At 48.8% G+C, this 72,089-nt stretch overlaps 4 pseudogenes; all 4 read left to right on the top strand.

The window, feature by feature from the left end:
- Window positions 1-22,048: 22,048 nt before the first annotated feature.
- On the top strand, window positions 22,049-22,480 carry LOC144159965 (speckle-type POZ protein pseudogene; annotated as a pseudogene).
- Window positions 22,481-32,452: 9,972 nt separating this feature from the next.
- On the top strand, window positions 32,453-33,493 carry LOC144159966 (speckle-type POZ protein pseudogene; annotated as a pseudogene).
- A 14,521-nt stretch (window positions 33,494-48,014) lies between these two features.
- LOC144159967 (speckle-type POZ protein pseudogene) lies at window positions 48,015-48,410 on the top strand (annotated as a pseudogene).
- Window positions 48,411-71,531: 23,121 nt separating this feature from the next.
- On the top strand, window positions 71,532-71,963 carry LOC144159968 (speckle-type POZ protein pseudogene; annotated as a pseudogene).
- The last annotated feature ends 126 nt before the right edge of the window (window positions 71,964-72,089 follow it).

Here is a 72,089-nt window from a genome sequence, read left to right on the forward strand (position 1 = left end):
GGGTTATATTCCTGCATGACTTGCTCTTGGATGTCCATGGCCCTGTCCTCGAGTGGAATGCTCCGAATAACGCCTTTAACGGTTCCTTGCGGAGCGGCCTCGTATGTACTGACCTCATACGCAGTTCCCCAGACGTCGATGCGCTCGACCGCCGCATAACGGTCAGCGTTCTCCCGCCGGAGGGTGCTTATTACGAGAATCTTCAGGTGCCCGTTGGGGCAGACGACGTCCTCTCCATAGGTCGGCGTACTCACTCGTGAGTGCACTCATTTGTACTCATTTGTACTCAAACTCACGAGTGAGTACGATGATGATTGAGTACACACCCAGAAAAAAAAAGGTGAGTATGATGACGAGTGAGTACAGGGGTAAGTCCACTACTCGTGAGTACAGTACTCATGAGTACACTACTCAAGATTATGAGTACTCATGAGTACAGTATTCATGAGTATGAGTACTCTGGAGTTTGAGTACTCATGAGTTTGAGTACTAATGAGTATGAGTACTCATGAGTACACAGTACTCATGAGTACACAGTACTCGTGAGTACACAGTTCTTGTGAGTACACAGTACTCATGAGTACACAGTATTCGTTAGTACACAGTACTCATGAGTACACAGTACTCAGTACTCATGAGTACAATACCCATGAATGCTGGTTTTGCGAGTGCTTGTACTCTTGAGTATATGCACTCGTGAGTACTGTAGCGCAAACAAGTTTTATGACGAGCTCGAGTCCGGACGCGCGTGTACGAGTCGCAAACATTTAGCGGTGCCGCTGTGCTGCTTAACAGTCAAGGATGGCAAAATTAGACAACGAAACTGCACTTCCCCCCTTTCCCGGTTCCTGTTTGGCGCTGTAAGCGTTTCTCGGCGGTCGCTCGCAAAGGGGTCATGGTGAAATGGCAAAAACGAGGGGGTGAGGGCCCGACGGGAAACGCGGCCGCAGTTGCTCTACTCCTATGGCACTTGTTGACTGCCGCAGTTATTTTTGTTGACGCGGCCTGTGAACGCGTGGCGGCTTCATTGCGCTTGCTCCCTTCCAGTTGTTTTAGGGGGGAGGCGGTGGAGGCTGCTAACAATGCACGTACTAGGCGTACTGAAGTCCCTCTTTTTCGGTCTTCAGATGTTTCCGTCCACGCATGTCACGCTGTGTAGTCGTTTCGTGAACCGAACCGCTCATTTCAACGGTCGCAGTTAATTTACGTAACTCGCGTCAAACCGACTACGTGGTTTGTAACGTTTGTCTCACCGAAATTGTCCGCACCATTCCGCTGTGCGTATTCAAGCGACAATTTGGCTGATGTACATGCGCCCATATTGTTTTATTAGGTTTCCGTTTTGAAACATTTTGCTCAGGTTCGCCAGCAATATGGTCTCGTGTAGTGCCATTTACAAGTAAGCATATAGCCCCACCTTACAGGCGTGGCGGTGGAATTCGCCCCATCAATGGAAATAAAATATCCGAGTACACCCAAGCACGTTTGTGAGTTATGAATCGGACATCATAATATCCAATTGAACGTGTGCGACGCCTTGTTTAGCCTCGCATAATTAGTTAAACATTTTATTTTTTTCTGTTTAGCCTTTCATTCGAGCCACGACCTAGCTAAGATGTTGCAGTCGACAGGTTCAGGATTTGAGGCCATAAGAGGACGAATGGACGAAGAGACGAACAACGTGGACGAACCGCACCACGAATACGAGAGTGCGGCACGCAGACGTGAGGCACCGACTCCATGTCAGTGGTGGTCGACACACTGCTGTCTTCAACGGAATGCTACGTCCTATGATCTGCGAAGAAACAGCAGTTGGTGAGCGCACTACGATTACGAAGGCTACCCTGCTCTGGCCGTAAGGACGACATCGTCTTGCGTCTTCTAGAGGACAACGGAGAACGTCGCCATCTCTCCAAACGAACGAATGTGCCAACGCTACTTCAGGCTGCCTCCGACACCAAACGGCAGAATACCCTGCAAGCGGCGCTGTTTGAGAGCAGGAGGCTGCGTGAGGAGGAGGAGGAGGAACAAAAACTTTCTTAATGTACAAGACAGAGTTAAAGAGTGGGACAGGCGGTTAGGCATTTCTTGCGTGGGTGGTATTCCTCAGTCCGGGATCCCAATGGTCGAGGCCGCCGCCCGTGCCCGCTGGACGAGAGCCCGCTGAGACTCTAGTTCCGAGCAGCCGGACAGGGCCGCCTCCTAGCCCTCCCCCGTTGGCTTCACTTTGACTTTTAACCCTGGATTATACTGGCAGGCCCATACCATATGATGCGTGTCTGCCCACTGAACGCAGAAGTTACACGAACCCGAGAAGGACGGGTTGATGTGTTTGAGCATTGCGGGGCTATAGAATGAGCCCGTCTGCAGCCGGCGAAGATGGCGCTCCTCAGTTCTATCCAGGCCCTTGGCGGGCACCGGGAACGCCCGCCTACAGTGGCGCAGGTATGTTGTGACCTCAGAGAATGTGGTTAGCGGGTAAGGTACAAGTCTACGGTCAGAGCCTGGGAACTCAGAGGAACTCCGGGGGAGAGACGCTCGGGCGGCTGTGTGCCCAGCCTCGTTCCCCTCTACTCCCTGGTGGCCAGGTACGCATACAAGTTGTTTTATGGTGTCGGATATTTCTGGATTGGCATTTGTGAGAACTTTTTTTCTAGCTAGGTGTGTTATCCGACCCCTGATGAAATTTAGGCAAGCTTGTTGCGAGTCAGACATTATGTGCGTTGCGTCAGAGTGAGTGGCGGCCAAAGCTATAGCCGTCTCTTCAGCAAACTCAATTTTACTCGTTTTCACCGATAGTCCATCCACCTGTATTTCCTCATGCAGGACCGCAACCGTACAGATGCCCTCCGGTGTGGGCCCCGCTGCGTCTACATAATACACGCCTTTACGGGTGCCATATTGTTTTGTTATGGCTGTTGCTCGGGCTTGCCTTCTTCCTGAGTTTCGGTCAGGATGCATATTATGGGGCAGAGGTTTAACGATTAGTTTGCGGCGCCAAGGGGGAGGGATGTCCGCTCTTTCTTCAGTTGTAGGGGGTAGAGCGATGCGGAGATCTTCAAGGACCTGCCTGCCAGTAGTTGTCATTGACAGTCGCATGATTTGACTCGTGTACTGAGCCTCTACAAGCTGAGTGATCTTATTGTGCATCCCGAGCTGTGTTAAACGTTCGGTGGACGTTTTAGAAGGGAGTAATAACAAATGCAATAACGCCATTGCCCTTAACAAACTTAAATCAACGTGTGAACAAATCAGCCGCATGATCGGTCGAGTATCAGGCAAACACGGGGGCCTCCAGGAATGCGAGACGCTCGCCTACTGCAGGCCTTCGTCATCAGCCACATAACATATGCAGTGCCCTATTCAAGGTACGGCAAAACGATCTTAAGAAACTTGACAATATGATCAGGTCAGTTGTTAAGTGTGCGTGATCAACGAGAAAGTTTTTAGAGACAACTGGCGAGAGCCGGCCGCACGTTTCCCACGGTACCTGGACTGCACAAGATCCGGACATAGGAAGAATGCACGACGGCACGCAGATAAACGATACGACGCATGCAAAATTGTGATTGCGTGCTCACCGGACCTCTCCCAGGTAATCGCCATGATTACGGAAACGCATCGAAGGTCAGTGCATTTCTGGCGAGATAACGAACACACGTTGCTCTGCTACATAGCTCACGAGCTACATCGCCCACGCGCAGGTCATTCCAGCAACGAGCAACGAGACGCGCAACGTACGCAGCGTGCACGAGCCAGAAGGCACCACGTACGTTCCTGGCACCCGCTATTCCGGTACAGACGTACACGAACGGAACGCTGAGAGCACGGAACGCAACGGAGCCAGTACGTACATTTCCCTCTCCTCTCCGATAGTGAACACTCTCTCGCGAGGGGCATTGGATTGGATTCGATTGGCTTGGATTGGATTGGCTTGGCTTGGCTTAGCTTGGATTGGATTAAAGTGGATTGTGTTGGATTGTGTTGCGTCATAGCCGCGGCACGTTGCGTCATAGCCGCGGCAGACGCGCTGGGGCCGGCGCATGTGCAGTACTCTCTCTTCCGCGGTTTCCTCTCCTTCGGGCGCGCTGCGCATATAACCGGTGTGCCGTTCTCCGGTGAAGCAACATCCACGCTTGGCTCAAACACCTAGAGTCCACGCCGCTTTACAAGTACACCAACGTCGTCATCGACTGAGACCGGCTTACGCAGTCCCCTCAACGTTACGCGCGCTATAAAACGCGGTCCCTTCGCCGCTCCGCCTATGCGTCGCATCTACACAGGGGTTCCCGCGAGGGGAGGTGGGAGTTTTCTTTTCGCTCGTGCTGTCCCGGCGCCGGTCCACGTAACCAACGACATCACATCCGGATTGGTGGATATGGCCACGACAAGCGAACAAGACGCACGGCGGCCGAAATGCACCATACGTGGCTAACAACCGCATACCAATTATAGAGGAGTTTCCTAGATAAAACGAGACACACAGCGCACGAGACGCACCAGAGGCGACGAACGACATCCAACTTGAACCAGTGGAGCTGACCACGGCGAACGAAATGCACAGCGCATGGAACGCCACCAAGCCAGCACACACGAAGGAAACCACTATTCGCGACAGCCTCCGCTCCCACTGCTGCTATCCGGACTTGGCCAGCGAATGTTACAACCGCAGAAATCACCTGGCCACAAGCAACAATAGACCCAGCGCACGCAGTTCAACCCTACCGAAACGTACGAGCTCTCCACACCCGCTGCTCCAGCCCGATGTGCAGCGGACGAACGACATAACACTCGTGCAGGTAGGTCTGTCAACGAGCAACGACACGGCCAGCGCATGCGGCATGTCCGAGCTAGAACGAACAAGATCCCCGGCACCCACGCTCCGACCGAGACTCACACGAAAAACACCATTTTGTACAAGAGGACGCAACCGCGAGCAAGCGGACTCGGGACGAACGGAGCCTGCTTGTATGGGAGAGATAGCGATTATAGCATTCTCGAAACAACGGGCGAAAGACGAGGGCTTGAGCAACGACACGGACACAGCAAGAACGGAAACAAATGAACCCGATCCAGACGAAGGCATCGAATGCCCTAACGATGAAGTCATGCTTGCGACGCCAAGGAATGTGGGACCGAACGGACGGCATGAACCACGCCTGCTTCCCCATCACAACGGTTTCACTTCCGAAACAACCACTGCGACTGCGAGCACGGAGCCGCAACGACCTTGACCGATCAGCCATGCCACCCTACGAAAACGCCACGCTACCGCACACTAAACGAAAAGCCAAACGGCTCCCGCACCATACGCAACACACACGACAATTCAAGCAACGTCCTCAACGCGCCGAACTATGCCATCCCTACACAACGCAACTCTCCACCGGAAAAACCGGACGTCTACGCCCCCCCCCCCCCCCCCCCCCCATGCATGAAGCACGCGACGAGCTACACGAACACAATCGCCGACGGAAGCGGCGCGGCTAACGCAACGCCGTAAACACTGTCAAGTTCAGGTCTGACGAAGGCAATCCCACGGCACACACACAATAAAATCAAGCAGATTTGAAATTCACCGAAACTCAACGAGACGAACACCCTCTTAACGAAGTTTCTAGTATCCGGAACAATAAAAAACAAACGCCAGCATCGAGCATCTGTGTATAAACGGACAGTGAGCTGGATACGAACGGACGTCAATCTACGCGAACGTTTCATGGTGCCTGCGGGCAGGCACAATTCAGATTTGTAGCACGATTGCGAGAGTATCAGTGCGCCCGGAAACGAAAACGGACGACAAAAGCTGCCACCCGAAGACACGCACAAAACCGCAGCTTACGGCCACGTCCGCACCGACAAGTCCCGAGCTCCCCTGAGCCCGACCCGGCCTACACTTCGTTGTTTTATTCCTGAACTAGAGGTAGGCAGATTGGCCCTAGGGGCCCACAGTAAAACTACAAATGAAGCGGTACAAGGGGATATGGGCTGGTCGTCTTTCGAGGCGAGGGAGGCGCAGAGCAAGATAAAGTTTGAGGAGCGACTTCGTGACATGGAGGACGAAAGATGGGCCGCGAGGGTGTTTAAGTACCTGTATTTGAGGAGCGTGGACACGCGGTGGAGACGGAGGACCAGACAGCTGACCAAGCGGTACGGAAAGTCGGTAGGGGAAAGCGGGGTTTACACAACAGTTAAAAAGCAGGTAAAGGCAGCAGAGACGACGAAGTGGGCAGAGAGAATGGAAGCGAAAAAAACCCTGGAGACTTATAGGACAGAGAAACGGGAAATTAGGAAGGAGGGATTCTATGGCAATACGAGAGGCAGTGCGTTGCTCTTCGAGGCACGGGCAGGGTGCCTGAGAACCCGGGCATACACGGGTAGCTACAGGCAGCAGGATGAAACGTGTGCATGCTGCGGCAGTGATCGAGAAACTATAGAACATATTGTCAGGAGCTGCACAGAGATACGGCCACCGTGGGGTGAGGGGGAAACGACGCTGGCGGAGGCTTTGGGATTTGGGACGAGGGGGAACCTCAACTTCAAGGCCATAGAGGTGGCGAAGAGGCGACTGGAGTGGTGGTGGAGGAAAAGCAGGGAAGGGATGGGTACGAAGGTTGAGTAATCATGCGGACGAGAATTTAGAACAGCGAGGGGAGAAAAAAGGGGGGTGGGAGCGAGGAGTTTAAAACAGAAAAGAGGGAGAAATGGGAGGGAGGAAGCAAATCTATCGGTTAACCTGGGAGTAGGGCATGTAAACGTAATAAAACAGGCAAGTCGATTGCTGACAACCGACGCCCCGATTCAAAGGGAAAGCCACTAATCATCATCATCATCATCATCGTGGCTTCGACGAGAGAACGGCATGCTATCATATCGCGGCGGCAAAACTGAAGTCCTCGGAAAGCGGGCGCTGAGCGATTGTGCTGTGCGTTGTGGGCGTGTTTCCTGGTTACCGATAGGCAAGGCGAGATAGTGGTGCTGCCAGGCTTTGGGCCTTTCGTCCGTGCCAGCACAACTTGAGTTGGTGAGTTGACACCTTCCACCTGTTGTTGCATTTGCTACAAGACATCCTGCGCACGTGGATTGAAATTGACACTTCCAATGGCGTCATCGTCAAAGTGTGCAGTGCACTGGCAAACGGATATTTCGTCTGTAACGCGTTTAAAAACGGTCAAGTTCTGCTACACCTGGACACTTCATAACTTCAGCATGCGCCGGGAAGAACCTGGACAGACAATAGAAAGCCCTACTTTTTCAACTACAGCACCCGGGGACATGAAATGGTGCCTGCAGCTGTACCCGAACGGCCTGAATGTGCAAATGAAAGGATATCTGTCCCTTTACTTACGGTGTGTATCCAGCTACTTTAACCCCGTCCCCGTTGAGTACGAATTCGCTGTGCTTGATGAAAGGGGGCACAAGTTCAGCGTAAAACGATGTTTTGAACGCATATCCCAGGGCTACTATTCGGGTTTCGAAAGGTTCGTGGACAGAGACTGTCTTCTGAAAAGTACCGACCGCCTTCTGCCAAACGACAAGCTCACCATTTATTGCGAGGGCCTTGCTTTCGTTGGCTCCGAGAACATTTCGTCTCCAAACAAAGCGGTGGCAGTGAATGTTCCAGATTGCGACCTGTCGCAACACCTTCGCCACTTGCTGGTATCCCGTCGGTTCTCTGACGTCATCTTCAGCGCGATGTCCGTGGTGCGTCGGCCGTGTCCATGGCCGCTTCCAGTGTTGCCAAGCAAAGAAATTGACAGCAAAATGTTTCAACAAATACCACCTATACGGTCGTACTGGTACACTAGACTGTTTTGCGTTGATAAGGATGATGAGAGCGAGAGGCTGTTAAGCCTGTTTATCTTGGATGTTGTTCCTTAGTCCGGGTTCTTATTGGCCGAGGCCTCCGCCTGCGCCCGCTGGACGATAGCCCGCTGAGACTTGCAAGTCCGCGGAGGACAAGGCCGCCTCCCAACCTTCCCACATTGGCTTCACGTTGGCTTTCATTCCCGAATTATACTGGCAGCCACATACCTTACGGTATGTACCTGCCCAGTGGCCGCAGAAGGTACAGGAATCCGAGAAGGACGGTGTGATGTTATTGGTGACAGCTAGTCCCCGAGACTCGCGTTACAAAACTGAGAGACGCGCTTGAGATTGGCGTATAAGACGGAGACGAACATTTATATAGACGGCACAAGGTAATGAGACGGATGTTGGAGTCACAAAGTGAATGCGTCACTAAAGTCAATCCTAAAGTCGCACTGTTCTGCAATGGCGGAAAAAAGAGTACCAACAGTTCCCAGTTAATTCTAGAAAACACACCCGTGATGGATTAAACGGCTCACGTGGTCTGGTGTAGTCGATGAAGTCGGTGCCCCGGTTGTCGGCGACTTCTTGGTGTTGATCACGGGGTACACAACGCTGCTCAGTCGAAGCCGGCGATGATGATGAAACAACATTTTTTGAGCCCAAAAGATTTAATGGTGCCCACATGCACCAGACGGGGGTGGTTCCCTACTCACGGGACCCATATGTCGCCAACAACGCCCGGCCCCTGGCCACCAGGGCTAGCTGGGTCGGCAGGGCAGGGCTGGACAGCAAGGTTTCCCATCGCTCAAGGAGTGGGGGTGGGGAAGTGGAGGTAGGATAGGGGGCTGTAGGGGAGGGAGTGGGGGGAACTGGACTCTTGAGGAAAGTGCATTCCGCCATGACGTGCGACAGGGTGCCTTCGCTATGCTTGCAGAAAGGCGATTCGATGAACGGCTGGCACTGCAGCCTGGCTGGGCCTTCGGGTGCCCTTAACGACGGTTGCGGCAGACCATGGCTACCGCATCCTGCCTATATCTCTCCGAATCACGGCTCCTCCGATTTCACCCTGCTTCGTCACCACCCCGATCTCTTATTCCTTCTTCTTCACAGACGGGTTGATGGCTTTGAGACTTGCGGGGCTGTAGAATGATCCCGTCTGCAGCCTGCGAAGATGGCTCTCCTCGGTTCTATCTAGGCCCTTGGCGGACACGGGCAATGCCTGCCTACCGAGGCGCAGGTATGTTGTGACCTCAGAGAATGTGGTTAGCGGGTAAGTCACGGGCGCACAGTCAGAGCCTGGGAAGTCAGAGGAACTCCGGAGGTTGAAGAAATAAAGAAATTGAGCATCAGCTAGTTACAGGGTCCATGGGTCACTCTGCAGGCGGATAGACTGGGTAGCCGCGTACCTGCATCCCCGTTCACTCAAGGCAGTGTGTTCGATGGCCAAACGCAGTATTGCTGCCTGCTTTGTTGTAGCTCTGCGCTTTTGGCATCGTGGCACATGTTAACATGAAAATGGGAGTTACTTCTTGTGGTAAATGTAAAAGCTTGAATGACTGGGAAATACTGGACTACACTGATGGCATAGTTTCAGGTATGAAGAGAGAGCACTGGCAAAGATACCGGGCCATCTCCACTAACGTGAATTTTGAGGAGGAGCAAAGCATGCAGTGTTTAAGTGTATTCAAAGAGTGTACGTCTCTCGCTTGCCACACGGCGCGCGCTGATTGGGCGCTGGAGAAGCACTGGTGGGATAAGCAATCGGGCGCTTGCTAAGGCGGTGGCGCCCTCTGTTGCGTTGAACCGGATTTACGTAATTAAATGAGAGCTGGACTGGCCGTAAGTTGTCGTGGCACACGCCGCAGCATGCTTAGCTGAAGAGCCTCGTGTTTTTGAAGCAGGAAGCATTCTATCGCGAAGCGTTGGAAAACAAGCATCCCGGTGTGTTCTTTTGGCACGTGTTTTTGCCCATGGAAAATAAAACGTTCTCTCACGAGGCCCTGGAAAACGAGTGTCCCGGTGTTTTAGTACCGAAAACGAGTGTCCCAGTCTTTTAGTACCGTGACTACATGAGACGACGGCGACATGAGACGCTCAAAGCCCGAGCCCCTAAGGTGCTTCACCCATAAAAAGTTCCGTCGAGGTATGTGGGCGTGGGGCGACTGTCGGCACGAAGATCAGGTCCCACCGAGAGGGTCTGCAATCTGAATTCATCCGAAACACGCACCGTTGTACACTTTAACACTGGCGGGGCCTCGAGGCCGTGGGACGGTTCGTCGTGTGTCGGGGAGGCAGTTGGCGGCGGTTTAGAGAGAGAGAGAGAGAGAGAGAGAGAGAGAGAGATACTTTCTTTGCGGTCGGAATAAGGCCAATTTATTTATTTATTTATTTATTTATTTATAATACTCTCAGGGCCAAATGGCATTACAGAAGGGAGCGGATTACATTTAATAACACATGGTACATGGTGGGGAGGAAAAAAATACATCGTTAGTACGATTACAAGCAAAAAGTCAACGTACAAACAAAAATACAGTAAATAGATCCTGCGTATACAATGTTAGCTACCGTTTCACGGAAAAGATGGTTGTCATGAATAACGAAAATTTCAGGGGAAGGTGGTTCCATTCGCGAGAAGAACGAGGCAAGAACGACTGCGCAGCTGTGTTAGTACGATAGGTGATAATTCCAACCTTGTGATGGTGATCGACGCGGTGGGAAAAATACTGGGGCTGCGAAATGAGTTCGTCGCGCAAGGTGATACAATTTATGAAAAGTTTATAGGCGGGATACTTTTCTTCGAAGTCACAGAGTAGGCAGGGACAGATTATTTTCATTGCAGATATACAGTCGAACACGGATATATCGAACACTGGTATATCGAATTATTGTCTATATCGAACTCAAGAATTATCCCCTTGAAAATTCTGTGTAAATGTATAGGAATTCGTACGTTTATATCGAACCGTATTTTTCCCGACATTGGGTATATCGAACGCCGCGCGAGTTGGAAGGGGCTCTTCGGCGGTCGCTGCACTCCCGATTGAGGTTGAGGAGGATGTGGCGGAATGCGCGGGCATGGCGAAGACTGGCACGCGTAACTAATCCCCCCTACCGCAACGAATTTGCGCTTGCCCAGTCGGGCCTCACTACCGGCCGCCGTAGCGTTAGCGGACGGAGCCCGGTATGCTAAATCTCTCTAGGCACACAAGCCCGAACGCTGGGAAAATATGACAGTGCGAGGTAGGCATCTGCCCCGACTGCGCACGTCCTTTTTTTTTCGGCTGCGTACGTTCCCCGGCTTGCCGAAAAAGAGTTTTTCTTTCTCTCTCTCTGGGTCTGTCTTCCCCCGATGTCGTCTCGGGAAAGGGAAGAGGGAACGAAGGCGCTGGCGGCCTCCTCCTTCTTTTGCATTTTGCTGCTGTTGCTGCTGTTTGGCGAGTTGTCCCGCACATTTCGGAGATTACTGTTTCTCTCGGAGATGACCATCGCGAGCGCTTTGTTGGAGTCCGTTCAGAGAGCCTTGGAATTGTTACCTTCAAAGTTCTTGTGGTACGTGCGCGCTGTTCTTCTTTTGCGTGCGTGTTGTGCATGGTGTGCGAAGGCGCAGCGTGCTGCTGGAATTTTCTAGTTGTGCAGCCTCGAGAAGATCGAGACCAGCGTCTTTAATTTCATTTCCAGGACGAATAAGCAGGCCAAGATGAGCGATTTTTTTGCACGGAAATAAAGTGTCCTGTTGCGTCGTGAGTGAGGAATTGTCATTCTTGAATGTGACGATCGGTAAGTGATCGTCCGCCATAGGTGAGGTCTCAGAGCCCATATTTTTTATATCGACTTTTTCATATATCGAACTAATTCGCGATCCCCTTGGAGTTCGATATATCCGTGTTCGACTGTATATATATATATCTACATATCTAACACGCCCCCGATTTCTCTCTCTCTCTCTCTCTCTATCTCTCTCTCTCTCTCTCTCTCTCTCTCTCTCTATATATATATATATATATATATATATATATATATATATATATATATATATATATATATATATATATATATATATATATATATATATATATATATATATATATATATATATATAGCGATGAATCAGGTCCGGCATTTGGTTTCAAAAATACATGAGAAGGTAGACACATGTATGAAAACGATGATTAAACTAACGTTTCGACCAGGGGTCCGGTCTTCGTCAGAGTAAACTTCGGTAAGTGAGCGCGCGGAATTTATAGGCACGAAATCATAAAGGCTGACGAATAGTCTTGCCACTTTGCAGATACAAATCAAAACACAAAAAAAAATAATAAAATAAGAAGAGCACACGTGGTGTTTGTACACGTGTGAATTAACATGTAGTTTTCAAATACAGAACGTGTACGGAATATCGGATCGGGTGAAGGGTTATCAACATCTGCAGCTTAGCACTTTATACGCAAACACATCAGGAGTGGTATAGAGATATAAAAAGCCAAAGATGTCATCGTTGCTGGAAACATTTCATATCGGTTCCGTAAGCGCAATCAAACAAATCGGTAAAGCCGCATTAAAATTGGTGGCTCTGCTTCTACGGTTCCAATAGGGAGAATGCAATGACGCCGGCATATATCAGGGCAAGAGGCCAATAACTTTCCTGCACATTCATTGATATCGCCTTTAACTGTATTAAATGTGTAAATTAAAAAGGACTTACGTACTTCCCTTTCGTGATGCGAACGGAAACCTGATTCCAGTATAGTAGCCCTAATTTTTTTGAAAGAGTGACCGGGAATATATACAGGCTTAGACAAAGGAAGCCGAGGAGAGGAACGTGCGTGCGCCCGGTAATTATTAAAGCGGAACCTGAAAGACTTCTGTGTTTGGCCGATATACTGGTGTGCGCAGACTGAGCATTCTAGGAGGTACACTACATTCGACGTGTCGCAATGAAAATAGCCTTTAATTTTTATGGAAAAGTCAGAAGCTGTGCTGCCTACTGTTAGTGACGCGGTAATATGAGCGCACACTTTGCAACGAGCTTTTTGGCAAGGAGAACATCCATGCGAAGATGGCGATGCGATTGTGGAAGAGGTTAGCATGTCCCGTAGGTTTTTTGAACGGCGATAGACTACGCACGGTTGCTCTTTAAAAATGCTTATCAGTCGCTGGCTTTGCATAAGGATATTATGATGCCTCTTTAAAACAGCTGTGATTTTCGGCGCCGACGCAGAGTGGTTGAATACGAGATTAGGTTGTGAATAAGCCGTTGCGTTTTCTGCGGTTCGAGAAGCGTTTTGCAGTCCAGGGAATCTGCGCGCTTCAGAGCATCGTCAATTAATTCTTTAGGATAGTTTTGCTTGGTTAGAGATTCCCGGAGTTTGCCGCAGTTATCAACAAAATATGATTGCTCAGAGCACATTCTTTTGAAACGAAGAGCTTGGCTGTATGATATACTAGTTTTATTGTGTTTAACATGGCAGCTTTCGAAGTGCAGATACTGATGCCTATCAGTGCGCTTTCTATAGAGCTTAGTCGACAATTCTCCATTAACTAGGGACACGGTTACGTCAAAAAAGTCGATTGTAAATTCTGATATATTGTGCGATAAGTTAAAGGGGCACTGACACAAAAATTTTGCATCTTGTTTTTTTTGTTGCGATAAGTAGCTAGTGACCTACTTATAACCTGTAGAAACCTCATTTGCTTCAGCGTGCGACGGTTGTTTAATTAGAGGCATTTTCAATGCGGCCAGTCGCAGTTTCGGTTTCAGCGAGTGCCGCGAAACGATGGATTTTGTGGATTTTGTGTGAACAAAGCTGACCACGTGACCGTCGGAGGGATATCACAGTTACAGAGCAGAGCCGCCGTAGCACTGTCGAATCCGCATCGACGGCAGTTTCTGCGAATGCCCCCCCGTACTGATCTCGTGAGGCGCCTAATTAAAAAGCGACCGTGGATGTGACGCAGGCGCTGCGAGTGCAAATGCTACCGCGGCTAACGACGCGCGACGCTCGAGACGGTGGGTGGCAAGACGCGCGCTGGGAGCAGCCGGCCGGTCTGCCTACAGGTCCGCCTACAGATGTGTTCGGCTTAGCACTGCGGCGGATATTCGAGTGCCGCTCTCGTAAGCGGTGCAGATGACAATTTTTAATGCAACCCGCCATGGCATCATTAACTCCTTTCTCATGTAAGCCACCATGGTCGGGACTTTGGGACAATTTTGTGCAGCGGTAACAAGCTATCACTCGAGCTACCTGCGCCGGCGTGGGCCACTTCGCGGCCGTGGCCGCCGCCTGCACAGCGACCGTGCGGCTTGCTCAGTGGGCTTTTCGTGCCTCCGGCGCGTTTCCGCATCCAATGGAAGTAATAGAAACAGAGTGCCTGGAATCGCTGTAGAACTTTGGTCGCGGCCAGCTGCCCGATGAGCTGACGAAATCACGGCGCCTCCGCCGCCAACGATCGGGTCGTTCGTTCTCGAGAGCAGAAGCTCCGCCCTCCGGCCCTCCGATTGGAGCGGCGAGCCGGCAGTGCGGAAGCGGCAAACACAAACTCGTGACGTGTTTGGATGTTATTTGTTTACACTTGCGCGTGGTCCTCTGCTGGCCGCTCGGTTGCGTTTCGCACACTTCAAAATTGATTTTAAATATGTTCTAGGCTGTATTCACCGCTGATATTTTGCAGATGATGTATATGTGTTCCCACCAATCTATCTCCGAAGTTATCTCGCCTTCAAAATTTTGTGTCAGTGCCCCTTTAATAGACGGGTGGGCGTTAGGAAAATCAGCGATAAAGGAATAAAGCTCAGATTTCACATGTTGCCAAATTAAGAAGCCATCATCGATAAAACGCTTGTAGAAAAATGGTTGAAGGGAGCGGTCAGCAAGAAATTTGTCTTCTAGGACACCCATAAAGATATTTGCATAATTAGGGCCTATTCTTGTGCCCATAGAAGTTCCAGTTGTTACTTGGAGGTAGTGCTCATCGGAAAATTGAAAATTGTTTAGTTCAAGGATTAATTTGAGCATGGTTGCTAGCGCGGAACTGTCAATCGGCTTGTCATCATCTGAGCGTTCATATAAGTGAAGAACAGCCTTTATACCGTCTGTGTGCGGGATGTTAGTGTAAAGCGATGTCACATCAAGAGTTACAAGAAGCGAACCATGGTGAAAGTTAAGATCGACTATATCAGATAGGAAGTTATTCGTGTCTTAAATGAAAGACGCCAGAGTTGGAGGTATTTTGTTAACGACGTTATGAACAAAGCGCGAAAGATTCGCTGTCACAGTGCCTATTCCAGAAATAATGGGACGCCCCGGGTTGTCTTTTTATGGATTTTGGGTAACGGATAAAAACGACCAGCAACAGGGCTGAGTGCAGGAGGGATTTAGCAAGATGCGAAGTTATATTCCCTCTCTCTAAGAGGCTCTTAAGAGTATTTTCGATTGTGGCTTTGAATTCTGCTGCTGGGTCGTAATCAAGGCGCCAGTAGAAAGAATTATCAGCAAGTTGCATGTGTGCTTCGTTGACACAATGGCGCCTCCTTTATCGGTAGGCTTGATAATATTATCACAACGCTCTCTCAGGTTATCAATAGCTGCAGTTTCATTACTAGAAAGATTTCTGTGAAAAGATCTGCAGCCTTGATAGCTTTCGATAATATGCTGCTGCACTGCTTTAATTTAAATATCAAGGAACTTATCTCGTTGGGTGGGTGGGGTCCAAACTTTGCAGGAAGGGAGTAACGAAGGTTCATGATTTGAAGCGGGACGGTCGTGAAAAAATTCTCGAAGGCGCATACTATGCGCAAAGTTATCTAAATCCTTGGGTAACTGGAACTCGTTATAACCGCCAGTGGCCGGGAAAAAACTTAACCCGCGCGACAAGACACTAGTTTCTGCGTCGGATAAATCTGCACTCGACAAGATGACAATTGTTTCCACTGGTTTGGCAATCAGGTTTTGCGCTGGAATCAGGTTGACGACCAATCGGGGCAGATGTCGGGGGGGGGGGGGGGGGTACTCAATATTTAAGGGGGATATACCATCGCGCGATAACTTTTTTGCCTTAGTTTCATTGATTTCGTGGAACTTTTTCTGCCTATATGTTTCCAACGCGTCGCATTCGAAATGGCGCTAGCTAAGATGCGCGTCGTAATTGGTTCTCTTTATTAAGCAAGTCTCTTTTCTGGTTCATTGGTAGTGATTAATAAGAACAGCTGCTAGTCCGAGAGAAGCATCCTTTAGTAGCTGCTGCTCCCACCTATAAGCGTGCTTTATATATATATATATATATATATATATATATATATATATATATATATATATATATATATATATATATATATATGTTACAGTGTTAGGTACAGGACAATCACTAGGTTGTCTGTTACGTTAGTCGGCAGTCAATCGCCTGTGTAGGGTATGTCCCAGTGGAACGGGATCCAGGGGGTATGCTGGCACGGAGAAGAGGAGGGCGAAGAAGAGTTTTCCCCGGCTCCCTGCTGACCGGCATCTGTGGTACCACGTCTTGCCTGTGGCTCCGCACGACTTGTAAATAAAGCCTTCATCCATTTGTTACGTCCGTAGCAATATATATATATATATATATATATATATAAATATATATATATATATATATATATATATATATATATATATATATATATATATAAATCGGGGCTGGGATAATTGGAAATTAATGGGACATGCCTTTGCCCTGCAGTGGGCGTAGATAGGCTGCTGCTGCTGCTGATGATGATGATGATGATAGAGAAGACAGAGAGGTACTGTGAGATGGAGTGACCGGGACTTCGCGGTCTCCTTGTTCGCATTGTGAATTTTGTTCCGCTCTCAGCCGGAGCCCGGGTTGTCGCGGCGACGAAGGCAGGGAAAATAAAAAATGCAATGTGTTCGTCACCGTGCGGGCCAAGCAAGCGTCCATTCTGAGGGGCAGCCGATGGGAGCACACGGCGCACTGCAGCCTCCGCAACGCGGATTTTCGTGTACACGCAAAAAAAAAAAAAAAAAAAAAAAAACCCGTCGCCAACAATGCGTGAGATTATCAATCTCCCGCTCGCAACTTCAGTTTCCCGCCGCTGCGAGGAAAAATAGCGCTAGTGCTGCAAAGAAAACTCCAGGTTCGGGTCCCTATTGCGCTGAAACGAGTCATGATTAGGCGGCTTTTTTTCTCGTGAAAAATGACGCTTATGTGGGTTGCGTTCAATAAGCACGCACGCGTGTGCAAGCTCGCTTGATTTGGGTCTTTTAGAGTGAAAGTTATATTAAGTGCGGATCACTTTAGGGGGGCCCCGCTTGTCGACGTATACGATTTGTTTCCATCTCTGTTTAATTGACGCTTGGCCTAATTACAGCAACGAAGATTGGAAATGTGGCTTTCCAAATAGACCAATATAGTGTGCCACAACTGCACCTCCACGAACAGCATTCTTCAATTTTGCATGTTCTGGTTCAAATTTTCGTGTTCACATTTCATTCGTCCATGACTGTACATACCGGGACTTTCAGTTTCCCACGCCTTGCACTTAAGTGTGTAAGCATCCTCGCGAATTTCTAAAGGGAAACTTTAGATGTCTCACTAATGGCCTACGTCGCGTCTCAAACACATTACAGGAAAAGCCACCTTTGTCTGACAATGATGATTATCGCAGGTAAGGTGAAAAAAAAATTAGCAGTGGCTTAGCTCGGCTATGCCAGGATATACGTAGCGTGAGCTAAGTTTCAGCACCCGTACTCCGATTGGATTGGATTTCAATCCAACACAATCCAATTTAAGCCAATCCAAATCAAATGCAATCCAAGCCAATCCAATCCAAACCAATTCATTGCTTCTCGCGCTTGCGCAGAACGGCCCTTGACGGCACACGCGAAACCGCTCAACCTCGGCCAGTGTAGCTTACGCTACAAAAACGCTTCCCGCGGTCGGAATCGCACGTGGGCCCCTCGCATTGGGAAGTCGGCGTTAATTAGATTGCGCCATTCCGACTTTTTAAAATTTAATTCATGAATTTAAGAAAAACTCGGACAAGACAATGAACACTCAATATAAACACTAACAGACAGCGAAGGGTAATCACGTCAGTCTAACAAAGATCGGCACCATTTCAAAACTCAAGACAGGCAAACACACCCATCCAAAAGAGGCAGCCACTTCGGCGAATAACAATGCGCCGCGTAATCGCTCCGCACCAACCTTAAAAATGCACTTGGTTGGCTTAGGGTGTTCCGCATGCCGATCAGTCATACGGCACTTCCACAAGCTAAACAGTCCTAGCTGAACAAAAACGTCATCTGGCACCCGGTTAGCATCTTCGAATGTCAAGAAGCGAATGTCTTTTTTTTAGTGTCCGTTGCAAAATGTCCCAGAAAAACGCCGCTTCACGGCACAGCACAAAACAATAGTCGATAGTCTCTGGTTGATTGCATCATCCCTTTTTCTTGCAGCCATGTTTAAACTCGAAGCGTTTGCGAATGAAGCTCAAAGAAAAACGGTTTGGCATTCGGCGGCACGCACATACGCTTGACCCGGTCTAGAACATTGTTCTTGTGGTCCCGCAAGTATGGCTGACGATGAGGAGGCACAGCGAAAATGTTAAGTATTAAAGTGTTCGTCATAGCCTTCCTTGAAAGGCTAAACAGGTACTCCAGAGAAAACCGCGCAGTAAGGAAATGAAAAGCACCCACAACTTCCTTTAAAAGTCTCCATGGTGGCTTCCTGCTGACCTCACCCGCAGAAACAAGAATAAAAGGTAAATCATAACTTATATGCTCTTGAAGTATAGTAAGTAAAAGTTGATTATCCGCCAACTTGTTGAACAAAAACCGATACACAAGTTGGTGCACAAACAAATGCATTAACCCAACACCACCACACCCTAAAGAAAGAAACAAATTTTCCCTACGCATTGGCTGCCATTCCGATCCCCACACGAAGGTAGCAAATACTCTGTGTAGAGCCTGGACTTTGGCCCTCGCACGGTGCACTACCTGAACCACATAAACAAACTTTGCTACCGAGAAGACATTGCAGACTTGCGCATGGGCAACTACAGCAAGTTCTCGCCCTATCCAAGCCAGCGAGGCGCGCTTGACATGCGTGAGTGCTAACGAGAAGTGCGGTCCTTAGTTACTTATTTGGTGCAAAGGGACGCCAAGGTATTTCAGCGGCGTATTGTCCCAACTAATACCCGCAAATTTGGAAGGTTTGGTTCCCCACTGGCCAAACCAAAACCCTTCGGTTTTCGCCATATTCATGGCCGCTCCAGACACGTCACAAAACTCCTTAGCCAATATAAGGGCTTCTTGAACACTACGCTTGTCAGCACGAAAGTAGGTGATGTCATCGGCATGTACAACACGCTAACGAAAAACCACGTACCCTTTGACTCTGTTTGCTAACGCAAAGATGATATGTGCAGTGCAAACAACAGAGGTTAGAGTGGGCAGCCCGTCTAACAGACGACCAGATATGAACCGGCTTCGAGAGAACGCGATCGACGGCAAGTTCTGTAGTACAATGTTTGTACCAAATATGAATATGTTGATACAGCACATCACCTACATTAGCCGTTTCCATTGGATTTGGAGAGGGGTACATGGACGTGCAAAAGTAGACACAAAAGTCATGCACACCTCCGTCTGACCGCGACGATGGTTGAACGCGGAGCTTTCTTCGTGAGAAATCTAGAGAAGAAGGGTGAAGGTCAAAGTAGCTGCGATCAAAAGTACATACTGCGTGCGAGTCAAAATGCAAGCTCCACGAGTTCAGTCCAAACCCTCTGCGAGACAAAGTTTAAGCTCGGATGACAACCAAAGGAATCCCTGACGAGAAAGGTTCGGGTTCAGCAATCTTCGTCGTTAGACGGAGGGCAACATGATTTTTTGTTTGCAGGCATGAAAACTATACCGAAGCATGGCCATATAAGCTTCGCCTGATATTCGGGAAATTCGGGAAACATCATTGCAGAAATTGACTTCCTCGTAGCAAGTAATAAGGTCCTCCGATTCGACGAAGGTCTTACAACCCAGCGACGTGTAATGAAAAATAAGTAACAGTTCTATAGATCAATTTACTGCAAGGAGCGCACCGACGGTCCATAACGAAGAGACGCACAGCGAGAAAAACACTCACAATGCTTTGGCTCTCTCCAACGCCAGCTCACTCACTGATAAGTACATGCTGAGGCGGGAGGATTTGCCCCAAGGAGGAAAGAAAAGATTTTCTTTCCTCTATGATTTGCCCCCAGCCGACCGGTGGCGCCGACCATACAGTTTCATACAATGGCATGAAAATATATGGCGCCGACCGCTCGCACGCTCGCTTCGCCAATATCAACGCGACGCCAGCGCCGCAGCGGCCAGGATACGAGTTGGAGTTGCCTCCTACGGCGAAGTTTTGCCATTTACCTTACCTAAAAACTTTCGCAGGGGTCTCGCTGGGGCGAGCTTCGCAATCTGAAACAATAGCGAAACTCATGCAGGAAAGAAAATTCTTTCCTCCATGGCCAAACTACTCCCACGCAAGGAGGATAGAATACGTTGTTACGCACTCCTTCTGGACTCTAGGAAGCCCGCATGCAGCTTTTCTTTTCTCCATGCCCCTCATCGATGGAGGAAAGAATACTCAGGAGAGGCCTCTAGCATCTCAACGCATTGCTAAAGTGTGTAGGAAGTGACGTCATTTTTGTTGGACCCACAGACAGCGTTGCCTAGTTTTTCACGACTGTGGCGGCTAAATATGGTCAAATGCCACGGACATTTTTTTACGGTGCTTTTGCTCTAACTGCATCGCTACGCTTGCAACACAGCGCAGTCGCTCCGGCAAACGTTTTTAGATTAGGTCAGTTTGAAAACTTCGCTGTTGGAGGCTGCCCCAACTCGTATCACGGCCGCAGCGGCGCTGGCGTCACCTCGAGATCGGCGGAGCCAGCAGCCGCCGCCACCGCTGGCTGGTGCCGGCAAAAGCCTCCTGCTCAGCGTTGGCGAGAGCCACAATCAGTGCTTTGCTTGCTGAGCGTTTCTTCATTGTGAAGCGAAGAGAGCCGCCCGTACCGCGAAGCTGTTATCAAACCGGAAATAGCAGAGGAGAATGGGGAAGAGGGCTGGGCTGAGTGGGCTCAACGACATGGTGGGCGCGGCTTCACAAATGTGACGTCAGGGCCTTTCCTAACCTTTTCTTTCCTCCATGCCCTCATCGATACGTGCGTAATCTTGTCTTTTTTTTTTTGTAGTGGCAATCCTAGAGATAATGCCCTCTAGATAACGCCACATGTCCGCAAGGTGGCCTTGACGCATGCTTTGATGAGACAGCGGCATGCCGTCATGCTGTTGCGGTGGCCGAACAGAAGAATCCGAGGGTGGCTGCGTGGCTGCTGAACAACTACCTCTGCTCATCGTGTTTTAAAAGTATTTGCCGGCACGGATAATCAACGCGAGACAGCGCTATTACTGCACCATTCTCCGTTCGTCCATCAATGGAATAACTCGGTTGGTGAGTTCAGAAGTTCGCACCTGTTGTGTTCGCTGCCGGGCGTATTTACTGCACAAGTGATTTTCTATCGGTGGTACGAATGGCATCGCAGTCAAGAAACGAAGCGAACTGCTTAGCGGACGATATTTCGTGTGAAACGCATTTGAAAGTCGTCCAGCTTTCCTACACCTGGACCATTCACAGTTTCAGCATGCGCCGAGAAGAGAAGAGCAAAGGAATAGAAAGTTCGACGTTCTCAAAGGCGGGGCCCGACAACCTCGAATGGCGTGTAAACCTGTACCCGAATGGCTTGAGCGAGGATAGCAAGAAATTCGTGTCCCTTTTCCTTGAACTCGTCTCCAGCGACAAGAACGACATGCTCGCTGATTACAAATGCGCCGTTCTTGATGAAGCAGGCCGGCAGACCAACGTCCGAAAAAGCACTTCCCGTTTTTCTCGAGGCAGTTCTTGGGGCTGGAAGGATTTCATCGAAAAATACTACTTACAAAATAGTCACGAAAACCTCCTGCCAAACGACAAGCTCACCATATATTGCGAGGTGATTGCGTTCGTGGACTCTGTGAACATTTCGGCGCCAAACAAAGTGGTTCCAGTGAATGTACCTGAGTGCCACCTCTCGGAAGACTTCGGCCAAATGGTAGGGTCGCCTCGATTCTCTGACGTCATCATCAGTGTTGAAGGGAAAGATATTCACGCACACAAAATTGTACTGGGAACCCGCAGCCCCGTTTTCGCAGTCATGTTCGAGCATGAAATGAAAGAGAACGAGCAAGGTCGAGTGGAGATAACGGACTGTGACTTCGAAGTGTTGCACGAGATGCTGCAGTTTATGTACACGGGACGGGCGCCCAAATTGAACGAGATCGCTGAGAAAATCCTCGTCGCAGCCGAAAAGTACGACTTGGGGAGGCTGAAGGCGATGTGCGAAGACGTCCTGTGCAAGAAGCTCTCTCTGGGAACGGCTGCGGAGATGTTGGTCCTTGCCGATATGCACAACGCCGACCAGCTGAAGGCCAACACACTCCGGTTCATCAGAGCAAATGCAGCAGGGCTGACGGAGACAGACGGCTGGAAGAAGATGGCAATCGAGAAGCCTCACCTCGTCGTAGAAGCCTTCCGTGCGCTGGTGGAGGAAAACGCTTCTCTGAAGACTGGGCTAACAAGCAAATGAAAGCTCGGTATGGTAAAAGCGGTCTTAAACGTTGCTGCTTTACTTCAGAAAACAATACTCATTTCCATGCTCAACAGGACCTCTGAGCACGTTCAACTGCAATAATCATCTCGAACAATGCAAACATGTTCACTTGGTTTCATTCATGAACTAAAAAAAACTACTGAAGGCTGTAATTAATTCAGGTTCTCGATGTACCGAAACTAATACGCCGGTTTTATTTAGTATAGCACTCAGTGGAACCAAAGGCCGATCCTTGTTTCCGAGCGGAGTGCAGCAAAGACGAGAGTTACTAACCGCAATATACCCATTAGCAACACCGGTATTCAAAACAGGAAATCACCGCGGAACGGATGACGCACTGGACGAAGGAAAAGGACAAACACTTGGACTGGCTGCCCTTAACAAGCAACAATTCTATTCCTTCCGGATCCTCAGTAGTAGAGCCTACCTACTCAGCGGCTGCTGGTCTTGATTAAATATAACCCTGATGCCTCTACAGATACAGAACTAAGTCGCAAACCTGCAGACATCGATAAGTACTGTTTAAAAAAAGCCAACTTTCTCCTATCTATAGACGTCACTCCTGTTCGGCTCAGATCTATAGACATCACTCATATTCGGCTTTGACAGGTCGTACGCGGCTGCTCGACGTATATAACACACCGCAACTGAATGGGGCGATGACATACTTCCGAGCCGATAAGTGGCGTCCAAGTAACTGCGAACTACATTGCCGTGACGTGAAGATACCCTCATATCTCCACGTCACGGCAATGTAGTTCGGAGTTACTTGGACGCCACTTATCGGCTCGGAAGCATGTCATCGCCCCATTCAGTTGCGGTGTGTTATATACGTCGAGCAGCCGCGTACGACCTGTCAAAGCCGAATATGAGTGATGTCTATAGATCTGAGCCGAACAGGAGTGACGTCTATAGATAGGAGAAAGTTGGCTTTTTTTAAACAGTACTTATCGATGTCTGCAGGTTTGCCACTTAGTTCAGCTATGAAATGCACACGCTATGCACCCGTTTCTGTAATTAGGGTGGTAATCAAATAATCCGGATGACCGTAATCGTGGTGTTTGATTGGAGCATAGACTCTTCCAGTGTTGGAAACAGTTATATTTGTGCCGATATTGGGAGGATATCTTTTTCCTCGAGATCTTCAGTGCTTGTAAGAGATGCAGTGCGTCAGCCTTGCCTATTTGTTTTTTTTTTTCAGTTTGCGTGGTCGTGCTCTGCGTTCCGACAATCTCACCAAAAGCGTTGTTCCGTGTCTTCAATTCCGTTTGCAGCCGCAACGCGATAAATTTTTGATCACATTTTTTGATATGGGTCGCCTCATTCTGCGATCTCTTGGAATTACTGACATTTTTGCTTCAAGCTCACTGCGCCGTTCAGTATATGCAAGGTGTCACAGAAAAATGGCATCTTCACACCGTGGATGATGGCGAGGGTGCGGAGTACGGAGACACGAAGTGACATTCAAGTTTCGCCCCGAGTGACATCTGATTTGCGCCCCGACCGTCATTCGATTTGAGCCGGGAGTTGCACCTTGATTATTCCCTAAATGAAACTGCAACTCATGGCTCAAATCGAATTTCGCTTGATTTTCGCCTCATGGTGGTGTGCACACGGATGGACGCGTACGGACGTTGGGAGGTCCTGAGGTACTCCGCACGGTTACAGGCGAGGGAGTAAGCCGTTTGACTCTCGGGTACTAACTCACGGTCGTAGCAAGACGACTGACACTAACTCTGTCTGGTCTACCAGACACAGGTGCGAATCCTGCCGGTGGCTGTGCGATTTTTTGCGATTGTAAATATTATGCGCACGGACGCAGAGGGATATTGTGCGGTCCTGAGGTACTATGCACCTAAAATAAAAGATCACTTGATTGCAATAGGAATGCTCTTAGCTTAAAGGGGTACTGACAGAAAAACTTTGCATCTTGGTTTTTTGTTGCGATAAGTACCTAATGACCGACTTATCACGCCTGGAAGCCTCATTTCTTCAGTGTAATTAGAGACGTTTTAATGCGGCAACTCGCAGTTTCGATTTCAGCAGGTGCCGTGAAACGAGGGATTTTGTATAAACAAAGCTGTCCACCTGACCGTCGGACGGATATCACAGAGGAGAGGTGCCGTAGCGCTGTAGAATCCGCGTCGCCCTCAGTTTCTGCTAATGTCCCTGCGTACTGATTTCGTAAGCCGCTTAGTTAAAAAGCGACCGTGGACATGATGCTGGCGCCGCGAGTGCAAATTTCTGCCGCGGCTAGGGAGCGACGCTCGAGACAGTGGGAAAGAGAGAGAGACAGAGAGAGAGAGACACTTTATTTTACAACCGGGATTTAGGAAAAAATTCCCCGCATTTCCCCGAGGGGAAGAATGTGAAAGTGCGAATGCACGAGTTGAATTTGCGCGGTTCGGTAATGTTCGCGAAAGAGAGATCACACACACACACACAACTACAAAGAAAGAAAGATGCATTTATTCACAGACACCTATTTGTGTTGTCGTTGTACTTGATTGCTAGAGCGGATCTCAGCTTTGAAATTTCGTGTCAGTACTCCTTTAAGCAGGTGCATTAGCCCTTCTCACGCCCGATTCTTGGCCAATCCCCCACGTGGGTATGTGTCATGTCAGCGGCCAGGCAGCGCGCGCCCATCTCCCCCCGTTGCCAAGGAAGACGAGGAGATTCCTGGCCAATCCCCCACGTGGGTATGTGCCATGTCAGCGGCCAGGCTGCGCGCGCCCATCTCCACGTGCGCGGACATCGCCGGTGGACGCAGGTTCAGGGTCGCTTAAGAAGTGCATTGCACTTAAAAGGGATGGCCGAAGCCCATACGGCTTCGGCGACCGCAAGGGCCCGTGCGGTTACAGTTTCCTGAACCGCCAGGTCCGAGCAGCCCAAGGCCTGTTCCCAGTGGTGGGGCGTGGGGTAGGGGGGAAATGGGTCGTGTGGACACTCACACAGCGAATGAAAGTGGGTATCACGTTGGTGGCAATGAGGGCAGTGTGGTGTTGGAAACTTGTGTGGGTGCGTGTGTGTGAGCGTGGTTCTGTGGGTGAAGCAGTGAGTTTGTAGGATGCGCCACATGTTGGCGGCAGCGTGCGTTAGCGACGGTTGCGGTGGGGGATAGTGCCTGCGGAGGAGTCGGTAGTGCTGGGCGACTTCTGGATATGTTAGAAGTGCATACCGAGAAGCCGTCGGGACACCGTTGTTAGGCGGAAAAGAGAGGCCTGCTCGGGTGGTCAGTGCTCGAGCTTGATGGTGGGCCGCCTCATTACCGCCTATGCCGTTGTGGGCCGGGGTCCACAGCAGCGACACGAGTTGGGTGGGGGGCTTCTTCCGCAAGATTTCCAGTGCTACTTTAGATATGGTGCCCTTGGCAAAGTTGCGAAGTGCTTGTTTGGAATCGGTGAGAATTTTCATGGGATGGGGGTTTGTGTGAGGGCGAGGGCCACTGCCGATTCCTCCGCTGTCACCGGGGAGTTAGTAAAGATGGTTATGCAATTGGTTCGTGCATCAGTGAATGAGGTAAGCACTACTGCAGTAAAGGCTTCCTTGGAGTCGTACTGTGCTGCCTCCACGTACAGCGTGTGCCCCGTGGGTGGGTAGTGGGTGTTGTGGTGTCTTGCTCTAGCTTGTCGTCTGGCCGAATGGAAGGTTGGGTGCATGTTTCGAGGAATTGGCCTGACCTTGATAAGTTGACGTAGGTCGTTCGGGATGACCTGAGGTGGGTCTATGGGTACTGGTGGGTTGAGGTTAATCCGCTGGAGGATCCTTCGTCCCGGGAGGGATTCAGACAACCTGTTTATTTGAGCTGTTCTGTGGGCCTCGACAAGTTCGTGGGTGCACGCGAGCTGGGAGCAGCCGGCCGGTCTGCCTACAAGTCTGCCTACAGATGTGTTATGTGACGCAGCTGATATTTCATTGCCGCTCTCGTAAGCTGTGGAGATAACGATTTTTAATGCAATCCGCTATCGCATCATTAACTCGTTTCTCGTATGTGCTGCCTGATTTTGGACTTGAGTCCCGTTTCTTGCAGCGGTAACAAGCTATCGCTCGAGCTACCTGCGCCGGCCTGCGCTACGTAGAGGGAGTGGCAGCCGCCGGCACAGCAGCGACTGTGCTGTTCGCTCGGTGCGCTTTCGTGTCCCCGGCGCGGTTTCACGTCCAGTGTAATAAAAAACAATAAAAATAAAGTGCCTGGAATCGCTGTAGAACTTCGGTCGCGGTCAGCTTCTCGTCGAGCCAACGGAATCCCGGCTCCTCCGCCGCCAACGATCGGATCATTCGTCGCTCAGGCTCGTCTCAGATTGCTCAGAGGAGACCACATTTCTGCGTGTAACTACCAATGTCCCCTATAAAAGAGAGTTGCTGGAGAGTAATCCTAAATGCACACTTACGTCAGTATGGGCTCGCCATTTCTCGAGTAAGGTAGCCGCTCCCCTACTTGAGCTTGTCATATTAAATGGAAAAGGTCCGACACTGCTTGGGTCCCGCAGTTGGTGCACGTGGGGGTCGATGTAGAGGACGTGGGTACGTTGAACAGTTCACGTATGATGTCTGGCGTGTAGGCTGAATTTGCATCCCTCTTAATAATTATCTGTTCTTGGCCCTTGAGGGGCCAAGCAAGGACCGGGGGGTTTAGTATCTTCAAGGCGTTTGTGACTTTCTTGCCGTAATTTGTATCGACAGAGGTACCATGTCAGTGGACGAAGGAGAGATTGCGGGGTGGAAGTTTGGGGAGGTGAGTTTGAGTACGCACTCAATGGCAGCACCGTGTGCTCGCTGGCTCCCATCTGCACCGGATATGTGCACAGGTTTACAGGCAACTCTGCCTCACAGATCTCGCTCTTGCACAACTTGGGCTAAACGGGTTATCTTGATGGCGGTAATTTTGTTTGTGGACGCCTTGCTTGCCTCCTGTGAGGCAGTGTGTGAATCCGTGACGAGCCGAATTTTGGCGCAGCCATTAATCCGATTGTAGCAACTTTCGCAGTGTGCCAAGCAATATAAGGAGTTTAATCGGCTTCGTTTGCAAGCCCGTACGTGTTGGTGAGTGAACCCTCAAACAATTTGCCGCGTTTCTGCTCTCTTCGCTTGAAATGTCGTCTAAAGACGATAGTCTTCTGCCGCGTAAATGCCTCTCTTCTCTCTCCTGCCCACCTCTGACGCCCTTCCTCACCCCCATGCATCTGTCATGATAAACAGAGGGGAGCAGGGTTTCTGAAGTCAATACAACTTTCTCCAGTTCACTGCTCGCGCAGCATTTATTGGAAGTTTCCGTTACTGTTGGACTTGGAATGCCGCCACAGGGGTGCGAGTTCTTTTTGTACTTCTCGGTCAAATTTTTTTTAAACGGGTATGTTTTATGTGCTGTCTCAGATATCCAGCGTCCATCTATTTTCAATTAACCCAACAATGGTGTTTCGCGTCAAACATGCCTAAGGCTTTCCTTTTACACAAAATGTTGACAGGCAAGACGTATATGGTGCCAGATTTAGTGGTCCGGGAAGGCTCTGTCTATACAAAAATTTCTATATACAGAATCCTTTTAACGTTTGGCCGGGTGGCTGAATCGAGAGACGTACAAACATACCGACCACATTTTCGGGTTTAGGTAGCCCAAGAAAGACTGTCTCTTCAAAAACGTTATTTGGAGAACAAGCTTGCGGGATTGCGCTCAACGTTAACGCGAAGCCCCAAATCGCGGTCTTTCATTTTAAATATTTCAGCCAACAGTAATGCCCTATCATTTTTGCAGTCTGAAAAAACATGTTTTCTTCATAAGCCGCGATAAGTCAGCTTTTTTACATATATAGGCAAAGAAAAAATATAATATTGCGTGGCAAACAGAACAAAACAAAACAAACACAGCATTGCTGTCACCGGTGTTGTTTGAACCAATACTTCTTTAAAGATTTTTAACCTCTTGCGAAAAATTAGGGAATTGCTGTCGGCTCTAGTATTTTTAAACAAGAAAAGGGCCATAGGATGCTGCCTCAACGCATAATTTATTGCGTCGTTTTGCATACACTATTCCTTTTCGAGCCTTCGCCCAAGGACGTTACAGACTTTAACTGACATCAGTGTAACCCAAGATCCCCTTATAATAGAGGAACTTGTAAATGGCTAGGTAAAAAAGCGTGTTGAAACGTCAGCCAGCGCGGTGCACTGCGCGTTATGCATATTACATGTTCGTAATTGTGCTCGCGTCATTATGTTCGTGGGTTATATCACCCAATAGCAGGAAACGTTAAATTGGTCATGAGGGAGGTATCACCCATCAATTAAATCCCTCATACGCTGGGATTGTTCATGTTGGAATGGGCCTTTTCCACGACCTCGGTCTGGGCACGCGCTTGCAGACGCCGCAACCGTTACTTTCGCTGGTTCGCTCTTGCCGCCGATACCACTTCTGACGAATATAGGGACGCAAGGCACAACTCCAAATAAATACCGGTGCTGGTTGGCATTCGGGGGCCGCAGCAGAAGAGCTGTCATCGAACGGTCAATCAGCGGGTTAACAAAGCGTACTAAACTTCGCCAACAGCGCACTGAAGGAACGACCTTTGCGCATGAAGCTCACTAATAGCTTCAAGGCGTGTATGCACCATAGAGTTTCGTACTAATATATACTAGAGGGAAATCTGTCGCTGCCGGGCCGCCGTGGGTGGTGTCATTGCTGCTAGCGACGTTCCTCGCCTACTTGACTTATGGCTTCTTTTTTGCCTCGATGCGAAAATCAACAAAGAAGGGTAACATTTTTTTGTTCATCGTGCATGAAGCTTCTACATAATCACTCACAAATTCATCTTTCTGGAGGTTCAATTTTATAATAACAAAACAAATTTGATTAATCTTGTGCTGTAATATTTTTGCTTTTTTGCAGCCAGCGCCAACTTTTTAGCCACTTCATGAGTCTTGCCAAGAACAAGTGGAACGTGCCTGCCCGGTACATGACGGAACGCTCGCCGAAGCGCGTCTCCCCTAGACAGTGGCAGCAGATTTCCCTCCAGTATATATTAGTATGAAACTCTATGGTATGCACAGCAAGCCTTTTAGCTGTGACCGCAGGCGTTCCCCATGGTTAGCAATATTGGACAACAGCGTCACCGGCAACAAATGGCTGAAAGAGCCACCTATTCTGATTTTCCCATTCACCGGCACGAGCGCTTTTCTCGGCCTGGCAAAGGACAATTACGAGAGCTTTGTTTAGGCATTTGTGCGAGCTACCTAAATGTCGGAGATACAAAAACGGAAATTTTACGGGCGTAAAATGCGGCAAGGAATTTACGAATATAAGCTTTACTTTATTTTATACCTTTTTTAGGTGGAATGTCGGAAACTCCTATTCTAAAAGTTTTCATTGGCATTGCCATGAATAATTTTTAGAAGCAAAATTTAACCGGATAGCTACACGACGTTTGGAGGTACTGATAATTTGCCAAAACACGTTCTCGCCGCGTAGTCGATTTGATTAAACTGCTTTAGCTTGCGAAATTTGTTTATAGCCATTTTTGTCACTTTATTGCCTAAGTGATATTGATTTGGTTGTGGTATTTAACGCGCCGACGCTACACAGGCGATGAGGCGTGCCGTAGTAGAGGGCTTCGGATGAATTTTGACCACTTTGGGATCTTTTGTGTGCCCCGAAAGCTCCAACACAAGGACATTCTCGCTTTTTGCCTCCGCCAGGAAAGCGGCTGCCGCGGCCACCCAGGTGCTATTGCGAGCGTCAGCATAAGGACTGTACTTGAAAGTGAAAATTAAGGTGGTTTAATGGCAGGGCGAAACTTCGTTAGGGAACGTTACAGGATCAGAGAAAGCGTGAGAGCACTGGGAACGTTCCCCTATAGCGGTGGTCGAGCGTGGGGCGGCTTCTCCTGACACAGGCATCACGCGCCGTGCAGGCGAGAGAGAGAGAGAGAGAGAGAGAGAGAGAGAGAGAGAGAGAGAGAGAGAGAGAGAGAGAGAGAAGCAGTGGTTCGACACATGGAGGAAGAGAAACTTTTTCTTCCTCCATGGTTCGACAAGAGGGGTTTATTTGCCGCTCACAATTGAGGCCTGATGGTTGAAGGCGATCTTCGATGAACGGGTGGTCCTTCCCGAAGTATCGGCGGCGGAGTGTTCCCGGCTGGCGCTGGCTGCCTTCAGCTGCGGTCGCCCGTGCTCTCGTTGGGAATCATGCGGTAAGACGTGTGCCGTTCACTATGTACGGTTTCCACCACGGCTGAGGTCGTGCGCAGTGTACCAGTCTCACGGACGACCTTTGAAGACCCGGGGTCTCTGCGGAAGGCCTGAGAGTGGCAGCCTGCCGTCATAGATGGTGCTCCGCGGGAGGGGTGTCCGGTGAGGTCGTTAGCGGTTGTCTCTGGAGAAAAATTGGCGAAGCTTGAAAATGTCGCGTAGGGCTTGAAGCATAGCGAAGATGCACGATTTCTTTCTACGTGAGCGCTCAAAGACGCATTATCACGCACTTTTACAAGTTTGAAATGGTTTATTTAAATATTTCCTCGTCGCTATGCACTGTGCTTGTAGTAGTCATTGTCATACGCATCGATGACGTCGTGTTCATTATGCCAAGCATTACATGCACGGTAGCGCTTGACGAGAGCCGGGGCACAGGAGAAGAGGGGTGTACAGCCCCATGTTTGTCCGCTCGAATAAAACTCGACCCCTTCCAAGCCTCCGTCGGCAAATTAATAATAGCATGTGTGTTGAAGCGCAAGTTACAAGCAAAGTTGTTTTGTAAGGTGTTTTGTTTCATGCACTCTTCGGGCTACGCCCGCTTCGCTGGCCATTTTTCTTTACAGTGGAAGGGCACTGTTTATTTTATTTTTAACGTCTAAATGAGATAAAACGTATCCCGGGAATGGGACAATTAAGCGCACAGCTGGCCTACGACACCTATGTCGCCGTGTACGAGCACCTAATAAAGATTGAAGATATGACATTGCGCACGACACCCATGTCGCCGTGTACGAGCACCTAATAAAGATCGAAGATATGACACTGCGCACATAAACAAAAGCACGTCTTTTTGCGCTTCGAGACACCTCACAGCCCGTCGGGTACACTTAACGGGGCCGTTTTTTACGCGAAGTGAAAGTTGAGAGAATCAGACTTCTCAAAATGTGAAAAGGAGTCCTCGCAGGAAGCCCGGCAAACGTCATGCGACCGTAGCATTCCCGATCAGTGCGTACGAGTTTCCGGCCGCGTTCGAATACAAATTGCGCATGTCGTACGGGGATGGCGTAACAAGACGTGCATATTAACGTCATATTCTTGTCGAAGCTCCCAGGTATGCTCGTTGTTGGGCACGAGATCGAGCGCTCGCCTTGCTTCGTGCTTCCAGCGGCAATACTTCCAGCATGCGAGCCATGGGAATACGACACCTTGTTTCTTAAGCGCGGTCGGCGCAACGCTGCCGACCCAGGCGTCCTCTCACAGATCGAAGAGGAGTATCGCACGGCGCGCCTTCTCTGATTTCGTTCCGACAAAAAAAATAAAAAAATAACTCGGGTATCTGAAGGCAATCCCCGTGATACAGCGCGCGGGAGAACAAGAGAGATAAAAGCGGCGCAAGAGGATGTTGGCTTGCGAAGGCTGGCCGCATGCTCCTTCCCATAGTCTCTTTCCTCCGAGGCTTTCACGCCTGGTTCCAGGAAAGCGAGTGATGCGATAATGCCCTCCAGATGGCGCCACGTCCCCGCAAGGTGGCCTAGCTGCTTAAGCGAGACAGCGCCTGCCTGAAATCTGCACAAAGTTTACGGCGGCAAAACAACGGTGTTCACGTAGTCACGTAGTGTTGGCTATATGTACCTATAATCGAAGTGTGATTGTGCTGCTGCGGATCTTTTCGCCGTTCATTGGTGAGTTCACAAGTTGGAACCTACCTGTTGCGCTACGTTTTCTGCACGTTGTTTGAGGGTGACTCTTCCAATGGCGTCGCTCACAATGCGTGAGGCGGACTATGTCACAGAGATTTCTTGTCAAACGCATTTAAATGTCACCAAGTTCACCTGCACCTGGACGATTCACGACTTCAGCCTCCGTCGAGAAAAGACCACGGAGGTAATACAAAGTTCGTCCTTCTCAACGACGGGGCCCGGTAATGAAAAATGGCGTCTGACGCTGTACCCGAACGGTGTGGACAGCGCCAGCAAGAACTTCGTATCCCTCTACGTGCTCAATGCCAGCTCCAGCAATCCTAGCCCATACTTCATTGAGTATAAATTCGCCGTGATTGCCGAAGGAGGGCAGAAGGCCAGCGTCCACGAAGGGACTTCCCACTTTTATGCCGGCAGTTCTTGGGGCTTCTCGAAGTTCATAGAGAGGAGCTGTCTTCTGAACGATGCTGCTCGCCTTCTGCCAAATGACAAACTCACCGTATGTTGCGAGGTGGTCGGTATCGTGAACATTGCGAACACTTCGTCGCAAGACACATCGGTAGCGGTACAGGTTCCAGACTGTCACCTCTCCCAAGACCTTGGCCATCTGCTGGTATCTCGTCGGTTCTCGGACGTCATCTTTTGTGTTGAAGGGAAAGAGGTTCACGCACACAAACTTATACTGGCCGCCCGCAGCCCCGTTTTCGCCGCCATGTTCGACCACAAAATGAAAGAGAACGAGCAAGGTCGAGTCGTGGTTACGGACTGTGACTTCGATGTGTTGCACGAGGTGATCGAGTTCATCTATACGGGACGCGCGCCTAAGCTGAACCTGATGGCCGATAAAATCCTCGCCGTAGCCGACAAGTATGACTTGGGGAGGCTGAAAGCGATGGGCGAACACGTCCTGTGCTCTAAATTAACTGTGCGAACGGCTGCGGAGGTTTTAGCCCTGGCCGACATGCACAACGCCGACCAGCTGAAGACGAGCGCTATCCGATTTTGCAAAGCGCATGCAGCTGGGGTGGTGGAGACAGATGGCTGGAAGAACGTGGCGAGCGAGAAACCACACCTTGTTGCAGAAGTCTTGCGTGCGCTGGTGGTGTGAAACGTTGCTTCCGAAACTGGTCTCGGACACAAGCGAACGCCGTGTAGATGCGGAGCAGATCTTATCTTTGGTACTCCACCACAAATGACGTTATTTGTTGCCTTGTCGACGGCTGTTGCGAAAGGTTCGTTGGCAGTAAACGTTCGAGAAAACATAGAGTTGCTTTGTTTATTCACCTGAAAGTGCACGTGACTACTTTTATGATTTTGACGGCGCCAAGAGCTGCAAGCATTGCGCTGATTTAGCTGTACAAATATAGTTCATTAGCGAGTCAATGGAGCCTGACTCCCAAGGCCACTCTCCGCCTGTGCGAGGAAATCCACAACGAGCAGAATTAATGATGATGCTAGAATTTTAATGGCGTAAGGCGCAAAAAAAAAAAAAAAAAGCCTAGGGCGATCTACCTACTGAGCGACCCTTGCTCTTAATTAAGCGGGACCCCGGATCCGCTATTTATCTATGACGGAGGCGCCTGGAGTGTTTTGATAAGGAGCGTTAAAAAGCGTTTTCTTATCTTTTATGCTGTATTGTACGACTCTGGTCGTAGATTCCAACGTTGTATGGCTCATACAACACTTCATCCGCTCATTAGCGGCAGCTCGATGTAAAAAAAAAATTATTGCTAATCTTGGCGATGACAGATCTGCAAACGGATAACACGAGGCCCATAGATTGTAACCAAGGACATTCCTTTCTCATTTATGTACATGACGGAAAATGGCGATACGATGCAGACCTTCACGTAAACGAGGTAATTGGCTGCTCTCAGCGCCTAAAGCAAACCTCAAACTTTTATTTACGGAAAGAATGCGTAGAATAAAATTTTCAAGGGAGCTTTCACGAATAGAAATTAACGCCGTTCCACTCAATGTGAAAGCTGTTGGGAGTGCAGAGCAGTGATCTGCCATAATGGGCTGTAGCGCCGTTATGCTCCCACTGCTACCACCCGATGCAATTCAAATTTCCCGCCTTCGCAGTGCTCGCGCGCCCCCTGCCTCAAACTGCGCCAGCGGGAGTTCTGTTGTTTTCTTGCTTGCTTTTTCTACCGCACGTGCCGGCGTTGCACTGCAACTTTCTTTCGCTTATAATCGTAAAAACCAACCCAACGAGCGTTCCTAACTCAATGAACGCGGACGCTGCCGGTTAATAACGTATATTAAAGACGATAGTCTTTCTTGGGCGACTTAAACCCGGAAATTTTGGTCTGTCTGTGACTCGATTTAGCCACCCGGCCAAAGCAAAACAATGCCTGCGCAATAGTCTTATATAGTCACAGCTAAATCTACCCGTCTATGTCCGGTGTAATGTTCATACCTGTCAACATTGTTGAAGAAGAACTATACATTACGCAAATATGAGACAACAAATCAATACAGAAGTGATATTTGCAGTGTTACTTTATAAAAAAATCAAACATGCTTGACTTTTGGCAATTAAATACTTCATCAACTGCAGAAAAAGAATTCACTCCGCCGTCGCCTGCTGTCGCCCGCGCCACTATAGCTCCTGGCGCCATTTTAAGAAATCAACCGGCAGTTACGCAAGATTCCACTAGATAGGTTTCACGTTCTGCTTGCAACGCACGTGGAGTAGGGAAACGCGGTTCTAGAAACGGTGAAGTAGGCCGCCTCGATTAACGAGCGTCTTCGCCGTACCGCAGCGTTCGCATCGAGACACCCGGTTTGGAGCAGTGGAACGCGGGAAATTTAAAATGATTTAAGCAAACCTTTGGAGTCTTTACCTTGGGAGGAGCGCGACACAAGAGGAACAACATGAGAGGTTAGCGGGAAAGCGAAGGGAGGCATTTACTTCGCAAAAGCCGATAAAGACTATCGTCTTTTGACGGCACTTGCAACGAAAGGAGCAGATACGCGGCCAATTTTTTTTACTTCAAACGTACCTCCAATTTTCTTTGGGCTCAAGAACGGAGAGACGTATTGCAAGTGCCAGCGGTTCACGAGTTTCGAACGCTTATGACTATATAAACCGCTTGGCTTTCGAAGCTTCAGTGTTACCCCGCGACGACAGGGGCTACGACGGAACGCCGTGTGATTCTACTTGGGTCCAGCGAGCCATCCACAACGACAAGGCGAGGCCAGAAAGTGCTCTGCAGTTAAAAAATCCCGGAGATAAAAAGAGGCTGAATTGCTGGCGCTTGAACCCGATCTGTTAGTGTTAGAAACCGCGACACTACCTGCTAGAATACAGAAGATTTTACATTTCTTTGTTACATCGGAGCTCACGCTGGAATCTAACGACAGCAAAAAGACATGATATAAGCAGGCAGACAAGAAAATACGCAAAGAAACCGTGCCCGTCCACTCTGTGAACAATGATGACCAGTGAAGCTGTACGCAGTGCAAGGGGTGCATGAAACAAAACAGCTTCGCTTGCAATATGCTATGCAGCATGCCTCCTGTAGTTAGTTATCTGAATGAGCTTTGCTTGGACTAGAGTTTTATTCTGGCGGGAGAACACGGGACTCTCCCCCCTCCCCCACCCATGATCGCTCATGTTTTGACAGCAAACGGGAATTAAACAATATTTCTACTTTATTGTGGAGTACGTAATTGTGGAAACTAAGCAAAACTCTGCGTAATGTTAGACTAGCCTTTTCGGATAATTGTGATCACAATTGTTTCTCGATACTTTCGATTGAACAAGGGTTACAGCCGTTTTACGGGTCCATACTCCCTCCGAGACAGTCATGCATTGACAGCTAACGGTGATTCTGTAACATTTACAACTTTAGTGTGAACTAACTAACTTATGTCAAGTAAATGAAAGATCCTGGTTCGGATAACGGAACAAGTAATGAACTAGGCCACTAACAACAAAGCTGGCATCCCTTCGACGACGCGCCCACCGCAGAAATTGTTGTCCACCTGCGGGAGTTGCACTGCGGCGAGAGCACACGTGTTTACGCGCGAGGCACCCTTCTTAGCAGAAAAACGCTGTCCGCGTCCGACCTGCTGGCGCGCAGAGGCATTCCACACTTGCTGCAGGAGAAGCAGTACTATCTCCAATGCTCACGACGGCTATCTGCGTGGTGAAAACGTAAACCATCGCTACTCTGCCGAAGCAGAACGTCAACTCCTCAACAGTCCAAAGCCCAGATACGGCGTCTACACTCGCATGCACGCTGTAAGAACCGATGCTGCTCATCTGTGCCTGAACACTCGCTATTCTTTACGTGGAAGTGCTAAAACAGCTGCATCGGTGTATCCTCATGATTGCCACACCAGGAACGCGTGCGTGGCGAACCGTCGAGTAGAGTGGGAATAACGGGTTATTACACGCATTATATAAAATTCCGCAATAACCCGCACGCATTGTATCTAATTGCGCGGAGAATTGGATATCCAACAAGCGTGCGCGGGGGCCAGGTCAGGCTGACGACACACCACCCCCTCGGACCCACACGGACGGGAGCCTGCAGTCACTCTGGAGCCGCCTGCGAGGACAGCCGGGTCGTCTCTGGCACTGGTGTACCGCTGCACGGCCTGAGCAGTGGCAGCCATTGTGAATGGTATACGTCTTCACTAATCGTACTTATTAGGAGACGACGACATAATTACCGCAAGGGTACTTTTACGTTTTTAGCGATGCCCAGTTTCGCATTACTTACCATGCATATTGACACCCTGGCTCTATGCACCAGTCGTGTACATTGTCTTTTATGTCATCTCATGTATATTTCTAGCTAAATGTTTTACATTTACTATCACTTCGTTCTCATAAAACAACTTTCCCTTGGCGCTCCTTGCCCTTAGTCGGCCTTGCGCCATAAAAACTTAATCATCATCATCATCATCGCACGCTTCCTGACGAGGGCGCCGGCGACCACAGCTGAGGGCAGCCAGCGCCGGCCGTGAACGCGCCGCATCGGATACTTTCGGAAGGGCGGGCCACCAGGTATTCGAAGATCGTTCATGGCGCCGGTCTTCAACCGTGGGACCTCAGTAGTTGTCAGCGGTGATTAAGCCCGTCTTGTAGAACCACTGCTTCAGCGTACGCTCGTTCCCGGTAGCAGCAAGGGCGAAATGCTTCAACGGACGTGGCTTCTGATGAGGACTCGCCTGCACGGCGCGTGATGTCTGTGTCAGGAGAAGTCGCTCCACGCAGGCCCACCGTTACGGAACGCTCCCAGTGCTCTCAGGCTCTCTCAGATTCTCTAACGTTATATCACGAAATCTTTTCTGCCAGTAAACAATTTTAATTTTATTTTGCATGTCCAGTCCTCACGCTGACGCCCGCAAAAGCACCGAGGCAGTAAAGTATCTGATTCGTTTATGAGTGAAACCGTTAGTGACGCAAATGGTATAAACATATTTCGCAACCTAAAGCTGTTTAATCAAATGAGTACTTTGCTGTTTGAATGCGTTTTCACAAATTTATCAATACCTCCAAACATGGTTAAGATATCTGGTAAGACTTTAGTTCTCAAAGTTACTCATGGCAATGTCAATGGAATTTTCGTATGGAAGATTTGCTGACGATTTGCAGTATAATGGTATTAAGTAAAGTTAAACGTGTATTCGTAAATCTCTTGACGCATTTTAGGACAGTAAAATCTCCGTATTTTTATCTGCAGCATTGAGGTATCTCACACAAATGCAATAAGCAGTGCGCTCAGAATTCCGACATAAGCAATCCCAGAGTGCCGAAAATTCAACTGATTGGAGAGATCACGCTCTTAGGGAAACTTTAACGTTCTCTGCTGTAGGGTATTAGTAGTAACATAGTAATTAGAGCCCATTGGTGAACTTGCAATGCACATACCGCGTAGTGCACCGCGCTGACTGGCGTATCAACACGCTGTTTCGTCTAGCCATTTTCAAATTGCTTTATTACTATATGATTTCCTGTAACGTTGAGGCCAATTAGATAGTCTGTACAAATGTCTTTAAAGCGTTTATTGGTTTAAAGTGTGCGGGTGAACTTAGCCCGCACATTTTAAACTAATAAACGCTTTAAAAGGACGTGACCTTAATGCAACACAAAACTGCGAAGCCTCGAAAAGGGGTAAATGCGAGACTACGAAGGAATAAATGTGGCGTGAAGGTAACATTTTATGGCGATTTCCTTGTTTTAAAAGTGTAGGACAACAGCAACGTCCTAATTTTTTGGAAGCCTGAGGTTAAAAACATTTAGACAACAAACTTTCGCTAAGGTCACATCTTAGAGTGTATTGTTGTGAATAACACAGGTGATAGCAATGCCTTGATGTTTTTGCCGAGGGATGAATTTTTTTCTTTTCCATACATGTAAAAAATGATCAGTGCGTTTTTATTCTGCAAAGATGGATGACCTGCCAAGCTGGACTAAGTCGACTGAGTGCCCGAAACAAACCACGTTTGTTTGTAATTTGCGATTGAGCACACGTACTTCCTAGCCATTTAGTTGAATGAAACTTGTTAAGATGCCTACCCCGTAAGATGCCTACCGCATCGTACGCATCTTAGTGCTATCCGCTCGACCAACAAATGCACCAGACAGGCCGCATTCGACTGTTTGACGTGTATGTGTAAACCTCCAGCCAACACAACGGACATGCCATAAGTGAGAGCATGAAACATATAGCTTCACGTGCATGCCCTCCCTGCTTCTCTCCACTCCCCGCAACTGGCAACCACTTGTGTGAGCGTGCTTAAACGTGAAACGCACCGGCAAATTTTGGGAAAAAGCGCGAAAAACGACTGGACGTAGAATACAGGACGGTGCGCTAAAAGGAACGCCGAAAACGAAGGCGAAAAGGAACGGCGGAGCGGCGTCGAGTAAAGCGGCTTCACCGGAATGAAAACGGGGGGTGGGGGTGCATGCATAATCTGCTTCGCAGTAAAACATCGGTGACCCCCCACTCTTCGACGAAGAATGACCAGCGAAGCTTGGTGTGCTGCAAGGAGGGCACAATACAACGTCGTTTGTTTGTAATTTGCGGTTAAGCCTACTTTCAAAGCATCTAGCATGGTGAAACTTCGAAGGACTATAATATTATTCTAGGGGGCAAACATAAGGTTGTTTGTTTCGCTCCATCGTCAGGGGCATCGTGTATTGTCTCTGTAACGCAGCAACACAAACCTCTCTACTCCGAAGGACAACAGTCAGGTCGTGTTAGGCCGGGCGACTTCCACGTTGAAATGTCCGCCCAGCAGAATGGTATGTCAACGGCGAGCGCGTGAAGCCTGCCTACGCGTGCACCTCATCCCCGCCTTCCCCACCGGCCCCCTCCAATAAATTGGTGCATAAAGCATGAAGACGTGAAAGACGCCGGCTATGGAAACGGCCCTCCTGAAGCCCTTCAAGCAGGACGGGAGCAACTCCGGCCAAAACGTCAGTCGAGGAGCCCAGGAGCCCATGGAGAAGTAAGTTAAAAGAAGCTGTACCAAGGGTTATGTTTTGCGAGAGTAAATTTGTATATTATTGTTGCTACACGCCTGCGCTCCGAGCGGGTAAGTTGCTCTTCCAGGCAGGCGCAGATTGTTGGGTCGTTCTAGGGAAGTGGGGTGTGGAAGTGGTAGGACGTTTTTTTAGCGGTGACGATGATAGTACAGTGCAGAATAATCATAATTGTAATAATAATAAGACAACTACGATAATGATAATGAATCCCGTTTATCTACGTGCAGAGATAGCCCATATATTTATATGCGCCCGACAAATAGTAATTGGTAATACGTGTATTTTAACTAGCATTTTAATGGACAAAACCACAAAGTATTCATCGACATGCACACGAAAAGACGTTAACAAAAACTAAATGAGGATGCGTGCTGCCGTTGCGTCTGTCAGACAAATTCTGAGGAGCAAGGCATGAATTACACAAAATATGTATCGATTTGTGCTCACACGTACAAAAACAAGTCAGGCACAAGGATAATGAAATGCTTCACATCCAAAACTCCCTAACCTGAAGATTTGACTCGTCAAATACGACTAATGTCCGTATGTTGCTTCTCCCTCGCCCTGAATTGGTTGTTAGAAAAACATGCTTTTCAGATTAGTTAAATTATTGGCTGAAAAAAAAACGAAGTATTGCCAGTATTGCTACCACAGCCGTGATTGAGTACATTATAAGCAGAAAAATATCCACGTATATGCGACTAAATAATAAATTTAGGTTACCATCTGGAGGGAGCTCAGAAGTTGTCTCGCATTACATGTAGCACCATGAAGTGGAATGACCGTCATAGATGCAACACATACTGCAGAATATTTTCGAAACATCTAAAACTTGTAAAGAGCTGGACGTCGCGTTCTTTAGATGTACATGGCAGTGAATAATACACGGAGCTGCTTTGAGCACCTTGAGCTCATTTACCGATCTTTAGGCAATTGCGCCTGCCCACAAATTTATATTTGTTCCCGCAAATCCAGCCGCGGCCAAGCATAATGATTTCAGTCATCAGTAAACTTTCAATCACGTGGAGCTGCCAGGTTTATTTGCAATGTGCGGACATATAGTCACCGTATTCTTAATCAATTGCATAGGGCGGAATATCAGAAGCTTGAGCTTCCGCGGCATGCCATGCTTGAGGCAAAACGTGTTGCTGAGCGAGTTGGTTCATACTTCAAGAAAAAAAAAACGTGGCGTTAAACAGTCGCGGACGAAGAGAAGATAGGACAGATACAGACGCCCGTATCTGTCGCAGTACGTTTTTTTTTTCGTCAGCTACAACTTTCGCGGCGGCATATTACCCGCTCAGTATTTCGACTGCGGCATGACCAACGTCAGATACGATCACGCATCGCCTGCCTTTTCACCGAACACGGCTACCACAGAACACGGAGGATTTTCGCTTCCTCGTAGCTCGTAGATGTGTTAATGCATAGTGCAGAAAGCAAATCCCCCAAACCGCTTAATAATCCAATTGTCATGCCAAGCCCCAGCCAAAAGGGGGGGTCTTCCCATAACCCCCCACGACGACATGGATTCCCAGGTGCAGTTTCCTCTAGTATACTTACCAAGAAACTCTATGTTTCCAACCAGTGTAAACAGGTGCTTCGTTTGGCTACTGGCTACCGGCGGTCAGTCACAACAGCGCCAAGGACTGTCTAACTAAATAAGAAGAAACGGAACCGATGCTAAAGCTTAATAAATGCCTCTCCAACAAGTAAGGCGGTGCACAACAAAGCTCATGCGTTGCTATTGCTTCGGCTGTGGACATAGGTGCCTTCGCACATGGGGCTCCCGCAAATGACTTGAGCAAGGCTAATCCCGAGTTCCTGCGCAGCATTCATTGAGCCACACTCCGAACCATCGCCGCCCTACCTCGACATACAAGAATTGCGGCACTGAAACAAGCTGCTCCACCTCCCCCCATCGATTTTATAAGGAAAAACTCCAGCGCGGGATGACTTAAAGCGGACTCTTACTCTACTAGGGTTTTGGCACTCTCAGATTGGGACAACCAATGGCCTATCGATGTGCAAAATCTGCTAGTCCCAATAGCCCCATGGTCTCTCCCCTACGTTACCCCCACTGCACTTCCGAAACCAGTTCCGGGCAGTCACTCGAAGATGCGTAAACAGCGCCCACAAAAGTTAAACCGGTCCCGCCTACCAGGTGAGATTAACATATATAGAGATGCCACTGTCAGCGGCCACACCGTTGGCCTGACCTGTTACTGTTCGGTAAACCCAAGTCTCAGCGGCACGGCTACACTCAATCTTGTCCAACACAACACGCTGTTGGAGACTGATCTACATGTCGTCATTGTAAGCTCAACCGCATAAACATTGACGTCTCGCAGATGCCCTCTCCCATACTGGTATCCTCGCGGACTTCTTCGGCGTAATTCAAGAGCTCACACGCCCATCCCTCACACACTAAATCCTGACCCATGTTGCCACATTACGTGCCAGCGAGGTATCTGTAAGCAACAAAACGGGGCAACTGGGTTTTTTTCATTTTTTTTTTCTGCTGGTGCTTTCATGTTTCTAGTGCCCATTCTATGAGTGCTTGAATGGTAGACAGGGGTGATCTATCCGTGCAAGGCCTAAAAAGCTTAGTACTATACGACTAATAAGCTATCTACTCTAATTTTGCAGCTTTTAACTACAGTGTGCTGCGTAATAACGACAGGCAGCTGAAAAAGTTGCAGGGCAATTTCAAATTTTTGGCTTGTACTAGAACGACTACGCCACTGCACTTTAATTAACAATGTTAAAACCCGGGAAGGTAATGGGGGTGAGAGAATAAACACTTTTTTATTTCCATTAATTCTGAAACCCGGTTGTAGGCAGTCCTTTACAATGTATTTCTAGAAGGTAGTGATTTACTCCGAATTAAATGGATGAGTGCCACTATGGTCCTCTGGTCCCATGTGGGCCTCGGGATAAGGTGGAATTTTTCGGTATGCCAATTCATTCCCTGTTATTTTAGCGAAGTGAAGCATTGAAAAATTACCACCGCAAATCTAACGAAAAGTTCGGTTTTTTCCCTGGGTGACGAATAACGGCGACGGCTCCTTGGAGAGTTCTGTTTTTCGTTATATCTTCTCGTCCACCCCGCCCTTCCCCTCCTTGTTTTTTCCTTTATTTAGCGCCGAAATTCCCGGACGATGCGAGCTGAACTGCAGTTAGGTGCGGGCCTTCAGAAACTACCGAAAAGCGCTGTACTTTTTAGATGTGCTGCGGAGAGGAGGAAAAAGAAAGTTTGGCGCACGTTAATGGTCTCCAGACGGTGTAAATTAATCCCTGAAGCCTTACACAAGAGGACGACGTCGCTGCCCAGATATAGCGTCAGCACGTAAAGTGTAACTAAAAAAAGAATGTAAAAAAACTTTGAATTTGTGAACGTTGGTTATCAGTGCGCGCGTATTTTTTCTAGAAGGCGGACGCAATAACTGTTTTCACTGTGGTTGCATAATTACACAGCACAACTGTAGGGGAGCACTCAATTACACAATCTTGTATGTTACAGTTACAGGATTAAGATCGCACTGCAACAGACATTTCTTAAAGGGACACTAAAGGGATTTGAAAGCATTGCGGAGTTAATAGCGCAAATTGTAATCTGGAGCCTTTGCGCTATGTTTCACCAATCTCGTTGCGTTTACGTGACTTTATTCAGTAGAAAAATCAATTCTAAAATGCTGTCCCACTCTCTGCATCATCCTTGCCGATTTCCTATGACGTTTCGTATGATCTCAACAGCAGATCGCTTGGGACCCTCCGCACAGGTCATTCGGCCCAGCGTTTAGTCGGCCGTCGGGTCCTCGCAATTCGTTCGCTCAGTTGATACTACGCCACGACTCGTTTGTGAAGGGAAGAACGTGCCTTTAGTTTGTTAGTTTGTAAGCTGTATCAAGCTCTAAGTCCAAGTCGCTCCACACAAGCGCACATGCGACGCTTCGCTGACTGGTACATTAAGTAGAAAAATCTAAGGCCAATTGAAGGCCGGGGAAGAGTGAGCTAAGTTAATATACTGAGGAATACTTTTATCGTACAGCGTGAATCCATGGTGGGGAAAGCACTTTTTGCGCTGGGTGAATTAGCACAGCGGTAAGCAGCACGGCCGCACAACTGGGAACGCTTTTCCTCTTAGCGAAAGAAGTCAGTACATAGATGAGATATTTGTGGAAATTTGGGGGACGCTTACTGAACGAGCAGTATTCAAGAAATAGTCAACTAAGCTGCTTCAAATGCTAAAACGAAATAAAAATGTAAACTGGCTATACATTATATACTTTATATTTCTACCCCTGGTATCTCTGGCTTATGTCTGGATCACTATGTATATTGTTTTGCAAGTCGCAAGTGCGAATACCCGAAAGTGCGTGTTTTTTAAGTTGATTTATTTTTTAGCCAATGTTTTCTATACTGCAGTCACAATTTTCGCGCTATAACGTTCAACTGCTCCACGAGGGAGTTCGCAGAACGCGTGCAGACTGACACTCACGCGCTGTCGAGTTCTCGTTGGCGTGGTGTTGCAGTAAGCACCGACAGATAGCGGGCAGTCCCGAATCAGCCGACCCTTGGTCTGGTGCGAACACGCGTTTAACAATACAGGCATGATCCAGGCAAGTTCCAAAGATGGGGCAAAACCCATCGCATTTGAGCGTCTGCGCTGACGCGGAGTCCGTTCATCCACTCCGTACGCTTCGCCTGGATTGTTACTATTCCAACCCGTACTAATAGGCTTATCAAGCGCAATTTAAGCCGACAACATGGCAGAAGCGCGCTATGCCGATTACTGAGATATGGAGCATGCCCACACAACGATAACGTGCGATGCCAAACATGTTTTCTCATAGAACCGAAGTCCAAACTGGTTTCAATTCCAATCTTGGACATCCTCCAATCACGTAGCACCTTGTATCGACGTCACTGCTGTTAGTTGGTGCGGCCGCCGCAAACCGCGCATGGTAATTTTTCTTCTTTCATGCTTTATAAAATAAATACCGATCAACGATAAAAAGTGTGTTTATTTGAGCCAGTCTACGCAGTGCAAGCAAAAACATGAGCTTGACAAATTCACTTCAGTGTCCCTTTAATACGTATACACCGATAGATCAATTTGTTCCAATGTAGTTCGGGTTGCGTATTTTAGGAGGAGTAAGAAACAAAGGGAGCGAAACCTTTATCGGGGTAGTGTAACATTGTGCTAATAGATGCACTAATGTAATGCAGCTATTTTCCCAAAAATCTATCAGGGTTGATCAAACCATAGAGAATGCAGTGTGCTGACACTTGTATGCATTTAATGTTAAACGCTAATGTTAATAATGCGCATTGAATGTTCACAGCTGTTGCAAAATAACCACTATGACATAAATAATTAAGGTTTAGTTACTGATCTCTAGCTACACCCAAATCCACTTACCTGCGAAGGGAGACATACATCCTTTGTCGGCTTCGCATTTCACAAAATACGCGACCGGGAAATGACGACCCGAGTACGCAGATATGTTCGTAGCTCGGCATGCTCCCAAAGCGGTTTCTACGGGAAGACTAAAATTTTTCACCAAAACCACGGACATTTCAGACCTTCAAGCGGGCTAGTCCTGATAGCAGGGCGCGAACGGAAGCGGCGGTTTCCGTTCATTAGCTTAGGCATGCAGGGGATGTGTTGTGAAGGGCTAATAATGTCCTTTCTCTGCAGGTACATACTGGGCCATACCCGAACGGAAGTTTACGTATAGAGAGAGAGAGAGAGAGATAGAGAGAGAGAGAGAGGAAACGTTTATTAAAACAACAGGGACGGGGTACGGGAGGAAAAGAGTTAGGAGTGGCGGGTGGCCATCCTAGTCCGGTAGGCCGCCTGCCGCGGCTCCCGTCCTCGCACGAGGGATCAGGGCCTCCTGATCTTCGAGCTGGCAGCTCTGCAACGCCCACTCCCACTGCTCAAGGGTAGGGGATCTGGGTAAGGGTGGCGGGGAACGTCCAGACGAGATGAGCTGTGGTGTTAGGCTCATCGCATTGGGGGCAGTTAAGTGGGTAGATGTGAAAAAAAATGTAACTTTTCGCTGATCCGTCGAGTTTCGGGAATGTCTTAGGCGAAGCATCAAGGGCAGTGTGTCCACATCCAGATAATTAGCTAGGAGAATTTTGAATCGCAAATTACAAACACGTTTTCTTTCAAACACTTCTTTCACTGCGCCCACCTTCGCTGCTCATCCTTCTTCACGGAGTCGGAGGGAAGTGATTTTCTTCTAGTTTACGCATTATATATACTCAAAAGGAGCCTAGCTGCAGGGTAAGATCGTTCACGTAGCATCGTTAGCAGACACTCACGGTACGCGTACGCAGTTCTTGAGGACAGGCGGCAGCGACTTTCTTCGCATCGCCCGCAGGTCTGCAGTGTGTGCGCTGAGCTACAGCACCGAGGTAGATAAACTCGCTTATGCGAAACAGACAACCGGCGCAGTAAACGAGACCAGTGTGTCGTAGTGGGAAACTACGTAAATTAATCCTATATATCTGACGCTCCTCACATAACAGCAGAACTGATTTTAGAGCATCAGCCCTGACCTCTTTTTGCTTTAAATTTTATTGATTTTCGTTTAATAAGCTTCAATGCACGTGAGAAAACTTATTACAAGCAGACAATACGTAGTAAGTATACTGGGTTTATACCCTACAAGTTCTCTACGTTTTGTTTTGGGCCCTAAACTTGCATCTGATTCGCGAATAACTGTTAGCCGCATCTTCAAGTAGGGATTTGGCAACAGCAGCACGGCATCATAGCGGCACCCGCTTTGGTCAGCTTTTCCTTCCTGTTACACACGATGTGGTGCTATTGTATATCAAAAGTGGCCTAGCACGGGCAGTGTAGCTGGGCTTTACAGTCTGGTGCCTAAAAGCTTTCACTGCCCTGTAGAAGACGATGCGTTCCCCTCTTCCTTCCCAAAGGGTCCTTTGGCCCTCCTTACCAATAACGGTGCTACAGCTACTCCTCCTTTCTTTTTTGCTCACCACCCGCTCAGTAGTAGCGAAAGTGGTGCTAGCGGCGCTAGCGATGAAGACCGCCAGATTCAATAAGGACACACAGTAAACTAGCCCAGTAAAGAACAGAAAACGAGGCGCCCAAATCAACACGCCCGAACCTTTTATCTTGTGATGAAGAGAGATAAGGACCACCGCAAGGTCGCTTTGACGGGACAGCAGTGTTCGATTGCCACTATTGCGCTGTCGAAACAAAATTCTTAGAATGTGGTAGATAGACGACCGCGCGCTCGCGCATTATCGCACAAGTATCTGCAAGATACGGACAATCAAGGCGACATGGTGCTGCTGAAGGGCTTTTCTCCGTTCGTTCGCACCGGCACAACCAGGGTAGGTTAGTTCGCAAGTCGGAACGTGTCGCGTGTGCTACCGGACGGTTTACGCACGTTGTTTGAGATTCGCAGTTAGAATGGCATCACAGTCAAGATGTGAAGCGGACTGGCTAACAAATGTATCGTGTGAAACTCGTGTGAAAACCAGCAAGGTTTCCTGCACGTGGACACTTCACAAATTCAGCATGCACCGAGAGGACACCGGCACAAAAGTAGAAAGTTCGACCTTTTCAACGGCGGGTGACGGCGATATGAAATGGCGTCTACAGTTGTACCCGCGTGGTGACGAAGAAGAAAGAAAAGAATTCGTGTCCCTTTACCTCCAATATGTAAGCTGTCTGAGTTCTTATAAGGACGTTCTTGTTGAGTATAAATTCGCCGTGCTTGACGAAGGAGGGCAGAAAGTCAGCGTGCAACAAAGTACTTCACTGTTTTCTCGGGGAGGCTTTCACGGCTTCCCAAAGTTCATCGAGAGAGACCGTCTCCTAAAGGGTATTGAGCGCCTTCTGCCAAACGACAAGCTGACCATATACTGTGAGGGGCTTGTTTTCGTTCGGTTTGTGAACATTCCGTCGGAAAATGCATCGGCACAAGTAAAAGTGCCAGATTGTGACCTGTCGGAAGACTTTGGCCGCCTTTTGGTATCCCGCCGGTTCTCTGACGTCATCTTGAGCGTTGAAGGGACAGAGATTCACGCACACAGGGATATTTTGGCAGCTCGAAGCCCCGTCTTCGCAGCCATGTTCGACCACAATATGAAAGAGAAGCAGCAAGGTCGAGTGGAGATAACGGACTGTGACTTCGAGGTGTTGCACGAGGTGATCGAGTTCATCTACACGGGACGCGCGCCCAAGCTGAACGAGATGGCCGAGAAAATCCTGGTCGCAGCCAACAAGTACGACTTGGCGAGGTTGAAGGCGATGTGCGAACGCGTCCTGAGCTTGAAGCTTTCTGTGGAAACAGCAGCCCAGACGTTAATTCTGGCCGATATGCACAACGCTGACCAGCTGAAGGCGGAGACACTCAAGTTCATCAAAGAGGATGCAGAAGGAGTAATAAAGACGGACGGCTGGAAGGTGATGGCAAGCAATAAGCCGCACCTCGTCGAAGAAACCTTATGTGCTCTGGTGCTGTAGAGCTTTGCACCCAAGACTGGCTTTCGAAGTATTACACATCTCTGCATAGAAAAAGCGGATTTGTTTCTTTGGGGTTCCAGCAAAGATGGCATTATTTGTGGCTATGTCGGCCGTTGTTGCAAAAGGTTCGATTGCAATAAACATTCGGAAAACAAAGTGTTCGTTGGTTTATTTAGTTGTAAGCGCACGTAACACTATTATTAATTTTACGGCGCCCAGAACTGCAAGCATTGCGCGTATTTTGATGTAAGATTAATGTTTGTTAGTATTGTAGTCACTGGCCCCCAACCTCGAGCCCACTCTTGTCCTTCGCGAGAAGTTCCACAAAGAGCAAAATTGCTGCCCGTGAATCATGGTATATTTATGACAAAAAGCGCCACTATATTCTATTCCGCTGCCAACTAGTGGGATCTGCCTCCAAAGCGATCTTTGCTTTAAATTAAGCGGGATAGCGATTCCGCTGCTCATCTGCAGCGAAGTCGCCAGGAGCATTTTGATAAGTAGCGCTCAAAAGCCTTCTGTTATCCTGTATGCTCAATGTCTATTGTACAACTCACTATGGAGACGCCAACAATCTATGGCTCAGATAACGCTTCATCCGGTCATACGCGGCTCATTGCCGGCAAAAAATTATCGCGCGATGACACATCTACGGGCACATAACACGAGTTGTTGACTTGAAAGTGAACATTCACCGTACCTGTTGCGCTGCGTTTCCTGCACGTTGTTTGTGGTTGACACTCCCAATGGCGTCGCTTGTAATGGGTGAACCGGAGTTACCGGACTATGTCCCTATGTCACGGAGATTTTGTGTCAAACTCGTGTAAACGTCACCAAGTTCACGTGCACCTGGACGATTCACGACTTCAGCCTCCGTCGAGAAAAGACCGCAGAGGGAATAGAAAGTTCGGCTTTCTCAACGGCGGGTCCCGGTAATAAAACATGGCATCTGAAGCTGTACCCGAACGGTGTGGACAGCGACAGCAAGAATTTTGTATCCCTCTGCGTGCTCAATTTCAGCTCCGGCAATCATAACCAACACTTCATTGAGTATAAATTCGCCGTGATTGCTGATGGAGGGCAGAAGGCCAGCGTCCAAGAAGGGACTTTCTACTTTGTTTCATGCAGTTCTTGGAGCTTCCCGAAGTTCATAGAGAGGAGCTGTCTTCTGAACGGTGCTGCTCGCCTTCTGCCAAATGACAAACTCACCGTATGTTGCGAGGTGATAGGTATCGTGAGCACTGCGAACACTTCGTCGCAAGACACATCGGTGGCGGTACAGGTTCCAGACTGTCCCCTCTCCCAAGACCTTGGCCATCTGCTGGTATCTCGTCGGTTCTCGGACGTCATCTTCAGTGTTGAAGGAAAAGAGGTTCACGCACACAAACTTATACTGGCCGCCCGCAGCCCCGTTTTCGCCGCCATGTTCGTCTGCAAAATGAAAGAGAGCGAGCAAGGTCGAGTCGTGGTAACGGACTGTGACTTCGATGTGTTGCACGAGGTGATCGAGTTCATCTACGCGGGACGCGCGCCTAAGCTGAACCAGATGGCCGATAAAGTCCTCGCCGTCGCCGACAAGTACGACTTGGGGAGGCTGAAAGCGATGTGCGAACACGTCATGTGCTCTAAATTAACTGTGGAAACGGCTGCGGAGGTGTTAGCCCTGGCCGACATGCATAGCGCCGACCAGCTGAAGACGAGCGCTATCTGCTTTTTCAAAGCGCATGCAGCAGCGGTGTTGGAGGCAGGCGGCTGGAAGATCGTGGCTCGGAGACGTCTTGCGTGCACTGGCGGTGTGAAACGTTCCTTCCGAAGTGAACACCGCGTAGATGTGGAGCAGATCTTATCTTTGGTACTTCACCAAAAATTATGTTATTTGCTGCCTTGTCGACGGCTGTTGCAAAAGGTTCGATTGCAATAAACGCTTGAGAAAACATAGTGTTGCTTTGTTTATTCACCTGAAAGTGCACGTGAACACTCTTATGATTTTTACAACCCCAAGAACTGAAAGTATTACGCGGATTTAGCTGTACATTTCATTTCATTTCATTTTATTTTATTTAGTAAAAGTCCCCTTTCAGGGTATTAGATAAGGGGTTGGTGCATAAGCAACAGCAGAAAACATTCGCTTGTACTACGGTGAAAGGTGATTAGTGATACTGCTTGTGAAGGTGGAAGTACAAGTAATGGCAGGAATGTTGCCTGAAAGGCCATTCGAAACAACTGCTGTGCGAGGAAAAAATGATGAGAAAAAGTAACGGCGCGTGCACGTGGGCGTGCGACTTGAATGGGATGACCAGTGCGTTGAGAGAGGGAACAGTGCTGAGAGAGATGAGAGAGATGAACATGAGGATGAGGATGAAGATGAGAGTTGAGATAGATGAACAGTGCGTTGAGAGAGGGAACAAAATAAGGCGGCATGCGCATGAGCTGTGAAAAAAATTATGAAAGTAAGAAAGACTGGCGATAACGCGGCAAAGGAGGGGTAGTTCAATTTCTGCCTTTAGTGAAGATACGCTGACGTCATGGTAGTACGAACTATGGATAAACCTAGCGGCACGGTTTTGAAGAGACTCAAGGGCGTATTGAAGATCGGCTTGTTGCGGGCTCCAGATTGGGGAAGCATATTCGAGTTTAGTTCTTACAAGTCTTTTGTAAGGTAATAATTTTACATTTCTAGGTGCGTTGCGTAGATGACGTCGCAGGAATCCCAACGTTTTATTTTCCGATGATATGACTTTTGTGATATGCAAACACCATGAAAGATCGCTGCAGAATGTGACCCCCAGATATTTAAACGAATTAACTGTTTCAACTGGAACGTTACTGATAGCACAAGGAAAAACAAGTGGAGAGCGGTGGAGGGTGACGGAGAAGGCTTTGAATTTGTAAGGGTTAAGTTCCATTAGCCAATTTTCACACCATGGTTTTACATTGTTAAGATCACTTTGTAGGGCTAATTGATCCGAAACGTTACGAACAGTGTGGTAAATAACAGAATCATCGGCAAACATTCGGATTTTACAGGATACGTGAGTTGGAAGATCATTAATAAATGTGAGAAATAAAAGCTGACCCAAAACTGACCCCTGCGGGACGCCGCATGTTACCGGAAGGGAAGTGGAGGTAGCATTATTAACAAAGACAGCTTGAGTGCGGTTACTTAAAAATTCATGGATCCACTTTCGGACGTGGCGATGTAGGTTTAACACGAAAAGTTTGAACATAAGGCACTTATGGGGTACTTTATCGAACGCTTTCGCGAAGTCCAGAAAGATGGCGTCAGTCTGCACGTTAGCATCCAAGTTAATATGCAAGTCGTGCGAAAACATGGCCATTTGAGTCCCGCACGAGAAACGCCTGCGAAACACATGCTGCGCTGAATTGAAGCAGTTTTTGAATCTAGGAAGTCCATGACCCGGGTGTAGATGACATGTCCGATGATTTTGGATGCTGGTTAATGAAATGGATCGATAATTGAGGGGTGACTCTCTAATACCTGATTTGAATACTGGGGTGATATTTCCGTGGTTCCACTCAGCAGGAAGCTTCCCTGTGGAGAGACACTGCGAGTAAAGTAGGCACAAAAATGTTGCACAGATGTGTTGAGTGTTCTTTAGAAATTTCGACTTTATGTTGTCGATACCTGATGATGAAGATAATTTAAGTTTATCAATGAATGCGAAAATTCTGGGTTCAACAAAAAGGATTGGTGGCATGGCAGTGCTGACTACAGAAGGCTGTGGCGGGGGTAGAACGTCCGTTTCTTTGCTAAAAACAGATCGGCACATTCCGAGTCAGTGGCCATGTCACCTGCTTCATTATTAAGAGTAACAGTGCACAAGTGGTTAAGGTTTATGACCTGGCAAAATTTCCTAGGGTTACTATCAAATTCATATGTCGGTATGAAAAAAAGTATCCTTAGCGTTTCGTATGCCGTTAGGTAAACTTTTTCAGCAACGTAATATTTCAACCATGCGTTTTCAATATTCTGCTGCTTAGCGGAGCGAAACAGGCGTTTTTTGCTTATTTTCTAATATTTTGAGCGTTTCGGTAAACCACGGTTTTGGGAACTGGCACGGAATGAATTTATCGACCAGTATATCACATTTATCCTAAATGCACCTAGCGATAATGAAAATTGTCTTTTAATGTTGGAAGAAAATGGTTTAATTCATTATTTATAGCAGTGTAGCTTCCTTTATCATGCAGCCGTATGGTCTTTTTGGCGGTTCGTTGTTTTGTAGGACTGATTAAAATGTGGGCTTGAATTACTTTATGGTCACTTATTTCTGGCAAGTAGGAAATAGACGTTATGCTTTCAGGAAGACTGGTTAGCATTAGGTCAAATATGCTTTCACAGTCTTTGGTTACGCGGGTTGGCTTAGTGACCACTTGAGCTAGTTTGAAATTTAGACAAACATTAATAAATTCACTCGCCTCACTGTGTAGCCCTCCGTTAACAGTTAGATTAGGCCAGTCAATATTCGGGAAATTAAACTTGCCAAACAAGATAATACGGGCATTAGGATACTTTGTTCAAAGTTCATTCAGCACAGAATAAAACTTGCCGGAGAAATCAGGCTTGCTATGTGGGGGCCTGTAGCACACGCCAATTAAATCTGATTTAGGTACAGTTTGATATTTTATCCATATTATCTCCAAGTCGGACGAAAGATTCACCAAAGTTATTCGTAGGCCCTGGCTAACAGCCAATGAGCACCCCTCCTCCCACCCTTCCATTCCGGTCCTCACGGAAGATCTGAAAATTTGGCAAGTCAGCCAGAACTTCCTGATCATTTGCGTCACTGTTAAGCCATATTTTCGTTAATAGTTGCTACTGGATGATGAAACAAGATTAGAGACGATTTCGCGTTTTTAAATGAAACTGCGAATGTTGGTGAAGAGTACGGAAAAAGATACGCTAGTTTGCGACGTTGGTTGGGATGCTTGATGATAACGGATGACGGGGCGTAGCCAGGGGGGAGCACAACGGGCCCGTGCCACCCCTTCCTCCCCCCCGCCCCCCCCTAAATGTTTCGTGCCAGGCTGTGGTGCGGTTTAAGTAGCCTGAAGAACCGCCTGAAGTAGGCTCCAGGCGCGGAACCTGCAGTTTTAAGGACATTCTTGCTCAAAACAAGCGCTACATCAGTGTCTGATGCCTGTGCCCGCTCCAGATGCTGTCAATGTCAACATATACACCCCGGCTGCATTTCGCGCTGGATGCACCGAGCAGCGCCGGGAACCTGCCGCGAGCTGATCGAGGCAGTCCCGCTGTTTCGATGTCAGAACAGCACGGCCGGGACATGGCGGAAGAGCAGAATTGATTGATTGAAAAACCTTTATTAAGACAGGCAGACCAGAGGTCCGAGCGTGGTAAGGGAAGAAAGGAGGGAAATGGAAGTGAACAACTTAAGCACTTGTCCACATTGATGTCTCGATGAAGTCCAATATTTGAGGCAGTCGTATACATATATAGGCCGGAGTCTTAATTGTGTCCACTGAAAAATAGTCCAAGCACGACCGTCACCGATGGCGCTCTTATACCAGTCGTGCTAGGCCACTCTTTAGAGAATACATCGCTATTTGTGCGAGTAAGGACGTGTCCAGTAGAGTTGGGTCTGGTTGAGGGTTCGGGGCGGTGAAGGTACGGTGGCGATTGAAGGCTGGACATGTCCAGACCAAGTGCCGGAGGGCGGCTGGGAGGCTTGACTGGCAATGAGGACATCGGGGAGGAAGGTGAGGCGTGTACCATTTACGAACTGTTTCCGGTGTTAAGGCAGTGTCTGTGATGAACTTATTGATGAAGATCTGGCCACTACGTGGTAAGGGCGGAAGTTTACTTAGGTAGCCGGTACGAGTAAGGTTTTTTAGTCGTTGACGTCTATCCAATTTGTAGCGATGAATCCGCAACGACGGAGATGGTGTAGATGAACGAGACGGTTCCTCGGCAGAGACCAGCGGAGTTTGAGTTAATGCACACTCCTGTGCGGCCGCATGAGCCGCCTGGTTACCAGTCGAGTTCGGCTCGTGGCCAGGTACCCAGTCAAAGCGGACAGTGATGTGGTTCCCTTGAAAAATTTGCACTTGGTAGAGAATTTCATGCACAATGGGGTTAGTGGTGGTATGGGATCGAAGTGCCAGTATGGCCTCGTAAGAGCCCGTGATGAGTCGAAGCGAAGGTGGGAGAGCCGTCGTAGTGATAGGCATACATGTGCTCTGAACTTTAGCGTGAAATTCCTTGTCTTTACACTGGTACAAAGTATATTCACATGACAGAGCATGTCACTGTATTTTGTTCAGTCAACTCTCAATCCTCGATATGTTTATTTTTCTACCGACATCGCATTTCATTGAAGATTGCAGTTTCATAATTTCTGCTGTATGAAAATCAATGCTCTGCCGATCTTGTATTTCCTCCACATCAACAAAACACTACAATTCTCTTTATTGCGGAGCTTTGTCTTTTCGGCACTATTCCATTGTTTCCTTGACCTCCCTCTTGGTTAGAATCAGCATTGTGTATTTGCTTAACCGGAATTTTGCTGAAGCCATGTCTGTTTGATTTAATGAATAGAAATAGAATGAAATTTAAGAAACGTGCATCAAGCTCAAGACATTAAACAGCATCAAGACATTAAACAGCAGTTCAATAAGGTGTTCCCCTAAGCGTAAGTTTACTATTCACGTTACTTGCACAAAAAATAACAAAAGGTGGTTACTTAAGGACGAAGACGCGCGTTTGCTAGCTTCACCGCCATAATATACGAATGCGCCGCACGTACAGTCCACTGCGATTCGAAAGTTATCGCGGGAACGCTACTCTTTCAAATGAAGCTGACAGAACACCAGCATTACCAAATATTCCATGCCAGTTTCCTTATCGTCGGCGTAGATAAAAGGCAACAAAGTCTGTGCTTGATAACAACGAATGTGAAGCTTGAAACTGAAATGGTGGCAAGTCAGTCTTGCGGGCCATTGTTGTAGCATGGAACAGCCAACAAGGGAGAGAAGAGTGCGAAACACGTGCGAAATCTTGATTTTTATGGTTCTGCAACGAAACCGTAGGACGGTGGCACGCGTGGCCGCTCGATGCTGGCGCGATAACCTTCAAATCATGCTCGACTGTACTTCATAGCTGATAAGAAAACTTATCTTACAAACTTACTAGAATCCGTTCAAAATAAAGCTGCGATGTTCATTTTATCATCATACTCCGGACAGCAAAGTGTATCTTCCATGAAAAAATCCCTTGCCCTTCCACCCCTTGCCACGCGCAGAAAATTTTCCAGGCTGTCATACTTCCACTCTCTGTATCACAGCGCCCACCCGTTTGCACGCACTCACATTCGTCCAGCCCCGCACGTTTCATCTCGCCTTGATCATGCGCCTAAAGTCAACCCTATATTCGCCAGAACAAATGCTTATCAAAATTCCCCGCTTCTACTCAGCATCGCCGAATGGAATTCATTGCCATCCCACATTGCCATCTTGACGCAGACTTCATCGTTTCAATCTGCACTCTTAGCCTTCCTTGAAAATGAATATTTATGATGTTTTTTTTAACGGCTTCACATCTGTATTTCCGCTGTACGGCGCTTCTTGTGCCTAAAATGTTTTTTTTCCTTCTTAGTGTACTAGTTCCTATTGTTCATGTGGTTGATTTATTGAACTGTGTTGCCAAGAACTGATTTTATCTGTGTATAATTTAGTCCCCCCCCTATGTAATGCCCATGGGCCCTTAGGGTATGTATATGTATGTATGTATGTATGTATTAGCCCCTTCCCTAAAGGAAAATCTAAAACATGCGAGTCTTGACAGTAAACACCCAGAGTTGGCCTCCACTTCCGCCTGACGAACTTCAGGGACCCAGCGCCACTCGCGAGCACACTCATGATCACGCTCACGAGCGCGTGCCCGCAAAACGGCCTGCTCCACGGACGAACGAATCACCCGTGGCCTACCCATACACCGGCGAACGGTAACTTAGGTCATCATCATTACCATCATCAACATCATCATCTAAGCTCCTTAAGGTGGGCTTTACTGTTAGCGTTCAGCATGCACAAACCGGATGTTAAAGCCGTTATATCAAGTTTCGATTGAAAAACAACGCGCAAGAAGCCTTGCCTACATATTTCCCCGTCCCATCTTTTGGTCGACCGCCCCCCCCCCCCCCTGAAAAAAATTCCCCGCATTTCCCCGAGGGGAAGAATGTGAAAGTGCGAATGCACGAGTTGAATTTGCGCGGTTCGGTAATGTTCGCGAAAGAGAGATCACACACACACACACACACAACTACAAAGAAAGAAAGATGCATCTTTCAGATGCAAGGCGACATGAGATTACACAGGGCGTCCCTCAAGGCGGAGTCCTAAGCCCTGTGCTGTTTAGCATCTGTCTCGTCCGGATCACGAAAGTGCTACCCCAAGGTGTTAACATATCTCTCCATGCTGATGACATCTGTGTCTGGCCTTCTGGCAAAAACCGGAGAAGTATACGATCAAAGCTGCAGAAACTCTTCTTGCAATTTAAAAGTACCTTAGCACCTGCGGCTTGCTAATTTCACCCGAAAAGTGTGCCGCGGTCGCCTTTACGCGGCGGGATTTATCCCGCTAACCTCTGGTCCTAAATTAAACAGAAATTTCCCCGCATTTCCCCGAGGGGAAGAATGTGAAAGTGCGAATGCAGGAGTTGAATTTGCGCGGTTCGGTAATGTTCGCGAAAGAGAGATCACACACACACACACACACAACTACAAAGAAAGAAAGATGCATTTATTCACAGACACCTATTTGTGTTGTCGTTGTACTTGATTGCTAGAGCGGATCTCAGCTTTGAAATTTCGTGTCAGTACTCCTTTAAGCGGGTGCATTAGCCCTTCTCATGCCCGATTCTTGGCCAATCCCCCACGTGGGTATGTGCCATGTCAGCGGCCAGGCAGCGCGCGCCCATCTCCCCCCGTTGCCAAGGAAGACGAGGAGATTCCTGGCCAATCCCCCACGTGGGTATGTGCCATGTCAGCGGCCAGGCAGCGCGCGCCCATCTCCCCCCGTTGCCAAGGAAGACGAGGAGCGCGCGCACCCGCAGCTGTTGCTATGCGGACGGCGGCGGACGCTTCAGGCTCGCTTAAGAAGTGCATTCGCACTTAAAAATTCCTGGCTACGTGCCTGCAATGATTGCTAGGTTACTTCCTTCACTGTCTGTGAGGATTCATCAAAGACGTAACGTTTAGAACCGATGAACAAAGTTTTGAAGCTTAAAGGGGCCCTGAAAGGCGTTTTGAGCACACTAAATGAACTAGCGCAATCGTTAGATTGGGTCGTCAACGTCATCTGTGCCAAGTATTACTCTTTTACGCGCAGCGGAAAGCTCACACTTTTGTTGCAAAGTTTGTCGCTTTTTTCTCACCCTTTCCTTCGTGTTTTTGGACGCCGCCATCTTCACATGTCTACATCATCGATTCCCAGATATTCGTCATGAGCTAGACATCCTGCTATTGGGCGGCTTTTTCAAGCACTTCCGGCAAAGAGATGAGTCGTCTGCTCAGCGTCGGCTCGCCGGCTGATCTGCCGGCGGAGTGCCGGAGTGCTTGGACATTTTACGACAAACGAAACAAGTGTAAACAAAAGTTTAACCGTTTGTATTAAATGCAGCACGGCCATAACACGACATGGATATTCCCTTACCTGAGTACGTTCCGTAAAGAAAGCGTTGAAGCCCCGTGGCACTTCTTTCGTGCAATCGCAGAGAACGCCCTGAGCCGAATGCCCGGGTTTGACGCATACATTTTATTCTACTTCAAAACAATCCAGAGATGGGTTTCGAACGAACACAACGTCACAACATGCGTTGCAAGTCTGAACCGCGATTGAAAGACGAAGGGTTGCCTCCTCCTGCCCGTCGTAAATTCGGCACTCACCTCGCGCGCGGTTTGCGGGGACGAACAGCAAGTCACTTAACTCCGGCGCACAAGCCGAGATGGCTTTTAGCCACGCACACTGCACATACCCCATGCGAAGTTGAGTCGTACGTGGCTCGAGAAAGATAACCCAGACCATGGGAAGCACTATCCACCCGCAGAAGCACAACGTCGCATTGCATCGCGAAACAAAGATGTCCACAACACACACACACCATCGCCTCCTGTAATGTCAAACGCATCTCGCACTTCCCAATGGGAGTGGGTGGTACGCCTGCAGTGCCCACATGTCGCGAGGTGGGGCCCCGAGCTGAACCGGGAACACGCAACCGTAACTGAGTTCTACAGTGGTTTGTGCCTTGTTGTCAAGGCAACCGATGTTTGAGATTCTCAAAGAAGTGGCGCTCGCTCCAGCGCTAGAAAGCTCAGAGCCGCGGTGGAGCATGCTTTGCCCTTTGCCAACGTTGCCGCTCTCCACCACGCGTCGCCCCAAGCTGAACTGGTCACATGATTGAAGGGTTTTGTGCACGGGTTCTGTATCGATTTAAAATGTCTTTTTCACATGCCGCCGGCAGGAATTACGACCGCCGCAAAATAAGACCCGGCACCAGCGGGGCCACATCTGATACGGCACTTTTTGGATAAACAGTGTCGGTGCATCAAAGGTAACGAGCGCACGATCTTCCCCGCACGGCTGCGAGTTGGCCGCCGATAAAAAGTCACGTGCCACCGATAGCAACTGCACCATCGAACACCGCGAAAGGGCAAGGCCAGGCCGCCGCACACATGCGGCCAGATTTTTCGTTCGGTTTTCTAGCCTTAAGCGAAGTGCGGGATTCATGGTGTCAACAAAGCTTGCCCGTAGCAGACGACAGTAGCAGCGCAATAGCGGAAGTACGTCACCGCTGCGGAGCGCAGCATCATGGGAGGCAAGGCTCGCGCGCCGTCAACAGCGGAGAGTAAGTCGAAAGGAGGAGGAAACGCGGAGCGACGATAATGCGCGGTTTTTGATTTACGATTTTTCAGCTAATACTCATCGCTTTAACAAAATTCTTGCGGGAGGAGATTGCAAATACATTGCTTTATTTGGGTACATGTACATCCATGCATCGGCGGAAGGTATTTCAGGACCCCTTTAACCTAAATTTTCTAGATTTTGAACTGGCAAAAATCAGAAAATGTGTTCGGGCGTGTCGGACGGCAGGCAAAAAGTCCTCGCCAACGCTGTAGTTAGTGTTTTTGAACTTCCAGTTGCCTTCCAACAAGATCGACTGTTTGACCTTAAACGAGCTAAATTTTACCATTACAGGACGGACGCGTTCAGGCGAATGGCGTCCAATGCGGTGTGCGCGTTCTACTTGTTAAGGATGTATTTCTAGTTCAAGGATTTCAGTGACACAACGAATGACTGTTGCCTCTGAATCGTCCAAGGATTCTTTGGGATTGGTATCAGCAATACCGTAAAATATCAGGTTATTTCGGCGGGAATGGTTTTCGCTATCGTCTGCACGAGATTGAAAGTCATGATAATGCCGGGTGATTTCAGTGGTCATCTAGTTCTTGGCGCATGCTTGAAAGCCGACAGTAATGCGTTTTCAGGTTAGTCAGGCGCTTGCCAATATCGTTCATTGCTGCGTCTGTTGATCGCAGATGATCTTTAACAGTTTGAAGTTCATAAATCAATTTGGTTTGGACTGCAGACAGGTTTTTTTAGCTCGGTGAGCACAATGTCTATGGCATCTGGTTAGTTTTAACATAAAAGCAGTAATGAACGCAGCACTTGAAAAAAATTTGACAATAATAGCAACACAGCACTGTGGGCTCGGCAGCTGCACTAGAAAATGATTACTTGATTTTTTACAAAAAATAACCTGTGTGTTACAAACCTGCATAGTGAAGATGAAGGGATTAGTGGACAGTTCTTTCGCACAGCTACCGAGCCCACGGAGCGGCGAAGACGGGTGGCACTCTTTTATTGTCTGTGGCGTTGAACATTGGTTTTACGGGAATGGCCAGGCTGGATCATAGATCGAGACATCTAGCGGGCGGGCGGGCGGGAGGAAGGAAGGAAGGAAGGAAGGAGGGAGGGAAGGAAGGATGGAAGGAAGGAAGGAGGGAGGGGGGAGGGAGAGGGAAGGAAGGAAGGAAGGAAGGAAGGAAGGAGGGGGGAGGGAGGGAGGGAGGGAGGGAGGGAGAGAAGGAAGGAAGGAAGGAAGGAAGGGAGGGAGGGAGGGAGGGAGGGAGGGAGGGAGGGAGGGAAGGAGGAAGGAGGGGGGAGGGAGAGGGAAGGAAGGAAGGACGGGAGGAGGGGGAGGGAGGGAGGGAGGAAGGGAGGGAAGGAAGGAAGGAAAGAAGGAGGGAAGGAAGGGAGGGTGGGAAGGAAGGAAGGAAGGAAGGAGGGAGGGAGGGAGGGAGGGAGGGAGGGAGGGAGGGAGGGAGGGAGGGAGGGAAGGAAGGAAGGAAGGAAGGGAGGGAGGGAGGGAGGGAGGGAGGGAGGGAGGAAGGAAGGAAGGAAGGAAGTTAGGAAGGGAGGGAGGGAGGGAGGGAGGGAAGGAAGGAAGGAAGGAAGGAAGGAAGGGAGGGAGTGAGGGAGGAAGGAAGGAAGGAAGGAAGACCTTGTTGAATGCCTGCAACAGACACAGTGTGTACACTGCTCCCGGACGTAACTACTCGGACCACCCCTTCGCTACTCGCTACGGGGTTGAACGCCGCTGCTCCGTAAGGAACGGCGTCGCCCCGCAGCTTTCACTCCGGTGCTGTTTTTCGAGGGCCGCCAGGACCTGCTCGACGGCTGATAGTTGGGTGTCCTTGTCATAACTGCGCACTGCTTCTTGGATCCACGGAGGTAGGTCTGTCCTGGTTGCCGTGGAGATCGGCCCAGGAATGGCGCCAATTGTGGGAGCCATTCGCAAAGTTGTTGGGGGCGGGATGCGGCGTTTGTCCGGCACAAGCAGGCAGGAAAGCCGTCAGGATCAAGCGGGCGAGAGCGGTGAGTATCTGCATACTGAAGATGAACGGAGTAGTAGACTGTGCTTTCGCACAGCTACCGAGCCCACCCGGATATATAGTTCATTAGTGAGTCAGTGGCGCCTGACTCCCAAGCCAACTTTTCGCCTGCGCGAGGACATCCACAAAGAGCAGAATTAATATGATGCTGGTATTTTATTGGCGCAAGGCCAAAAAAAAAAGCCTAGAGCGATCTGCCTACTGAGCGACCCTTGCTCTTAACTCTCTTAACTTAATTAAGCAGGACGCCAGATCCACTACTTATCTATAACGGAGGCGCCTAGAGTGTTTTGATAAGGAGCGTTAAAACGCGTTTTTTTATCTTTTATGCTGGATTGCACGACTGCGGTCGTAGATTCCAACGTTGTATGGCACATACAACACTTCATCCGCTCATTAGCGGCAGCTCGATGTAAAAAAAATTATTGCTTATCGTGGCGATGCCAGATCTGCAAACGGATAACGCGAGACCCATGAATTGTAACCAAGGACATTCCGTTTTTTGTATGTACAGGACGGAAAATGGCGATGCGATGCAGAACTTTACGTAAACCAGGGAATAGGCTGCTCTCAGCGCCTAAGGAAAACCTCAAACATACTAAACCACTCTTTTTTATGGAAAGAATGCGTTGAATCATATTTTCAAGGGAGCTTTCTCGAATAGAAATTAAAGCCGTTCCACTCGATGTGAAAGCTGTTGCGAGTGCAGAGCAGTGATCCGCCATAATGGGCTGTAGCGCCGTTATCCTCTCACTGCTACCACCCGATGCAATTCAAATTTCCCGCTTTCGCAGTGCTCGCGCGACCCCTGCCTCGGACTGCGGTGCGGGAGTTGTGTTGTTTTAAATGCGAATGCATTTCTTAGTCGGGGGTTGTCGTGCGTTGGCCGGCGTGCGCCTAGCAACAGCTGTGGCGCGCCTAGCAACCGGAGCGCGTGGTAGCTCGGGCGGGAGTAGCGGAGGGCAAGGGGAGAGGAGGAGCGCGCTCGGCGTGTGAGGGCGCTCGCATCGCGGAGCTCGGCGGAGAGAGCTCGCGCGCGGGGCGGGCGTGTTGCGCGGGTCTCTCTCTCCTCTCGTTGTACCCGACGGCCACAATCACCGCCTTGTGGTCGCTGAAGTGCACGGTCAAAGGGTCTTTGAGAAGCACACCCGCGGCACGCGAAACTGTGCCGCCCGTATGCTTCTCAAAGACCCTTTGACCGTGCACTTCAGCGACCACAAGGCGGTGATTGTGGCCGTCAGGTACAACGATAACACAAACAGGTGCTGATGAATGAATAAATGGTTACGTTCACACTCTCGTCTCTCTTCATTAAGTACGCCATTAATAATAATTACTCGCAGCGCACTCATCGGTGCACCCAATGCATTCGCATTTCCGCACGATCCCCTTCGGGGAGGTGGGGGGATTTTTTCTGCTTGCTTTTCCTGCCGCACGCGCCGGCGTTGCACTGCAACTTTCTTTCGCTCATAATCGTAAAAACCAACCCAACGATCGTTCCTAGCTAAATGAACGCGCACGCTGCCGGTTAATTACGTATATTTTACTTCAAACGTACCTCCAATTTTCTTTGGGCTGAAGAACGGAGAGATGTATGACAAGTGCCAGCGGTTCACGAGTTTCAAACGCTTATGACTATATAAACCGCTTGGCTTACGAAGCTTCTGGGTACGCCGCGACGACAGGGGCTACGAGGGAACGCTATGTGATTCTACTTGGGTCCATAGAACCAGCTACAACGACAAGGCGCGACCAGAAAGTGCTCTGCACTTAAAAATCTTCGAAATAGAAAGAGGTGAAATTGCTGGTGCTTGAACCTCATCCGTTAGTGTTAGAAACCGCGACACTACCTGCTAGAATACAGAAGATTTTACATTTCTTTGTTACATCGGAGCTCACGCTGGAATCTAACGACAGCAAAAGGACATGGTACAATCAGGCAGAACAGGAAAATACGCAAAAAAAAACAGTGCCCGTCCACTCTGTCAACAAGGATGATCAGTGAAGCTGGACGCAGTGCAAGGGGTGGATGAAACAAAACAGCGCCGCTTGCAATTATGCTATTCAGCATACCTCCTGTAGTTAGTAAGCTGAACGAGCTTTGCTTGGACTAGAGTTTTATTCTGGCGGGAAAACATGGTGCTGCCCCAGTCCCCCACCCATGATCGCTCATGTTTTGACAGCAAACGGGAATTAAACAATATTTACTACTTTATTGTGGAGTACCTAATTGTGGAAACTAAGCGAAACACTGCGTAATGTTAGACTAGTCTTTTCGTATAATTGTCAACAAAATTGTTTCTCGATACTTTCGATTGAACAAGGGTTACAGCCGTTTTACGGGATCATAGATAGTCATGCATTGACAGCTAACGGGGATTCTGCAAAATGTACAACTTTAGTGTGAACTAACTACTTATGTCAAGTAAATGAAAGATCCTGGTTCGGATAACGGAACAAGTCATGAACTAAGCCACTAACAACAAAGCTGGCATCCCTTCGACAATGCGCCCACCCCAGTAATTGTTGTCCGCCTGCGGGAGTTGCACTGCGGCGAGAGCACACGTGTTTACGCGCGAGGCACCCTTCTTAGCAGAAAAACGCTGTCCGCATCAAACTGCTGGCGCGCAGAGGCCTTCCACACTTACTGCAGGAGAAGCAGTACTATCTCCAATGCTCACGGCGGCTATCTGCGTGGTGAAAACGTAAACCACCCCTACTCTGCCGAAGCGGAACGCCAACTCCTCACCAGTCCAAAGCTCAGATACGGCGTCTACACTCGCATGCACGTTGTAAGAACCGATGCTGCTCATCTGTACATGAACACTAGCTATTCTTTACGTGAAAGTGCTAAAACAGCGCCATCGGTGTATCCTCATGATTGCCACAGCAGGAACGCGTGCGTGGCGAACGGTAGAGTGGGAATAACGGGTTATTACTCGCATTATATCCAATTACCCAATAACCCGCACGCATTGTATCCAATTGCCCGGAGAATTGGATATCGAACAAGTGTGCGTGTCGGCCAGGGCAGGCTGACGACACACCACACCCTCGGACCCACACGGACGGGAGCCTGTAGCCACTCTGGAGCCCTCTGCAATGACACCCGGGTCGTCTCTGGCACTGGTGTACCGCTGCACGGCCTGAGCTGTGGCAGCCGTTGTGAACGATATACGTCTTCACTCATCGTACTTATTAGGAGGCGACGCCATAATTACCCACAAGTGTACTTTTAAGTTTTTAGCGATGTCCAGTTTCTCATTACTTACCATGCATATTGACACCCTGGCCTTTTGCACCAGTCATATGTACATTGTCTTTTATGTCATCTCATGTATATTTCTAGCTAAATGTTTTACATTTACTATCACTTCGTTCTCATCAAACAACTTTCCCTTGGCGCTCTTTGCCCTTAGTCGGCCTTGCGCCATAAAAACTTAATCATCATCATCATCGCACGCTTCCTGACGAGAGCGCCGGCTACCGCAGCTCAGGGCAGCCAGCGCCGGCCGTGAACGCGCCGCTGCAGATACTTTCGGAAGGGCTGGCCAGCAGGTATTCGAAGATCGTTCATGGCGCCGCTCTTCAACCGTCGGGGCTCAGTTGTTAACAGTGGTGATTAAGCCCGTCTTGTAAAACTACTGCTTCAGCGTGCGCTCGTTCCCGGTAGCAGCAAGGGCGAAGTGCTTCAACGGACGTGGCTTCCTATGAGGACTCGCCTGCACGGCGCGTGATGTCTGTGTCACGAGAAGTCGCTCCAGGCTGGCCCGCCTCTACGGAACGTTCCCAGTGCTCTCAGGCTGTCTCAGAACCTGTAACGTTTATAAATTTTGCAATGCCTATACACAACTTTAATTTTAATGTGCGTGTCCAGTCCTCATGCTGACGTCCGGAAAATGCCCTAGGCAGTAAATTATCTGGTTCGTTTATGAGTGAAACGGTTGGTGACAGAAATGTTATAAACAGATTTCGCAACCTACAGCAGTTTGATCCAATGAGCACCATATGGTTGGAATGTGCTTTCGCAAATTTATCAATACCTCCAAACATGGTGACGTTATCATGGTTAGTTTTCAGTTCTTAAAGTTACTCATGGCAATGTCAATTAAAATTTTTAATGGGAAGATTTGCCGACATTCCAGCTATAACGGTATTAAGTAAAGTTAAACGTGTATTCGTAATATTTTGAGGCATTTAAAGCCAGTAAAATCTCCGAATTTTTATCTGCAGCATTGAGGTACCTCTCACAAACGCCTTAAACAGTGAGCTCAGGATTCGGACTTTAGTAATCCCAGAGTGGCAAAAATTCAATTGATTGGGAAGACTCCGCTCTCAGAGCAACTTTAACGTTCTCTGCTATAGGGTAATAGTAATAGCATAGTAATTGGAGCCCATTTGTGAACTCGTAATACAGATAACGCGTAGTCCACCGCGCTGACTGACGTTCAACAAGCGGTTTTGTCTATAGTCATTTACAAATCGAGGCGTTTTTTTCGAAATGAGGCAGATCCATAAACCGAAACTGAGTCGGGTAAAGCTGCACACAAGAAAAAAATTACACCATCTTCCCGTGGGGAACCCTGATGAGGATGCGAAGCATCGTGGTGGTTCCGTGTGGTTCCATTGTGTTGCCGTTATGTTGAGTGATCTGGTTTTTACTAGCGCCAGAGGGAATTCCGCGTCCGGGTCCACACCGGTGGCAAAGGCACGCAAGTGCTGTTGTGTTACGGTGACTAGGCGGTGGTTCTCGAGGCGCCGAAACTCGTCCATCATGTTCTTGTCGATGTTGTCTGTGTGGTAGAATCGGTAGTCTCCGTCAGTTTTGGCGAGGTACAGGTTGTTGACATTGGTGCACCGGCTGAGAGCAATGTACACGCCCTCCTCTTCGCAGCTTTGTCTTCTCGTTCTTCTTCTTCGGCGGTTCCCCCACGGGAGTAGTAGTAGTAGTAATAACTTTATTTTGCCCAAAAGTTGTTGTGATTGCACCACTGAGCTGTTCGCTCAGTCATCTAGACAGCGGGGCTCCTGGTGTTTTGGGAGCTCGGTGTCTTCAGCCAACTGGGCAAGGGCTTCTTGCACGTGGGGAGCTGGGCTAGAGATGGCAGCCTCCCACTCCGTTAAGGATGATATGTTATGAAGGATGGGATGATTTCTTCTACGTGATGCGGGCATTAATGGGCATGACCAAATGATGTGGTGAAGTGATGCTCGTTCCACAGAACAAAAGGGGCAAGCGTCCTTATATTCGCCAGGTTATATGATGGACATGAGATGCGGAGTGGGGAATGATAATGTTTGGAGCTGCCTGAGAAGGACTGCATGCCTTCGACTGAGCGATGGATGCGGTGGTGGAAAAATTGTCCGATCCTGGCGGAAATGGTCAAGGATATCGCCGAAAGTATGGAGGTGGTCCTTATAGCCGAAAGGTTGCGGGATATCTTCAGGGGTCCTATGAGGCTCTTGGCGAACCATATCTCGAGCAGTCTCATTGGCTGTCTCATTTCCCATCAGGCCAGAATGTGCCGGTGATAGATGATGCGGAAGGTCCGGCTATGGGGTGTGGGCCCTTGCGAGATGGTTGCCAAGGTTCTAGATGATACCCTGCCGTTTAAAAAATTTAGTACGGCCGATTTAGAATCGGTTATGATGTTAAGATGCGGAGACCGGCTGTGGGCTATGGCTAGACCAATTGCCATTTCCTCTGCCTCTGTGCAGGAAGTGCAGCTTACAGATGCTGTAGCGATGGGGCTCCCCTTGGAGTCGACCACCGCTAGTACCGATGCGTTCCTGTCTTGATATGGGGCGGCATCGGTGTATACCACAGGAGACCCCGGTGGGTGTTGTTTGGCAAGGGCCTTCGCTCTTGCCTCACGGCGTTCCTTATTGTGGATGGGGTGCATTCGCCTAGGCGTTGGGGAGACTCTGATGACATTCCTCAGAGGAGACGGAATGGCAACAAGTCGCGTGTAGTGTGGTGTTTGGGGTACCAGGCCCAAAGACCTCAGGATGCACCGACCGGCAGAGCTGCGAGAAAGCCTCTCTAGCTGTGCGGTTCGCTGTGCCTCTATAAGTTCGGAGAGGGTATTGTGCATCCCGAGGCGCAGTAGGTTTGCAGTTGATGTGTGTTGGGAGAGGCCGAGCGCTCGCTTGTGTGCCGTACGGATGAGGCTATCAACTTTCTCCTGCTCCGTCTTCTGCGGGGTGAGAAACGGCAATGCGTATGTAACGCGCGAGATGACGAAGGCCGGCACCATCTTTATGAGGTTGGACTCCTTGAGGCCCTTGTGCCTCGTCGAAACCCTGGAGATCAGTCGGGTGGTTTGATATACCCTCTTCTGGATCTCTCTGAGTGCATCTGTATGCCGGCCATTAGCATTTAGGCGGAGTCCCAAAACCTTTATGGAGTGAACTATGGGAATGTTGGCTCCTGATGATGTGGTTACGGTTATTATTGGTGGGATTTTATGATTTGGTTTGTAGATGAAAAGCTCCAATTTTGGGGGGGAACACGACAAGCCGCGCACGGCTGCGTACTCCTCAACGGTTTGGGTTGCCCGTTGCAGGGCTTCCTGGATTTGGCCGTCGGAGCCTCGAGCAACCCACAGGGTGATGTCGTCTGCATATATGGAATGATGTAGGTAGGGTATGTCCGAGAGAAGGGCCGGAAGGTCCCTCATGGCGAGGTTAAACAAGAAAGGTGACAGTACTGATCCTTGGGGCGTTCCTAGGCTACCCAGTTTAGTGGGGTCCGATTGGATGTTTCCGAAATGAAGGGTGAGTATACGAGATGAGAGGAACGATTTAATGTAGTTGTACTTGCGCTCTCCAAAGCCATTCTTGTTCACCATCTGTAGTATGGCCGAGTGTCGCACAGTGTCGAAGGCTTTGGAGATATCTAAGCCGAGGATAACCTTAGTTGTGTGCTTTGGCGCGTAAGCCGAATCCAAAATGTGATGTTGTAGTTGCAACATAAGATCCTGAGTGCATAGACGAGGGCGAAATCCTAGCATGGTGTGAGGGAACGGCTGAGTCTCTTCGGCGTGTTCCGTGAGTCGGGTCAAAACAACATGCTCTAGTAGTTTCCCTAGGCACGATGTTAGGGATATGGGTCTGAGATGATCGATGTGTGGCGGTTTCCCAGGCTTTGGAATGAGTATGGTCTTGGCCGTTCGCCATTTTTCCAGAATTTTACCCTGTGTCCAACATTCATTAAAAAGTGCCGTGATTCCAGTAATGGATGAGTCATCCAACTGCCGAAGAATCTTATTAGTAATCTGTTCAGGGCCAGGGGCCGACCTAATGTTTAGCTTATAAATGGCAGCCTTGACCTCGGCTTCTGTAAAAGGTGCATCTAAGGCGGCGTTGGCCTCTCCTGTGTATGGCGGGTGTTCTGTTGGAGGGCCTTGTGGTATGTACTTGTTGTGTAAATATGTGATGAGTGCATGTCGCGTCCCCGGATAGTTGTGTATCAAAAGGGACACCGTTTGGTTGTGGGACGACTTGGTCGACGTCGGATCAAGAAGGTGGCGTAAGATATTCCAAGTCATTTTGGTACTGAAAGTGTGATTTAGGGAATCACATAATGAATACCAGTTTTCCCATACCAATCTGGATGCGTGATTCTCAATCTCCCGATTAATGTAAGCTATTTTTCTACGTAGGCCACGGCTGTGTTTGTGGCGGATCAGTCTGTTTTTGAGGTGTCTCTAGCCTGGATGAGGTTGGACAGACGCGAGTCTAGCGGCGGTAGGCTGGGGTCTGCGGGAAGATGACGACAGTGGTTGAACGCGAACCTATCTCGTGATGGATTATTTGGTTGGCCAATCCCTAGGGGCATCCTGCCACAATCAGCATCAGAGGCGCTGCGGACGGGGCTGGTTGAGCTGCAAGGCGCGTGGCGCTTCCCGTCACAGCTTTCCCACGGGAAATTCAGCATCCCCCTCTAATGTTTTCTGTTGGTCGTTTGCGTTGACGATCAGCTTCGCGTGCCTTCGTTGTATCAGTAGCTTGTTGACGTAGTTTGAATGAGTCAAGGACATAAGGCGCGTTCGTAGCACTTGCTTCTGTCCAGGATTTGTAGCGTAGTGGGAAGAGCACCGCGTACCTCCCGTTGCGGCCAGAGAGTCGTGGGATCGAAACCGGGCGCCGCTAACTGTTTCTTTTTTTATAGTGTAGTATCGCGGGGCTGTGGGTGTAAGGAGGAGAGTTGCGCATGCGCAGTGAGCGTGTGGACGGCGACGCCATCAACGACGCAGGAACAGGCGAGCCTAAGAAATGCTCTGCATTTCAAAACTCTGCAACTTTCCCCTAAAAAAGGGCTGGCTAGAAAATAGTTGAGATAACGCCCTGAACGCGTGTACGCAGTTCATAGTTCGTACAAAAAATGAGCCAGATCCTGCTGCTTCAGGGATCAAAATGAGCCAAATCCATTTGCCCAATGGGAGTTTGCTTTTGGTTTGATTGTTCAGATTGCTTCGTGGTTGTTTTCGGAAATATTTTTTGTTACGGAGCTGGCTTAACATGAATTATTAGGAAATAAAGAGAAATGGTTGTGGGTAGGGTGTGTAATGCAAAGGCAAGACAACCGTTGGTCATTAAGGGTAACAGAGTGGATCCCTAGAGAAGGCAAGTGTGGCAGGGGGCGGCAGAAACTTAGGTGGGCAGATGAGATCAAGAAGTTTGCAGGGATAAATTGGTCGCAGTTAGCACAGGACGGGGATGATTGGAGATTAATGGGAGAAGCATTTTCCCTGCTGTGGGCGTACGCAGGCTGGTGATGATATTGATGAATCGATTGCTTGTAAGGCGTACAGCTCTGTTTGAGGCATCCTAGCACAAATCTGCATTGCTGCAGCGTGAGCCGCTGATTGCCGCCGGGTCGAGTCTCAAGAAACTTGCAAGCCAGGCGCGCTTTGTACATGCTTGTCCTTCACTGGCGCAACAAAAAACGCAATTCGTTGCCGCTTTTTGTGCCGCGGCGCAGCCGCGCGGTAAACGGCGCTGTATCTAATCGGCGCTTGAATGGGGGGAGGGGTGGGGAAGTGGCAAAGAGGCTGGGAGAGGCAGTTGCACGAGGCGACGACTGAGCGCTCCAAAATCTACGGTTGTTTCGTACAGGACGGCACAGTTATTCCGGTTCGCCTTTTCCCGCCTCCTAGTCGATGCAGGAAGAGATATTTTGATATGGTGCAACGCTAGCAATGCCCTCCAGGTTACGTTACTGACGCAACGAGCTACATCCTACTCGTTTTCGCCGCAAGCTGACTTCGACCAGACCACGTTGGAGGAAGCGTTGACCGGACAAGCCTTCGGTGAGGAGTAACACAGAGTGGCTGCTAAACAACAGTGAGTTCACGCAGTGTTGTACAAGTTTTCGCTGGATTTCGACAATCAAGGCGAGACAGTGCTGCAGCTGGTATTTTCGCCATTCTTTTATACCGGCACAACCCGCGTTGATGAGTTGACACGCTCTACCTGTCGCGTTTGCTACCAGACGTGCCGCGCATGTGGTTTTGGAGCGGCACTCCAGATGGCGTCACAGTCAAGGTGTGAAGCGAACTGGTTAACGGACGATATTTCGTGCGAAACGCATTTAAAAGTCATCAAGGTTTCCTACACATGGACAATTCACAGCTTCAGCATGCGCTGTGAAGAGACGGGCAAGAAAATCAGAAGCTCGACGTTTTCAACGGCTGGTCCCGGCAACAACAAATGGCGGCTAGAACTGTACCCGAATGGCTCGAGCAAGGAAACCAAGGACTACGTGTCCCTATACCTGCAACTTGCATGCAGCGACAACGAAGACGTGTCTGCCCAATTCAAATTCGCCGTCCTTGGTAAAGCAGGGCAGAAAACCAATATTTCTGAAACGACTCACCTATTTGTTCCAGACAGTGCTTGGGGCTGGAAAAATTTCATCGCAAGAGATAGTCTGCTGAAGGGCAATGATTCACTTATGTCGCAGGATAAACTCACCATACTCTGCGAGGTGCTTGCTTTCGTGGACTCTGTGAACATTTCGCCACCAAGCACAGTGACCGCCGTAAATGTTCCCGAGTGCCGCCTGTCGCAAGACCTGGACCATCTGCTTGCATCACGTCGGTTCTCTGACGTCGTCTTGACTGTTGGAGGGAAAGACATTCATGCACACAAAAATATATTGTCGGCCCGCTGCCCCGTTTTCGCTGCCATGTTCGAGCATAAAATGAAGGAGAACAACCAAGGTCGAGTGGAGATAACGGACTGCGACTTCGAGGTCTTCCGCGAGGTGGTAGAGTTCATCTACACGGGACGCGCGTCCGAACTGAACAAGATGGCCGAGCAAGTTCTCGTCGCAGCCGACAAGTACGACTTGGGGAGGTTGAAGGCGATGTGCGAGGACATCTTGTGCTCGAAACTATCTGTGGAAACGGCTGTCGATATGTTGGAACTCGCCTACACGCACAACGCCCACCAACTTAAAGCGAACGCACTTCTGTTCATCAAAGCTAATGGTGCACGTGTAGTGGAGACAGACGGCTGGAAGAAAATGGCAACCGAAAATCCGCACCTGGCTGTAGAAGCCTTCTGTGGGGTCGTTGCCGAAAACTCTGCTCCCAAGGCTGAGAGCGAACGCAACTGAGCGTTGTGCACAGACAAAGCTGGGCTAATAATTATTCGTTCACTTTGGACAACAAGAGTCGTTGCCATGTCGGCGTTTGTTGGAACATGTTCGGTGGTAATAAACGGTCGCAAAAACAAAAAAAAA

Source organism: Haemaphysalis longicornis, unplaced genomic scaffold, assembly GCF_048455015.1.
Source record: "Haemaphysalis longicornis isolate Haplotype H1 unplaced genomic scaffold, Haemaphysalis longicornis Haplotype H1 scaffold_10, whole genome shotgun sequence".
Classification (NCBI taxonomy): Eukaryota; Metazoa; Arthropoda; class Arachnida; order Ixodida; family Ixodidae; genus Haemaphysalis; species Haemaphysalis longicornis.